The 72,089-nt window shown below is 32.2% G+C and overlaps 4 protein-coding genes across 4 annotated transcripts; 3 read left to right on the forward strand and 1 right to left on the reverse strand.

Annotated features, from left to right (window-relative positions):
* Nucleotides 1–13,930: 13,930 nt before the first annotated feature.
* LOC129002153 (uncharacterized) lies at nt 13,931–15,205 on the reverse strand. Its single transcript, XM_054429759.1, has 2 exons — nt 15,182–15,205; nt 13,931–14,509 (listed from the first exon to the last, which is right to left on the reverse strand). Exons 1-2 carry the CDS (start codon nt 15,191–15,193, stop codon nt 13,931–13,933), a joined length of 591 nt encoding a protein of 196 aa, XP_054285734.1. The 5' UTR covers nt 15,194–15,205.
* Nucleotides 15,206–18,128: 2,923 nt separating this feature from the next.
* On the forward strand, nt 18,129–19,214 carry LOC129002163 (uncharacterized). Its single transcript, XM_054429771.1, has 2 exons — nt 18,129–18,161; nt 18,399–19,214. The coding sequence occupies exons 1-2, from the start codon at nt 18,129–18,131 to the stop codon at nt 19,173–19,175; spliced, it is 810 nt and encodes a 269-aa protein (XP_054285746.1). The 3' UTR covers nt 19,176–19,214.
* Nucleotides 19,215–28,336: 9,122 nt separating this feature from the next.
* On the forward strand, nt 28,337–28,692 carry LOC129002169 (cuticle protein 5-like). Its single transcript, XM_054429783.1, has 2 exons — nt 28,337–28,358; nt 28,412–28,692. The coding sequence occupies exons 1-2, from the start codon at nt 28,337–28,339 to the stop codon at nt 28,690–28,692; spliced, it is 303 nt and encodes a 100-aa protein (XP_054285758.1).
* Nucleotides 28,693–32,679: 3,987 nt separating this feature from the next.
* LOC128985350 (uncharacterized) lies at nt 32,680–33,561 on the forward strand. Its single transcript, XM_054404776.1, has 2 exons — nt 32,680–32,699; nt 32,953–33,561. Exons 1-2 carry the CDS (start codon nt 32,688–32,690, stop codon nt 33,532–33,534), a joined length of 594 nt encoding a protein of 197 aa, XP_054260751.1. The 5' UTR covers nt 32,680–32,687; the 3' UTR covers nt 33,535–33,561.
* Nucleotides 33,562–72,089: the final 38,528 nt, after the last annotated feature.

The raw sequence follows: 72,089 nt of genomic DNA on the forward strand, positions 1-72,089 counted from the left end.
ATGTGCCTGTATAGTACTGCACATCGTTGTAATGTAAATATTTGTTATTAAATAAATATCGAATGTTGATATACATCTATTTACAGCGTTGCTGAAAAACGCTGTTGCGTTTTAATGATTGGTTGATTAATGAAGTTGGTTTCCCGACGAATACTTGTTAAGGATTATACTTTCATATGGATATTCCAAACGTTACTTGTTTTGGTAAACGAATTTTAGGACTGGATAAATTACTAGGTTTTTTTATATTTTAGTAGTATGCATTAAAACTAAATTGGTTAAACTTATATGGTTAACCCTTCCTACGAAAATTTATTTAGTTAAATATTTCACAAATAATCCGTCTTAAAGGGTGTGTCACTATCTTCGTTAAGTGAAAATGATAAATACCCAGTCGAATTGTATACACCGAGTTCTTGTCAGTTTATTGATTACAGCAAAGATATTGTAAAAATATCAGTTAAACTAGTAGCAGTTGTTAAAACATTACTAGTAAATAATATAAGTAAATTTTGTTTAGATGTACACATACATTAGTTTGCCCACTAATTTGCAGTTTTACTAAGCAGAAACTGTCCTATTAGGATTTCATTTTGCATAGTTCCTAGTTAGATAAAGTTTGATGGGGCTAACCATGATAAGACATCTGCCAATAAGGCATAACAAACTAACAAAGTCCAACTGTTGTATTAAATTATGCTTAATACACTTATTATTTGTATCATGACTTATATCGCATTCTGATTAAAAAACCAAACGATTTAGAGTTGTGATTAGGCTGACAAATGTGATATAGCTCTGTATATGTTATTGATATCGATTCGTTAGGTAAAAAATGCGTAGCTCCAAACTGCATTGATCTATTTTTAATTGTATTTATATTTTATACCAATTTTAAGTAGAAAAGTAAATACAAATATTATAATAATACGGCGAGGACTCAATATTAATTGATTGATGTGTGTGAAGGCAAGTTTAGATTTTATAAATACATATATCAGTAGCATTGAAAAAAAAGGCTTTTTAAGAATAATGCCTCTAAACACTCTCACAACTAGAGGATATATTGTTATAATGTTTTTTAATAATTGACCAATTCAATATCTAATACGCTAAAAGGCTGTGGACGGCAGTGAGTGGACGTAGGTTTGACAAACATCAAACATCGGCTACCAACCACTAACTGAGGTTAAACAACAATATGTGTTTCTGGTTGCATCAATTATCATTCTGTCAAATATTGCCAAAATGTTGATTATTTGTGGCAAACGTAAATTAAATAGCTTGCACGAATTGATGGATGCAGTGGGTTACAAACGAAATAATATTTTGGTTGCATAGTACAATTGTCCTTATATTTTGATAAAAGTGAAAGCAATTTAGGTTTTAAAAATACGGATAACCACTTCCGCTGCTGAGATTCCCTACAAATTAGATCATACCTGAGGCGCCTGGAGAGATCAAGTTATATTATCACTCTTTCCTTTTGCAAGATTTAGACGTGCTTGAAATACCAGTACATTCAACAACCACTTCTTGGTGTAAATTAAATTAAGTTAAAGTAATTATCAAGTGAGAACTTAACGAAGAAAAGTAAAAATAATAAAATAATAAAGCGCAAGGAAAGCGATATGGATTTACATATGGATTTATAAGTGATTAGAAAAAAACTACTAGAAAATAATCATACCGATTAATAATCATCATCGTGCATGACAATCAAGAATATTAGGTTAATTCAGTTTAAAACAGTAATCATTCTATGTGTGAATTCAATATAATCGGTTTGCTTTTATATATTTAAAACATTGGTTTTTTCTTTTCAAGTTCGTTTAACTCTTCTACCCGACCAATTTTCATGACTGGTATACACGCACAGATTTCACGTAAAGAATCGGCATATATTTATCTACTGTATTACTCGACCAAAAGACATAAATTTGAGTTATTTTTGAATTGTTGCTTCAATTAAAGATTTATTTCATCAGTTAGAATTATATAATCCTATATATTTTGGTCTAAGATCCTTCAGGGAAATACCGGCTTTCATTAAGGCTATTAGCTATTCAAATCGAACAATTTTTAAGCTAACGCAAGGTAAACAACCTGCATAAAAATTATTTAATAAAAAAGGGTTTTCTATAATTAAAAATCAATAGCTCCAGTAGGCCTATAGTTTATGTTTTCATATATGTTTAGACTTAAAATAATCAGTAAATTATCTTATATATTAGGCTTTAATTTGAGCTATTGGTCGTTTGAATAAGTTAAGTTTAAAATACAATAAAAATCATAAATTTGAATATTTTTTGGATATGATATTGTTTTAACGCGGAGGAGCAGCGTGGGTCCTGTAATTTAATTTAAAACAATTTTGGTCCCCTTTTAAATATCAGTGTTTTATAGTAATTTGTATTACACTTTACGTATTGTTTGCATTACTTCAACTACGGATTTTAAATGCACATACCTTATAATGCACTTAAAACCATCTTTTTAATTACATTTTCTTCATCATTTGGCTTATTTTATTGAATGAAATAATTGTAATTTTAATTCATATTATATTCGAGATTACACCTATCAGATCATATGATTCAAGTCATATCCTTTGGATGATTACAGTTCACCATAGATCGTTAAAATGACGGATGATATTACACCATACTGTATTTACATACTTGATTTAAAAAAGGGTATAGTTTTTAAAACTGTAATCAAGTTTTCAAAACGCCAAGTTTTTTAAAAGATAAGTTGAAGTAAATATAACATCGTCAACAATAACATTTCTTCCATTAGAATTGATAAACTTGACAGTATAAAATAAGTTTATTTTTCATAGATCTCTTGTCTAATCAAATATATTTTTTATGTCTATGGCACAATAAAGGATGCTCCACTCTATTACATAAAAAAATTCGTTTTTTATCCAATTATATAACGTTTGTAACCAAATAAATAACTATCAATAATATTAAAACGAAACAGGGTTTTTTTATTTCACGATTCTGGATCAACCACTCGACGGATTTTCAAGATTTTTGTGTTGAAAGAAAGATAATTTTGAGAACTAGGGAATGTCGAAGCCATAATTTTAGTTTATGGCCTCAGTTTTTTAGAAATTAAGTTTTAATTTTTAAAAAGACTAGCAGCCGACGCTAAGATTCTAAACTAGCTTTTGGAACAAAATAATTTGCTTAACATAACAGCTGTAAACATTCATATTTTGTGTCACAAATTCAGCATTTGGATAAAAATGTAAAGACATACTTAGGGTTGACTTATTTATACTATGTGTAATGCTAATCATTGATACGTTCAATACTTCTGTAAGAGGATGACAGATTTATTAAATATACATAGTAAAATACTAGGATGTTTATTCTTTGTAATCTTCGATTTGTTTTAGAGCAATATAATTTGTTTTAACTAACAGCTGGTTAAATATAAACTATGGAACTATGAGGTTATTTTATTTACTCTTATTTTGTCATTGATTATAGGAAATAAGTAAGATTAGTAGAGATAATTAGACCACAGTTTTAACCAAAATTAATTAAACAACAGTACAAATCGAGGCTCTGTACAAGAGTCTTAATAAAAAAGGATAAATGCAAATTATTTTACTGCTCCACTTTTCAAGGAAAGATTAGAAAAATAACAATGTTTACATGTTTTAATTCTTAAAGGTAGCTTTTTGTTTACAATTAATGTTTGTCTGCTTTAACTTTATTTGGATTAAGCCCGGAAATATTGATGTTATAAAAAGAAGATGAAGAATAATCAGGATATTACGATTTTAAATTACCACCACAACCTCAGCCGGGCTTTATACAAAGATAAACAGATGGATGACATAGATTGAACACAACGTCAACATTGACCTAGGATACTGCAATTAGACAAACCATCCTTTTATGAAATCGTGTTTAGTTGTGGTTACGTTTGGGGGCGTCTATATTTGCGCCCCCAAACGTGAATATATCACTTTTATTTCAACTATGAATATATTGTAGTTTAAATTAACTAATATGGGAAATGTACGATGTATTTATTCAATGAGGTTGGTTAATTATCAAGGATAGAACTGATACCAGTTTGGATAATAAACATGGACAATTACGTCATTTGCTTTACTAGCGTGTTTACTTTTTATATTCCTGCTACATGTGACCAGTTCTTTTTTTCAAACGAATGTTATTTGAACCAAACAGCTGTTTCAAAACAAACTGTTATTGTTTTTACTTTTCTTTGTTTACATTTATTTATTTGGCAATTAATGCAGTGAAATTGATATAAAGGATAGGTGTGACGATTAGTTTTTATGTTAGGACACCAAAGTTTAATTGTGTGTACTGTGAATTTTATTGGATATTATCAATTAATTTGAGGTCGTTTCTATTCAGACCTACTGGAAATTGTGTATAGTAGTTGTATTTCGGTGATATTAATTATGGAAGAGGCAGGTATGCTAGGGTATGCTATGGAAGGTGGTATTGTTGACTAGGTCTATACACTTCTCAATTGACTATTACTCTCTCTACCGTAAGCTACTTATAATCAGTGTGCGTCTGTGCGAATCGGCTGCAAATCTCACTTCAACGCTTTTCACATTGTAAAAATTGCAGAATTGCTGTTTTATTGTAAAATTATCGGATTTAAAATGCATATCGTATAGGCCTATGATGGAATAAAAACAGATTTGGTCACACAACATTTGTTTACAATATGATTTTTCACATTAAAACTGCAAGAAACTTTGTATTTATGTGTTTAAACTAGCTGATCTGAATTGTACACGGTTTTAACTGACTACTGAATCCCCGTACGTAGGACGGGCTAACACCTCGTTTCATATAAAGATAAAAATAAGAAAACAAAATATAAAACGTGACATTTTTCAATAAATAATTTTAACAAATAAATTTAAAATATAAACAGCCAATAAATTAGACAGAGCTGTTTTTCCAATATTTTTATTACATAAACTTTTTCAAAATAATCAGTTTACTATGGCATATGCCGAATGTTGCACAGCGTCATTAATAGCCTGCAGTTGATGTTCCCTGGCGGCAGCGACCTCGTGAGTGTCTGCCAGGTATCCGGACTTGAGCACCACGGGCTTGGCGAGGGGTCCGTGGTAAGGCGCCACATGATGGGAGTGTCTATGTTCGGCACCGTAGTCTGAGGCGTATCTGCCACTGTAGTGGTCACCGTAGCCTCCGTGAGCCTTGGCCTTGGCTACGGTGGCGAAATGCTCAGCCTTAGCAGCGGCCACCTCGTGAGTGTCTGCGATGTGTCCGTCATGCAGGACGTGTGGGATGGCGGTGGGTCCGTGGTACATGTCTCCATGATGACCATCATAAGAGTATTCCTGGCCATGACTTTATCCGTAGTCTTCTCCATAGAGAGATTCCTTGGCTAGAGCGGCGAGATGAGCGTTCTTGGCTGCTGCTACCTCATGAGTGTCTGCCAGGTAGCCGTTGTGGAGTACGACAGGCTTGGCTGTGGGTCCGTGGTAGTAGCTGCAGTACACGCTGCTGGTATACAATGCAGCAACAAGGACTATTGATATCTAAATAAATAAAAGTTGGTTGGTTATTATTTTCAATAGATTCATCAGCACTAAATTATCAAATAATAGAATTACGATATCGTTTTTCCTGTCAAGTATCATGTGAGTGTACGGCAACTTATACATTTTCAAGAGTGTAAACACTGTTACAATCGAACCCAAATAGTAATAACTGGCATCGTGATTTGTTTTAGCTAGACAACATGTTTTTATAAATTGAAAATCAAGTTAGAATGTTAAAATGTATTTAAAAATCATTAGTTATACAGCTATTTGTTTTGTCATTTACGAATCATTAAATGCGTTGGTTAATTACTCGTATTGTATGTTGTTCAAAACCACATCTTTAATGAAGAAGCACTTATTAGCTACAGTTGTGTTATACTCACCAGGGTGTTCATGTTGTAGTGAGATGATGGTATGTGCTCAGTCAGAGCTCTGTCCCGTATATACTGTAGACACTCTACCAACAGTGTGGCCTAATATCCTGGCAGGATATCTGCATTCCCATGATGTCTTTCTAAATTGCAACAGGTTTGTATTGCTTTTTAAGAGAACTAATTATCTTTATCAGCTGAATGAATTAATATTTTCATACAGTAGTTTTGTCAGTTGATATAAAACATTTTAAAAGAACGTGACCGTTTCAATTGATTTTCGGTTATATAATATTTCGCACGGTATCGTTGAAGTTGTTAAAATAATCGGAACTTTCTTCTCGCCTTCTTTATTTTTTAATTTTTAATAGTTATAAAGTTACTAATTGCAGAAACGTCTATCCCTTTCAGGTTGGGTGGACGATATAAAAAACTTACTTAAATTTTGGAATTGGTAGTCCTAATATTTCTATAATGGACTTTGATAAAAACGCCCCTGAAATATGTAATTAAACTACTATAATAGTAAAAAAATATACGATAATCCGCCCACCACAGCAAACCTGCCGTCTAATCGAATTTCCATTTGCCTGAATTGATTTTCAAATAAATCTATTTAAATAACACATTAGGTTTAACGAGTATCTAGGTTCGGTGTTACCGGGAAACTAATAAAGTGTGGTTTAGTAAAATATTAATAGTTTAGTATAAATAAATAAATTTGCCAGGTTTGATCAAAATATATCCATAAACAAGCAAACTACAACATTTTACAATATTCTCCATAAGAATAATATGGGATTTTTTAAAATACAATTTCTTTAATTTTCTCCGTAACTAATAACCATACAAAAACACTTTGATATACTGAATTATTTGTTAGCTCTTTACAAAAAAAACTTGAGAGATATTGGGACATTTTATTTTGTTGTCCAAATTTTGTTTATACAATTTTTAAAAACAAGTTACTGATAATTGATTAGGCCAATTGATAAGCTCAAACTATACTATAAATCACGGCTATCTATGAAGAACATACTAACCAACACAACATTATTAAACAAATACATGTTAAACGAAGTATGAAGTTGTGGTTTTGCTAAAGAGGATCGCTTTGAAAGGATCGATTATAAGCTCTTCTTATCCAAGCAGAGAGTCGTTACCGAAAGTAAACGTTCTGAAATTGAATCTGGTGGAACTTCAGCAAAGGTCGGAGATTACCTTTATTCAGGTGGGATTCAGTATTTGCACCGTTATTTCAACTGAACTAGGTTTGTATGGCTTATTTCATTTAGAGTCTCTGTAGATACGACACATTTTACCCAACAATAATACAAAATTACAGAACTTGTATATATATTTTTTTTTACTATTGATTGATCTAGTTCAAATACGGTAAACCCAAATAAACTACCATATGCCAAACTACAAATATAAACGATTTATAGCCCTACAAGAAAATGCAAATAAAATATACTAATGTAATATCAAAGAAACAATGTTCATCAGTAGCATTTCATAAAAATGCTGAAGATATCAGCATTAATACACTTATAGACACAAAACGTTGGCATTTATTCATTAGCGCAATTCAGTTTATTCTTCTTGGAGTTTGAATCCTGATCTAAGTTTTGTTACTTTGTGCTCTCTTGTGACTTATTTTTAGTTGATGACCCAGTTTTGTACCTTTCGTTTAATCTGAGAACAGTTTCATATTTTATAGCTATTTCATGTTTTGCATAAGGTAGAAACGAAGTGTCTATAATATATACTTTTAAGATAAATTAGGTATAGCTAGACATCAAAGTAAACAGTAGCCAACAATCCCATTCAAATACCCCCACCACAGCAATCCTGAAGACTAAGCAAATTTCCTTTTTCCTAATAGGATTTTAAATTTAATCTGGATTTCAATAGTATTAGGTTTTATTTTATTTCAATTTTCTTATACTTTCTAAGTTACGCATTAAAAAAAATCCATTGATCCATGTTACAAAATTACTCAAGTAAACATATTTTACAACAAATGAAAAATACAACTCTTTACATTTTTGTGAACAACATACATGGTACTAATATAATAAATGTGAAAGTTTGTGTGTTTCTTTGTTTTGGGTTCAATCACGCATTAACTACATGACGGATTGGGCTGAAATTTGGCATGATGATAACTCACATCCCCGATTAGTATATAGGCCTATTCCTATATCAATAGTTAATTGTGTAACTAGTGGTGAAAGTGGCACTTTGCTGCACACGAGAGCAATGTTTACGCACGAGCCGCAGGCGAGTGTGGAATGATCTCGAGTGCAGCAAAGGCCTTTTTCACTCGTGTTACACATTATAATTTTCCTACAGTCACTATAAAGCATATAAATAATTAGTCTTTCAAACACTATGCAACACGTTTTTAGGTTCAGCTGGCAACACAAATGGTGCCTTAGAGAAAGTAGTACCCGCGGTCCATATCACTCCGCTATTTTTCCTCGGCAAGAAATGTGTTCCGCGTTTTGAGAATATAGTTCCGTATGTTTTTGTAATTTGAAGTGGTTTCCGCGCCTAAAAAAAATGCTTAAAAGGTATTTTCTTGTTTATTAAGATCGTAGGAAGGTTTTAAAAACGTTTAAAAGAAAAGTCCAGAAAGTTCAGAAATACCGAAACTATAAACACGAAATGACAGGTTAAATCGTAGTTATAATAGTCAATCAGCTGCTCATAGTATAATTATCTTTAAGTGTTGCCAACCTATTTCCAAGCGTACACGGATTACGTGCATAATGGAACCACGCTGTTTTGTGTTGTTTCGTTGGAATCCTGATGTGCGGCAAAGTATAAACCGTACGGCAAAGTATAAACCGTACGGCAAAGTATAAATATGCAGCAATTAGCAGCTTTCTGTACTATAAACAGAACAAGGAAGCCAACTTTGTCGGGTGACTGTAGGAAAAAATCTTTTCAGGCTCAGCCCAAATGGCTCTGGAGTTTCCCATGTTAACCTTACGAGTGTTAATATCTAAAAGCAATTTACAAAAATTGTTGCTGTCTCGACTAAACAAGTGGGTTCTATGATATTAATTTTTTTTCTGTAGCTGTATTTTCTTTGTCAAATTCTGGAAGTCCTCACTTTTCTACAGTCAAATTATTTTCAATTTCATACCGCAACCAACCACTCATGCCTTATTCATAATAACTGCAGTGTAAAACTTCCAGCTCATTCGACTACCTTCATTAAAAGAGTATTCGAACATTAAAATGAATTTAGGGTGATCGAATATTAAATTTTTTTATTTTATTTTGATACAATCCTTTAGTGAAATGAGTCCATCGCACAAGCTTTATTTGACAATGACAAACGCGAATATGACATTGTGGCCTGTAGCAATAATACGCTGCCGAGTCCCGTCAATTATTGGCGATGGATACATATAATTGGAAATCCTCAAATATGACGCCTCACTAACCTCATAACCATATTGTTTTTGTTTGTGTTTTTGCAGATACTAATTACTTATGTTTTGTATTTGTAATTAAGCAAATTTATTATTCAATCAGGTTTTGAATGCGTTCGATAAAGGACTACCGTTAAATATAACGATAAAGTTTAGGCTATTAATGTAAATAATAATAAAAAAAAACTTGTTTTCATATTTTTTAAAAATTTTAGAAACAATTAGGCCTAATTGATTTTTTAAAGTTCTAGAACAGCTGTCCAAAATTATTCACTAGCTTAGGTGCTTAAATCACCTTGAGTTTTGAGCAGGTAACAAGAGAAAATCTTAATATTTTGAATGTTATGTCTCAGATAAGAAAAATATACTACCATGGTACGAATATTTAAATTTAACCGGTTTTATTCGTATCGTAAACATTTAGCTTGTTATAGTTACTCTCTGTAAACTATTTAACGAAAATATTTACGGTATAATGTTACCGAAAACTATGAACAACTTTGACTTGAAAAGGGGTCTGTTATAAAACATAAAACTAATTAGTAATAAAATATTGTAAAGGTTATACATAAGTTTTAGTTTTTTTCGCGTGTAAAAATACAAAATATTTGAACGATACAGTGTTTTGTAACAAATATTCAACCTGTATACTATAGAAAGATGGATAAATCGATTTATTCAATCGTTAAACATCATACAATCTGCATATATAATGTCAAATGTGTATAGCAAGCTAAGAAATCAAAAGATACAAACAATAGAAGGTTTACATGCAAGATGTTTAAGTATAAAAAATGTGACATTGCTTTATAAAAACATAGGATATATGAGACAAAAAATACTGAATGTATTTATTGAGTTCGATTTTCTACCACCAAACTTGCCTCTAGTTTAATATATACTAACAATATTATTCAGTATATATTTGATGAATAAATTGAAATTGTAACGTAAATTATTTTGCAATTTTTTAAGCTAATTGTTAGCAACGACAAGTAATTGGGTCAAAAACACAAACACAATTCCTTTATTGAACTATTTGTGTATCATTCAATCTATTTATGATCCTGTTGACTTTTCTCCATTGGCCTGTTAGGATTCATTGAACGACAATTAAATTTTACATCTTTACAAGAATAAATAATGTTCAATATAATTCCTACATTATGATATGAGTACTCATTCCCCAACAAATATACTATAGCTATACTAACAAGCTTAAAAAATGCATCAAAATAAACGGTCAAATAATAAGTTACGGCTTTCCATTATGGGACCCCCACCCCCCGGAGGGGGCGATTGGGAAGAATTCGTATATTTTTCCCTTTAGTCCCAATAAACTTTTAAACATGAGTATAAGAAAACAAGGTAATTTGACCTTTTTGGTTTTTTAGGTAAATACCCCCCTTAATTTAGCAAGGTGATAAAATAAAAAAAAAACATATTATTCAATAGTGTAAGCGATAAATCTAGGCGTGGTGGTTAAATATATCCCGGTTTTTATCATAGATTGCCCATATCAGATGCAAGTATTTTCCATAACTACCATACTTTATTTAGCTGGTATTTTACTGCTTTCATAGCTTTTTCACGTATATTTAAGGAAACCAATGCATACAAATGCGTTCTGTTTTGTTTTCGGAACAAATTACATTTGCAACACACAATTTCTAAAGGTTCGGTATGACAACAACACACGTTCATATTTGCATCAACTCTTTCCCTGAGGCAAAGTTTTGTTTGCATCAGTTATTGGTAGAAATAGACCAAATGCGAATGTATGCAGACTTATACAGAATTATAAATAGATACTTAAACACACTTAAGCTCTGACAGTCAAATTTGTTTTCAATTTAAAAAACTTAACTGAGCTAAGGAATGTGTATGATATTTGTTTATCTTTTTTTATTCTCGTATTCTCGTATAATATTCGGATAATGATAATTTGTATAGGTTTAAGTAAATGCAAAAGATTAAATAAAAGAGGCATTTAATCATATCTCAAGTTACTCAATGAGATTTCTTTTCGTTCACTAATATAACCATAATTCTGGGACATTTTTTTGACAATCAAATGGTAACAAGGTAAATAAAACGAATATGTAAGGTCAGGCTCGCCAGTTTTGTAATGGGAAGTAAATGTATGTAAGCTTCACCAACAAAACTTCAGCCAACTATCGATCACAAAGTGAGGTTAATCAACAAATATGTGCTTCTGATTACATCAGTGATGACATATTTAGTGATTAATTTGTAGGTTTCGACAAACATACGAAATAATTGAATACATAACAGTAACTGGAGCGTTCAGTCAATCCTCTATAACATACAATAACTGTCAATGTTGTTGTAAATAGTTATTTGTGTAACTAGTGGTGAAAGTGGCACTTTGCTGCACACGAGAGCAATGTTTTTGAGCTTGTGCAGCAAAGGCCTTTTTCACTCGTGTTACACATTATATTTTTCCTACAGTCACTATAAAGCATATAAATAATTAGTCTTTCAAACACTATACAACACGTTTTTAGGTTCAGCTGGCAACACAAATGGTGCCCTAGAGAAAGTAGTACCCGCGGTCCGTATCACTCCGCTATTTTTCCTCGGCAAGAAATGTGCTCCGCGTTTTGAGAATATAGTTCCATATGTTTTTGTAATTTGAAGTGGTTTCCACGCCTTAAAAGAATGCTTTAAAGGTATTTTCTTGTTTATAAAGATCGTAGGAATGTTTTAAAAACGTTTAAAAGAAAAGTCCAAAAAGTTCAGAAATACCGAAACTATAAACACGAAATGACAGGTTAAATCGTAGTTATAATAGTCAATCAGCTGCTCATAGTATTATTATCTTTAAGTGTTGCCAACCTATTTCCAAGCATACACGGATTACGTGCATAATAGAACCACGCTGTTTTATGTTGTTTCGTTGGAATCCTGATGTGCGGCAAAGTATAAACCGTACGGCAAAGTATAAACCGTATGGCAAAGTATAAATATGCAGCAATTAGCAGCTTTCTGTACTATAAACAGTACAAGGAAGCCAACTTTGTCGGGTGACTGTAGGAAAAAGTATTAAATAGAATATTTCATCTTGCACAGTTAGACACTTTGAACAAATATTGTATACTGGTTTGTAATGAGTGTAGTCTGAACCCAGTTAAGCTTACGAAATTATTTTAAACTTGTAGTGTGCAATAGATTGACAGTTTTCTCTTAAAAGATCTCTTTATTAGAATATTTTTTGTTATTTATTTTAAAACAGTTTATTTTTCTCCTACCGTGACTAGGATTCGAGCATGGGTTATTGCGGCAACAGCCACAACGTAAAGCCCTAGGCACTAGACAAAGAGACTAACAAGGCTGTCTAGACATGACAATGACGATGATGACTAGAATTTGGTGCTTTGGGAAATTGTCTGACGTTTCAAAATAAAGCATCATGACAAGCTCAACTATTCGTCGTAATTCAACAGTGTTAATCTTAGCATCATAAGGATAAATTTCTTTTATAATATACCTAACTAAAATATCAATGGTACACACGAAGGATGCCTAAATACGTATTACAAAAACAGCTCGATATTACCAACATTGAGATTTATAAAATAAAAATGAAAATGTCGTGTAAGCCAATTCTTCTGCTATAAGAGTGATTTGGAATTTGCTGATAAAATTATAGCACAAAGATTTACATCTGTAAGATGATGTATCCTAGTCGAACAACATTATTGACGACAGACATATTTTCTTTGAATTCCTTTTCAAGTGGAAGCATTTTCTTGTTTCGTTTCTCAATGACGTATACAAATACCTAATGCATTTCTATCTCATATTATAAATCTTTCCAGGTCAGGTGCGATTCATAATATTAAATCAAATATACGTGTAACAAATTTATAAAATAACTTCTTATTGTCTATCTTATATAAAGAGTGAATCTCTTAAAGGTGTCTAGCATTGATTTTAAACAAACTGTTGGCCCATAATTTACGAAATCAATTTTTCTCCTAATAAAACCAACCCCAAAGAATAACGGAAACAGTATTTTTCATAAACAAGATGTACCATAACTCTAGAGATTCACCAGTTCGAATTTCACAACTGTCAAATGCACGCACAATATGTGATATTACAAGTTAACATTTTTTGAATACGAGTTTGACCGTGATCTAATGCAATTATAATTCGTACAATGCTTAAGATGTTTTCAATATATAATTGATTCTCAACTGTCATCAATACAATTATTTTTCTTTTGTTAAATGTGTTGCATGGAATATTATCTATTACACAATATTACAGTATGTTTTAAATCGCATTTTTCACATCAACAAACCTTTACCGTTAGTTGCTGTAATTGAAAGCTTAATGCTGCAGAAAACCATCAAGATCATGCAGATTATGATTCCTGGCAACAGCGACCTCGTTGCAACTGTTGGATTGAAACCAAAACAATTGAATGTCATCATCCTATGGGTTTTAAATGAATACACCAGCTATCGAACATGATTTGGTTATTAATTTATTAACAGTAATTAGTAGTTTTGGGAAGCACTATTATCTATAGCCCGATGAATAGCCTGCAGATGATGTTCCCTGGCGGCAGCAACCTCTTGAGTGTCTGCCAGGTATCCGGACTTGAGCACCACGGGCTTGGCAAGGGGTCCGTGGTAAGGCGCCACATGATGGGAGTGTCCATGGTCGGTGCCGTAGTCTGAGGTGTATCTACCACTGTAGTGGTCACCGTAGCCTCCCTGAGCCTTGGCCTTGGCTATGGTGGCGAAATACTCAGCCTTAGCAGCGGTCACCTCGTGAGTGTCTGCGATGTGTCCGTCATGCAGGACGTGTGGGATGGCGGTGGGACCGTGGTACCTGATGTCTCCATGATGGCCGTCATAAGAGCCACTGTATTCCTGGCCGTGACCGTATCCATAGTCTCCTCCGTAGTGAGATTCCTTGGCTAGAGCGGCGAGATGAGCGTTCTTGGCTGCTGCTACCTCATGGGTGTCTGCCAGGTAGCCGTTGTGGAGGACGACAGGCTTGGCGGTGGGTCCGTGGTAGTAGCTGCAGTACACACGGTTGATGTGCAGGGCAGCAATAAGGATTATTGGGGCCTATATAAACATGTTATTGGTGTAAAAAACAAAAGTAATTATTTAAATTTAATCGTTTTTTATTTTGATATTGAAGTTAATAAAAGAACAACACTAAATTTTTATGAGACGTTTCTTTTATTTACTTTCCGTAGATTTAACAACTCGTACAATGCTGATCAAGAGGGTATTTTATGTTAAGCAGTGAAGTCAGTCACTGTTTCTCGAATAAATAGTAGGCAAATATACAACCCACGAAATTATCAATATGCCAATAAACTACGATGATTCATAGATGATATCTTAAATGTTGTTTTAACCAAATTGTTGATGTAAAGCTCATAAAGGTTTTTGCTGTTTTATTTGATATTTTTAAGATGTTTAACTGTGCTACAAAGTATAACATTATTACGCAAGTGTAAAGTTTAGTATATACACACATTACTTGTGTGTACGCATTTGTACCTACTTATCCTTTTAATACTACTTTTAAACCAATAGTCCTTATAACTACATCAAGAAAAATAACTTCAAGACAAAGATTTGTTGTCTAATATTTAACAACATATTTAACAAGCTGCAATTTTAAAAACTTTAATATTATACATTTACTTTAAAAAATAGTGTGGTTTACTAATAGCAATATTTAGTATGATCATGCCTTGCAATATTTAAGTGCTCGAATTAACTCACCAAGGTCTTCATGTTGTGGTGAGATGATTATGTGTGCTCAGTCAGATCTCTGTCCTGTATATATATACTGTAGACTACCAACAGAGTGGGGTAATATCCTGGAAGGACAAAGGATGAATGTAACGTCATTTTGAAGTAACGAGAGGACAGTTATTGGAGATTAGTCTTGTTTCATTATTATCTTACAATGATACTTCTTTAACTGTGTACAGATGATCACAAATAATATTAAAGTTTATGTAGGAGTGAAACTTAGAAAAATGATAACTTTTTATATGTATATCAAACTAACAATAAACACATTAAAATTATGCTTTCACCGTTTTGTGAAAATCTTATTCATCATTGATTTTCATACTCCTCGTAACCGTTGGGTTTCTCGAAATGTCACTTTCTTATCATGTTACACCAATCATTTTAGTAAAAATACTTTGTAATAAGTTAAAAATAAAAAATAACTATTTTTTAAAACCTACCAAATAGTCATAAGAAGTTTTAATGTATGGCATTCAAGAAGTTTTTCAGACTTTAAAATCTATAGTAGCATAGGCCTACTTGTTTTAAGTCATTCGTTAAACGAGTTTTAGACTGTATTTATATTTTGTATTTATTGCGATAAACAGGGGGGGCACCAGCTTTACGTAAAGAATGTTAACAGAATGGATGACAGTGGCAAATAAAGGGGTTTTGGGTCAATCTGGCTTCTTATCTTTAGTCCACTCTGTCATAACATAGAAGGTTTTAATTAGAGAAGCACATATTACAGACTACAATATCAGGCTTTATTACCTTGCTTAAGTGTATCAGGTTAGCTTGATTGCCTCCCATACTTAGGACAAAAACTCGTTAAAGTATGATGTCAACATTTAAGCATTGACTATTGGATACAGAAGTATACAGTATAAAGTTGTTGTATTAATAGTCAAAGATTTAAGTCATCGCCAAAGGCTTAACATATTTAGGATACATTTTTATTCACTTGCCTAGTTACCTAAAGTAATAATTTTTAATGTCAATGTCTATGTGTACTTCTTATTGGATAATAAAATATTTTATTTTTTATTTTTACTCAACTATTTCTATATTTGCACGCAGATAACTTACAGCTTATAATTAATTTTATATATTTGTTTAATTACTTAAGCATTTCATTATAAACATGAGCATGAAGGTGGATTCAGCAACCAAAATTAAAGATGTGTGGTCGTCTGGATGAAGGATTGTTGAATCTATAATATAGAAATAGAGCTGTAATTATTGCAGAATATTTTTTTAAATCTACTTTGTAGTTCGCGTAGGACATCAAAATATTCGCTGTATAAATAGGCATGTAAAAGTAAAATAAAAACCTCAAACATCTTCGCGGAGCACTATGTATCTACAGTACTGTTCATACTGTCTACATACGGTACAGTATGCAGCAATTATCCTTCATTGTAAGCATATACTTACTTGGAATATAAATAGGTGATTTACACGTAAAGAGAATAACAATACAGGCTGTTCTTAACTGCTAGTGATCGAAAAGAAAGCAGCAATAGTTGTCTTTAATTAAAGAAAAATCAAACTAAGTTTTCAATAAAAATATCCCGAAATGTAAAACTATACATAACTAAAAATTGTATGCTTCTAAAGGTGATAATAAATCTGGTATAAAGGAGTCTAAAAGTATGCTTAGTCAAAGCAGAAGTGAGAAGATGTTCTACCGGCGTTTTTATTTCATTTCACAAATAAGATTTATAAGACTGTCTTTCTCAGCAGGGTGTATACCGTTCGAAAATACCTCTTGTTCGTTTAAAACTTTATGTATTCTTTTTAATATTTAAATTCCACTTACAATGAATATGCTTTAGAATAAAACTTATTAAATAAGAAAAACAGTCTAGCTAGATTTGTAGAGTTAATAAAATTTGACTTGACGAATTTCGTCTCTAACAATGCTCTAAATAAATACACTTTGAAAACCTCTCTCCATGTGAAATAACGGGGGTAATACTGAATCCTACCTGAATAAGGGTAATCTCCGAACTTTGCTTAAGTTCCACCAGATTCAATTTCAGAACGTTTACTTTCGATAGCGACTCACTGTTAAGCATGAAAGTTGTTTTAGACTTCCACTTGCACTTAGCCTAATATATTATGTATTATTAAAAAGACACGTCAAATGAGATAGTTTCATCAGAGTTTGTTAACCTAACAATCCATATTTATTTTCGAGGTCCATCCATAAGTTTATATTATAATATTACAACAAAACCTATCGCATTGGCACAAAATTAAAACAAAAGACCCATCACTTGATAAAATATCGAGACCATCAAAACAAAGCTATATTTTAAATTAACTCTTATTGTTACTATTTTTATGAACTTAAGAAATGTGATGCGTGTCTATTGAAAGTCGTTATTTTTCCATGGGAAATGTATATGCAAACATTTTCTAAAACCTGCCGGATTGAATAATCAAACCGAAAAGCAAATTTATAAATAGTACTCATATTATATTTGCGAATTTTAAATTAGGTTTTGCTGATGGTTTTCTTATGGAAAAATAATCATGCAAATTATTCTATCCTCCTAAATTAAGTTAAAAGCTAATTTTTCCCGTGTCCAGTTAAATTTAAGTTGAAGTGGCAACTGATTTTATTTTGCTTCATGACCAATAAGTATATAGCGACTTAGATTTCAGTAAAGATATCTGGAGTCGAGTAATCACTCTTAAATTATCCTGTAACAATACCGTAAGAAAACAAACCCAAACTTATAATATAAATGATATCAGCAAATTAAAATAACAGACCTCCGTAATAATAATATACCTATATTCACCTATTGAAATCAGTGAAACATTAAAGGAATTCCAACACTTGCAGACATCTTACCAGGATATTAGCACATACTGTTGGTAGTCTACAGTATATATACAGGACAGAGCTCTAAATGAGCACATGTCATCATCACACTACAACATGAACACTCTGGTGAGTAAAGAAACATGTTTATTTAACTCAAGGTAATTTGTTAAATTAGGTGTAGCAATACCTAAATTATTGTGTTAATATAGTTTGACATTCATTTTGTTAAAAGTAAGTTAAAATTATAATACAAGAAAACGCCAGACAAACCGACTAGATGGTTGGCAAAAATTTGATGTTATTATTTAATATAAACAATGTTGGTACCTGTGTATATTCTATTAAAACAATTGATGTTTTTAGGCATCCTTTGTTCTTTTTGCTACTTTGAATACCCAAAGTGTATACTGCAGCTACTACCATGGACCTACCGCCAAGCCTGTCGTCCTCCACAACGGCTACCTGGCAGACACCCATGAGGTAGCAGCAGCCAAGAACGCTCATCTCGCCGCTCTAGCCAAGGAATCTCACTACGGAGGAGACTACAGATACGGTCACGGCCAGGAATACAGTGGCTCTTATGGTGGATATCATGGAGACATCAGATACCACGGACCCATCGCCAAGCCTGTCGTACTCCACAACGGCTACCTGGCAGACACCCATGAGGTAGCAGCAGCCAAGAACGCTCATCTCGCCGCTCTAGCCAAGGAATCTCACTACGGAGGAGACTACGGATACAGTCACGGCCAGGAATACAGTGGATCTTACATGTATGACGACCATCATGAAGACACCAGGTACCACGGTCCCACCGCCATCCCACACGTCCTGCATGACGGACACATTGCAGACACTCACGAGGTGGCCGCTGCTAAGGCTGAGCATTTCGCCGCCGTAGCCAAGGCTAAGGCTCACGGAGGCTACGGTGACCACTACAGTGGCAGATACGCCTCAGACTACGGCACCGACCATGGACACTCCCATCATGTGGTGTCTTACCACGGACCCCTCGCCAAGCCCGTGGTGCTCAAGTCCGGATACCTGGCAGACACTCACGAGGTCGCTGCCGCCAGGGAACATCATCAGCAGGCTATTCATCAGGCTGTAGATAATGTTCCTTACAAAAATGCCTACTGATTGACATATTCCTTGAAATAAATAAATAAATCCTCTGATGATTGTCGTATTAATTTTAAGGCCATAGGATTTTATTTTTGTATGTTACCATGTATATTATGTGTATTTAATTGAAAAATCTTATGAATATCAGTGTAATACATTTTTGTGGTATAATTATTCATTATTCTTATCTAAAAACATTTAACATTACACACTATTTAATATAATACACCAATAAAGAGGGACATTTTAAAGTTCTGTTGCATGACGTGAAAATTGTGTTAATTTATTTAATGGGTAAGCAGTGAAATGATGGTTGGAAAGTATGCATTATCATATATGATCTGTAGCACAATAATAATACTACAGAATGAACAGAAAAAATGTTTCGTCAATTATTAGTTGCAATTTCACTTACATTGCCTGGTTTAATATTAATAATCAAAGCTTAGTAATTAATCGGAGGTCATCGGTATATTGGTTAAGTATTTTCAATTGCTCTTGTTCAAATATTAAATTATTATGAAGAAGTGACAAAGGAAACATAGCGTTGCTACACTTTGAAGTTCTTATAGAGGAATTGCCGGTAGTTAAGCAGCTGATGTCAAGAATGTAAGTTTGGTATTTTACTCGAGTAAACATGTTTCCAAAGATGTAACCTCAAAACTTGAATTCAGAATCAGTGTTAGTGTATCGTTTCAATGTCCTTGATATTTTAAAAAAATCTTTCAAAACTAAAAAAGTTGTTTCGTCACCTAAAATTAAGAAAATAAAGTTACTTATTCAATGGGACCAAAGTTATTAAGTTATTGCCAAAAAAAAAAAAAAAAAAAAAAAATACACAGGTATTGAAATAACAAATCAAATACAAATAATACTCGTAGTTGGTGCAATACTATGCGAATAGTGGTAAGGCCAAAATACTATTTGGTCCTACAACTGCTACCATAGTACATGATAGCACTAGGTTTAAGTGATTCTTGTCTGAGTGAATCGTGATGTATGAATATTTATATATTAAAAACTTAGTGCAGATTGTTTTTGTTATATGTACATTAAATATTGAAGAAAGCTATGTAACTACTTGAAAATAGGTGTAAAAGTAAGTGTTAAAGTTCATATTTGAATAGTACAATGCTCAAAAATAAATAATATTAAATAAAAAATCTTAAATTAAATATATTTAATGGAACTGAACTATTTCAACACTCAATGCAATCCTAATCTCAACACTTTGGGCCAAGTTACAATGACAAAATTTTGATCCAGATTCTAACATATGATATTGCAAATTAAAATAGATTCCTTAATGTAAAATGGCCGATTACACAAACATAAACATTGTTATTATCATGTTGTCTATTTCTATTCACTTACAGATCCTATACTTATGTTAAACCCAGCACTACGCATTTGCTCAAACTTCTCCAAAGTTTCAAATTAACTTCGTTCATAATGCAAAATGTTTATTTTGTGGATAGCCGGGATTCCGAGCACGTTTAGAGCTAATATAACTATTAGTGACGTTGATCTCTCTAGGCACCTCAGGCATGATTTAATTTGTAGAAAAAACTTGAATTGGAATCGGTTGTCAGCAGTTTGAATATTTAGAGTTACTTTTACATTTATGAATACTTTAAAACTTAGGTAGCTTGTATTTATGATAGCAATGAGGAACACAATTGAAAAAAATTAAACAGTGTGAATACAAAACTATACGGGTATATAATTATACTACCATATTTTGACTAAAACGAAGTTTTAACTTGATAAAATATATTAGATAGCGCAGGACGTAATAATCTTATAATTAATCCCTAAAGCAAAGCAAAGTCAACAATGTTTAAGATATGAAGCCAGAAACACAAACATCTAAGGATAGAAGTGTTAGTTCTATTTCAGTTTCTCAGTTGACTGTTATGATTAAAGCAATTTTATTTTATAACTTAACGGGTTTGCTGATAAGGTGTTTTTTATATTATAAAGGAGCATCGTAAAACATGTTTTGCGCCATTTTCTGATCCTATTTAATAAAAAATGGTTGTTTTTAATGAGTTCTATACATTTTACTTCCCATTTAGATGATTGGACCTGAATTCATTAGGAGAATCCATTACAATATGCGACACATTGTAAACAAATTAAATGTAAAAAAATAAAATTTGGTTCAGTAACATAAAGGTAAACTTAACTTCCGAATCCTTGAATTCTTGTAAGACATTTGAACTAGGCTCAGGGATGAACACTTATGTATTTAAAAATTATTTGAAGGAGTTTTGTGTCTTAACTTATTTTGGTTTATAACCAGGTTCTGCAGAGCTCGCTACGTTTTTTGATGATACCATACAATTAGTATGATACCGTTGGAACACAATACTATTTGCTATGAAATTCAAAACCCAAAAGACACCCTCATTTAACAAACAGTACAACCTTTTAATGGTTTCATAATTTAAGGATTCAAACAAACTTGTTGGTTGGTTTGTTGGTTGGTATTGGTCCTGGTTGGTTTTAAGGATTCAATACCAACAATATTCTATCAAAAAAGTATGAAAGGATTCCTGCCAGACTGAACGCTAGAAATAAAGGTAAGGTTATCAACTGAACGGTGGAAGTGGGGTGAAAGCAGGAAGTCCCTAACTAAAAACAGGTGTCAAACGCAAGAAGAGCTTTTATCTTGAATACTTTAAAATAAATTTTGAGTTGGGCCACTTTTAAGTCGACTGTTGGTTGCATAGTAAACTAGTAGCAAATTATATATATTTACTTTGGATTTTACGAACAAATGACGTCACTGCAACAATTGTACTCAAACGGGAACAGATGTTTTCTTGTAGACAATTTTCACCACCAATAAATGATTGTACTGATTCTACTTGAAGAATTCACTATAAATGTAGTAATACAATAATGGTTATCAAATAAATGTACCTACTTTGAATCAGTCAACGTCTAAAAATGTAGATATCATAATGAACTTGCATTGAAAATTGTTTGTGTGAAAAACTATGTTCTTAGTCGAATAAAGGTTTTATAGTTTAAATAAGTATAATTTTAAACTTCCATGTATCAATATGGTACGTATGACATTTGAATAATAATTAAAAAAGGTTAATAAATCTATTTCTGTTGTCTAAGTATTTCGGGTGTCTTGTTGTCTTTAAATATAAGAAAACTAAGAAAAGCATAACGCTTTTATGGGGTAGCCTTACGGTTGTTTAATAAGAGCCTTTGACTTTTACAAAGCTATAACAAAAAAATAAACTGTACAAAGAGCCTTCAGTGAGAATTAACGTTAGAAATACCAAATCCCTGCTGAATACAGGTAATCTTCAACCTTTGCTGGAGCTGCGACAGATCAATTCCAGAGTGTTTACTTTCGGTAACGACTTACTGTTTGTATATGAGAAGTTTTCCTCAAAGATATCATCTTAAGCATTGAAGGAAATTCATACTTTCATTGTAAAACACTGAATATTATTTCAGTTAAAAAACATGTACTTGTGGGTTATTATAAGATCTAATAGTTTTTATTATTTTTTAGAAATTATTTTATATTATTCTTTAGCTTAGATCTTTAAACAGTAATTATAATGAATAAAACTGGTTGTCCCTTTTACAGCTGGTATTATGTACAGCCGAAAGAATAATGTAAATCAAAGATGTCCAGGAAATTGAATAAACCCTGAGTAAACTCCACATTAAACTGTGTACATTTTTGAAATGCGAAATCTATAAGGGTTCAAAATGATTCTCGTAACAATGTTTGAAACAATGAAATTAAAACGGCACGTGACCAATATAATTAAAATATCATCATCATCATAAATTCTTTTATTGATTTTACCCTCAAGGGGTACATCAAATTGATTTGATTAAAAATATAGAATATATTCCTTTTAAACGTTTGGAATGTATTGGAACGTAAAGTTAAATAATCAAACACGTTTACACGTTTTGAAAAGGTTGTTTTAGACCAATATCTTTGTTACGATAATATTATCTTAACCGGGAGCAAGAAAGTAAGAAAGTATTTTTTTTTTATTGTAAAACCATTACTAGCACCAATTGACCTTCAAATCACTAATGATCGAATCGATAAAAAATTTCAAAAGCATAAAGTCGTATTAGTTTGATCATAAAACTTAAGCTGTGGTCACTTGCCACAACTGCTATTAAATTACATTAGCTACTGAGATAAACGAAACAAAATTAAATGCTTTATTTTCCATTAGGCAACTAATGTAACTTAACATACGTCATAGCTTGTTGCGTAAACATTCCACAATATAGAGTAGAAATCCATGTTATTGGATCACGTAGATACTCAGAAACTGGACAAAACTTTTAAAAATTTTTCAATTATTATCTGGGAAAAACTGTAATAAATATATAAAATATTAAGGATTAACATAAACAGGGACTTAATAAAAAAAAATACCGTTTCAGATTATCAAAGCTACAACAATTTAAGACATCTAGAACGTCTAGAAATAGTATGACATTATTTTTGAAAGGGGGGATTCTGTGTGCGGGGGGGGGGTTTAAGACGTAATTGGTCTCTATTTAACATTTTATAATAATTTACGACCATAACCAACTTACCTAATATTAGATGGAATAAAAGAATTATATTAATATTTATGAAATAATAATATACCACGACAATGTTCAAATAATAATCATTTAAATTAAGAATATTCTTTTAGTGCAAGATAACACTATACTATACACTACATATAACTATACAATTAATTTTTAATGGTATTTGAGGAGGGCAATCGACGCTACACGTTTTTAGTCTTGGAAGTCCTAACTTGGAAGATACTTGTAATCAATTTATCAACAGGAACGATGACGTCAATTACTAGCTCTAGTGTCAAATGGAAAGAAATTTAATTCTTATTTGTATATTGTTTTTAGATATTTGGAAATATATATTTAAAGGATCTTGCACATTAGTCATGAACACAATCCAGAATGGTATATTTCAAACTTTAAATTGGTGAGTCAAATGTTTTTATCAGAATATAACAGGGAATTTCAGTTTTTGATCGTTTTCAGTTGTGTTATTGGTATGTTTGAAAAGAGAAGGATATAAAAAAATATTTTAAAAAGTATTAAATTAAAATATGGAATTACTCTTAACTTGTAACAATAAAATGTTGTTCGTGAATTATTGATAAACAATGTATGCTGTAATATTCCTAGCGATTGAAATAGACTAATTTTGACTGCAGAAAACAAGAGACAAACACGACATAAAATTCGTATTATATATTTTGTAAACATAAAATTAAAATCTAAAAAAACTTTAAATTATAATTATTAAATTCCAAACACAATATTTATTTAACATTTAATTATTATTTAAAATATTTTAAAAATGTTCAAATAACCAGACGAAATGTTTGTATTCACAGTAATTAACTGTTATAGAAGCAGACACCAACATGACTGCAATCGTCATGTCACTAAATAGTCGACCCTCAAAATGGTCTTCTGTCCTTGATTGGTGTCACTAGAATTCTCTCATCCGCAGTAAAAGATTAAGTTTAAATGGTTTAAACTTACCAACAATCTTTTCCACATTCAGTGTGCGCACTTTCAATTTAGATTGATAACAACCGAACTATGCACAGTCCCCAGCTAATGTGGCCCTATCCCAGAAGCACGGCAGATTTCATCCTTTAAATATTTTACTAGTTGAGTTAGTATCTCTTTCTGGGGGTTTCTCATTACGAACTGTTGAACTTTGGGATAGATGAACGTATTTAATTTAAGTTTTTTCAGTCTCGTTTTCTTTTAATTTTTTATGGGATGCTTACTGCTTTGTAATATTTATTTTACTATAACTACGCCCACGTGACCTTAAGGTGACAAAACCGTATATTTGGCGAGACCATATACTATTATGTTCCTATTAAATATTGGTTCAATAATATTTTTAAATATTTTTATTTCTTGAAAACCCCCAATCTTGTTGTAAGATGAGAAAATAAAATCGGAAAATTTAATTCATAAACACATAAGAGGCTATAGAAATGGTTAAATAACAAACATAAAATTAATATGTTTAAAGTATTTTTAGTAATAAAAGGAGTTTATATATACCAAATGAACTTGAAAAATAATATTAGTTGAACTTTTGGTATGCCTTTGTAGTCTTAATGAACGAAACATATCACAACGAAATAAAAACTAATTATTTAGCATCATCTTGCAATAAAATTGTGATTTATAGACAGCATAAATTGTTGAATGGCATAAAATCAGGAAATATTATTTTATTCAGTTTGAAATTAAAGAAAAAAAAATTGATTTGTCCACCATAAGAGAAGGTTAATTGAAAGGGCATTCTAAAAATACCAAGGAGCTCTGTAAAGCTACAACTCTATTGGCAAATTCTTTGTAATTGAGTGGGACAAAGACGGACTCTAGATTGATGCTGGTCTAATTGGTTCTGCAAAGAAAACAAACTTTACAAATAATTAAATTAAATTATACCACAACACTAATTATTTGTTGTATATATTTCAAGTTTATTTTGATAAGCTAAATATTAAAGTCAGTTGTAAGATGTGGGTCAAAGGCGTCTAATCTACGTTGACATCCATGACATTACTATAAAACACTGTTCCAGCAATTGGGTGTAGTTCCCGTCACATTGGCCTGCTTTACATGCGGCTTAGGCCTATCGTACTACTTCTTACCGACCACACACCTGAGCAATATCCTTCTAACTTTTGAATAACATGGATAAACAGCTGGTTTGATTTTGTTTTTATGAATATTCTTTATATTTGGACTTATTTCCCTAAAAGCGTTTTTGTAATCACTTCAATGTCTCTCTTGAAAAATACCACCTAGGTGTATATATATATATAAAAAAAACTATTATTATACCGTCCGATGAACTGTGAACCAAGAAAAAATGTTTCAATTGCTGCATATTAAAATGCAATAAACTATTATATATTCTTGTCATCCTTAACGGTGCTCAAGTTTTCTTTATTTATTTACCTGACAGTGCCATTTTATGAATTAGAATCAACAAGTTAATTGCATCTATTTGTTTCATTTCTAAGATGGCCACGTTTAACATGATTCAACAGTAGGAACTATTTAAATTGTTTCTTGTAACTAACGCAAAACGTACCTAACCTATTTCCACCATAATGATCGAGTTATATATTTTAAATTGGGAATCTTGGGAACATGTACAAGGAAGATGAGTTGAGAATATAACTAAATAAAATGGCAGCTGAGTACAGCAATCAGTCTGCGGTTATTACAGATTATTTGACACAGCTGATTCTCAAGTGTTGAGAATTATCCTTCCCTAAGGTGGGTAGCTTAAAACAGATTTTATATTTATTACATTTAATGTTCTTAGCATTATTGTGTGTACTAAATTAAAAATTAAATTACAACCATAATGATTATTTTTTTCTCTTTTTTAAATTAAACAGACTAAATCTAACATAGTTTTGAAGCGTTCTACTATAAAGAAATACTTTTAAAAATTATAAAATTATTATCGTACAAGATAAAGGGTAGTGTACACTGTTTATCATGACATACAAATACACAGGGTCTTTCGAGGATATTCTACAAGTACAACATTATACAGTGTTTAAGCTTTTAGGGTTATGAAACAAACATGAAGATAAACATTCGTCGTTTAAAGACATCAAGTTTTACAGTTTTCTATAACCTCTATTTTTATCTTACAGGAAATGTAGTGTTCTTAGATCATGTAAGTGTGTATGTAAAATATAAGTGACTCAATATGAATTGATACACGTTATTATTCTGTGTTACTTATGATTTAAAGCAGTTTAATCATTAGTAGTCATGTGTTCAAAGAAGCATTTTGCCTTGTAAGTTCACGATAAATTATTAATCAAATAAAAAAATCTAGGATTCTTTTAGTACTTTAAAACAATGAAAGTGGTCAGGTATGATTTTGATTTTGTATAGGTAAAACATGTATTGACACATTAGCGCTGTTCTTACGCAAAATAATAATTAACAATAACATTACCAAGTTAATTGAAAGTACATCCGTTGAAAAGTCAACAATCCTGTACAAGTGTTTATATAGCTAATTATAGGTGAAGTTATTGAACTTGAATTTAAATAAGTTTATAACAAAAGCATTTAGCACCTTACTACTATAAACGGATTTCTCAGAAATTAAATAACAACCTTCTGATTGCCAGGTGATCACTATAACTATCCAGCTGTAGGTGGAAAACAAAATGTATTATCAATTGTAGTACAAAATAATTAATGAAGTGAAAAAAATAGTCACATACACGTCTTATATAATAGTTCAAAATATGTTTTTTATAAAAAAAAAATACTTTTTAGGCACCCAATTAAGCCAATTAAGCTTGGAAGGTTCCCTAGAACACAATACACATCTGTTACAATTAGAAAGACAGTACAGGAATGCAGACATCTGCCAGGATATTAGCCCATACTGCTCGTAGTCAGCAGTATATATACATAACAGAGCTCTGACTGTGTACAGATCGTCATCAAACAACAGAATGAACACTTTGGTGAGTAGGGCACAACTGTAGGTGATAGCATAGATTTAAGGAGTGTACCCTTTGATCTTAGGTAATAGGTTTCATTTCATAAAGAAAGGTTAATACTTGTAAACAAAGTTATAGTATTTTATTTTTTTGGAAATATGGCTTAAAGTTTTACTATGCTACAGATTTTGTAACAACCGCAAATGTAACTAAATGTTTAATAATGTATACCTGAAATTATTTGAAATAGGTCAGATTAAACTCCATAATTATTACGTTTTAAGTAATGCATCTGATCTGCACGGTTTTTATATTGGGAAACATTGGCTGCTGTTTAGTTGTGTTAGTATTAATATATTGAGACTGAATCAACTAATGTATATACTATATAACAATATATTCTATTTGTTCAGGCATCGTTAGTATTTTTGGTAGCTCTGTACACTAACAGCGTGTACTGCAGCTACTACAACGGACCAACCGCCAAGCCTGTCGTCCTCCACAACGGCTACCTGGCAGACACGCATGAGGTAGCAGCAGCAAAGAACGCTCATCTCGCCGCTCTAGTCAAGGAATCTCACTACGGAGGAGACTGCGGATACGGTACCGGCCAGGAATACAGTGGCTCTTATGATGGTCATCATGGAGACATTAGGTACCACGGAACCACCGCGATCCCACACGTCCTGTATGACGGACACATCGTAGACACTCACGAGGTGGCCGCTGCTAAGGCTGAGCATTTCGCCGCCGTAGCCAAGGCCAAGGTTTACGGAGGCTACGGTGACCACTACAGTGGCAGATACGCCTCAGACTACGGTGCCGACCATGGACACTCTCATCATGGGGCGCCTTACTACGGACCCCTCGCCAAGCCCGTGGTGCTCAAGTCCGGATACCTGGCAGACACTCACGAGGTCGCTGCCGCCAAGGAATATCATCTGCAGGCTATTCATAATGTTGTGCATCCCCTGGCATCCATCGTTTAATGATGAATTTTGCCATAATTTATAAAATAAATATATTTAAAAATCTGCTTTTGTCTTTGGTTTACGACATATTATTAGTGTTAATTTGTATTAAAAGTTTTAGAATTTTGTTTATTTTATTATATTGTATATGATATTGGTGAAGTATTGAACTGGTGAAATATCAAAATAAAATAAATTACTTTACTATACAGGGTGTCACCAAAAAAACAACTTAAAAATTTTGAAGTTCAATACAATCTATTGAGGCAACCATTGATCATTTTTGAAACTACTATATTATAGAGGAACTGATAATGTTTTTTTTTCAACATGATTTCTTTGTATCAGCTGAGCTGTTCTTGTCGCTCAAAGCTTAACGTAAAGTAAGGCAGACGTCATTAACTTCCAAAAAAATCTCAGTGTGTTGACAAACAAAATGTAATACAATTAATTTTTCCGTATGGGGGTTTGCCAAAGACCAAGTTTACAAGTCGAACTCTCCAATGTTGGAGAATTGAGATTTAAAATCAATGCAGACTTCAGCAACATCACTGATGAAATGCGACATGGTCAAGATAACCGCATTGACTGTCTTTTTGTCATCAATGGAAGCCATGTTGAAATTGTTTTAATAAACTTATATGTAAAACTAAAAAACTTAAGAAACTTTAAAAAACTTAAGAATATGTATGTGTTTAATACTTTACATTTAATACAATTTGTATAAGCCTGCTATTAAAATATTTAGACTGCAACAAAGTTGTTCAGTTTATTTTGAAACACAGTTGTTGGGTTTAAAAATTCGATAAAGCACAACCCGTTTAAATTACCCTGTACCTATAAAAATGTGACGTTAGAATAATGTCAATCAAATTTTAGTTGATTTTGATGATAAATATAAACCGTTTTAAAACACGTAATCGCTCTTGTTCGACTGTTGTAACCCAATTCTTTTTTAGGTTAATGAAGCATGGTAAGTTTAAGAGAGCTCATAAGTTACATTAAATTGTGCTTCTAAAAGTTTATGCAAAACAAGTAAATGAATATATATTTTTAATTATTAAGGGTATAAAAGTCTAAATCTAATTTTCGATACCTACAAAGGTTACGTTTAATAATAATGTGAGTTAGAGGTATTACAATATCGGAGGATTTGATAAAAAAAACCCGTGGTAAAAAAGGGTCAATGCTAAACTCTACACTATAATATAACATATTCATCCATAGTTAAGATCAGATATGTTTAAAGCAAACTCAACTTATTAAGCCCTGGAATGTTACAGACCTGGAAAATTATCAAGTTAAAGAATAAAACTGATTTAATTTCACAGAATATTTAACCTTGACCAACGTATGATCAATTACTAAAAAAATCGTTATATACTCCTCAATACCCATTAATACCTCTAACGAATCACTGATATCTACACCTGACATAGTAATTGATTCTTTGAGTTTTCAAAACCCTTAGGTCTATTAAATATAGTTCATATCGACAATAATGAGACTATATTAGTTTATTTCCACATACTCACAAACATCTATAGTCGGTATGTGTTATCAGCGATCACAAATACGATTTTCATAAGAGAAGAAATCTCTAATGGAAAATGACTAAGAACCATCATTCTGAGCACGTCTAGCTCTAATATAACTGAAGTGCGACTTTGATCTCTCCAGGCTCCTCAGGTATCATCTAATTTGTAGGGAATCTCTGCAGATGAAGTAATTATCATCATTTTATATATTTGTCAGTTTTTTATAGATTATTCATTTATGAATAAGTTGGTTAACCAGCTCAATGCAACTGTAGCAACGGGAATATTTCGAGTCTGTCACTCAAAAAAATTTAACATTTAAAAACTAAATAAATTAAAAATACATTTTTAACAATATAAATGTACGTAGAATGGAAAATTATTTGGTCGTTGAAATGTTACAATATTTTGTTTACGAAATATTAAAAATGTTACACGCTTGACCGTGTCTTTTCTCTGGCATTGAGAGAAGTCCTTACCTTTTGTGAGTGTACATTCTGCTAAGTGAAAACATGAACAAATCATGGATAATATATACCTGCAACTCTTTTTTGATTATTATTTATAATAGAAAGAGAACTTAATAAAAGGTTTACCAGCGCTATTTGGCTGAAACAGTTCAAAGCAGCATCCAATAAATTTTTTTTTTAATCATTAGAGAACACTGTGGCAAAAAAAATAAGAATTTTTAAAGAGGTTGGCGGCCTCTTTTAACCTTGCATTTGCCCGTCCACATAGATTAAAGATCACTAAATGCAGATTTTAGTGCATCACTAAATGTTACTTTAAAAGATCAAAGATTTATTATTTATTAGAAGACTGATTGTACTACAGGAAATATAAGCTATATATTAAGCCATGTAATCCTAAAAGAAACAGTGGGGACAGTATTCTATAAAAAAAAACTGAAAAAAACTGATGTAGGTTGTTACTGTGTGAGTCGTCCGAATTATTAAATAGTAACTCTAGTTCCTAGTGGAAGTTTAGTTAAAGTTGTATATAAATAAGTTTCCCTTAGATAAACTTCAGATGTCACTTTGGTGATCACATATGACTGAATTTACTTGTTTTCAGAATTCATTCATAATTTTAAAAACGTATTTTCTATCGGATAAAACATTATGCTTTAATTTAAAGTTTCGTGGGCAAAGCCACGTCGGAGTAGTCAGTGTACAATGTTACAAATCTAGTAATATTCAAGCATAGGAATACAACTTGAGGTTTATTTTTGAACATCCTGTATCAGCCCCTAAAGAAAAGGTCAAGTACTGTATTAAGAAAATAGCGTATATGGACATTACATTAGTAATTAGGTTGGAGACACAGCTGGCCCTCAGGGAAGGATCAGATTAATAATTATGTCTCGACCACATGAGTAACTGTCCTTACAGTCACTTGGCCTATGGGGTAACGTAATGAATTGTAGCGTAATAGAGTTACCATGGAATAAACCCATTGCTTTGTAAATAAAAAACCATCTACAATAACCTATTTTCATAAAATCATGATATATTGCATATATATATATATATATTTAATGGAGTAAATAATTAACATGGAGCAACGCCAATGATTAAGATATGCAGCGTGATCGCGAAAAAGTCAGGTATGAAGTGTATTATTCTGAAAGCGTTTTCCTTTTGCACATTTAGTTATTAACAATACTCTATAAGGAAATTTTGGCCTTTGATTATACAGGGCTAGTATAGCAAATAGAAAATCAATAATAGACCCTAATAATTACAGTAATGCAAAATATTTTAATTTATCCTAACGGAATGTTTAATTATGAGGCAACAAACCTATAGGTTTCTTTTTATAACCAAAATAAAATTGAGACTGTTTTATCTGAATCTCAAAGAATAGCAAATATTTATAAGTCGATGTGTAAAGCTTCTAAGATTCTATGTAACGTCAAGATAAAATGAACGATCAAGAATTGAAATACCAAACGAATATTTTAAGGCAGGGAGTAAGCAATTTACTATATTGCATTACCTGATTTATACAGTCCACACTTTAAATACTGAATTTAATACTACAATTTTAAAATATCACATAAACATTTATGTTGCATCAAAGTTCAATCATCAGAGATAACTGTTGTCTAATGAACAATCACGGCGACAGTCTTTTAACTCCATGATCCCAGCAGGTATTTACAAATATGAAATACTCCTTAAATATTACCCTTCACTGTAAATACAATGTACAAGAAGTTATCGTTCATACTATACTAAACTGTAGATAGATGCAAAAACTACCTTTTAAATGTCAGGATAAAACAATCAATTAAACATAAAAATGTTTCTTTTAATGCATAACACACCTACTGCAATTAGTAAAACGTCATTAGAACACCAACACTTGCAGACAACCCGACCGGATATTAGCCAACGATGTTAGTACAGTGTCTACAGTATATATATACAGGACAGAGCTCTGACTGAGTACAGATCATCATCATACTACAACATGAACACTCTGGTAAGTATAAACTAAAAAGCTACTGGCACGATTTTATCGTTAAGTTAGCTATTGGGTATAACATTTTAATTTTATAGAAGGAGAGCTAAAGTAAATAATGTAATTTTATGGATTTTATAGAACACGATTATAAAATTATATTTTTTAGAACATAAAATACTCACTTCAGTTTATGTAATTGAAACATTACTGAGTAGTATGTTTAGCACTACTGCTAAGGTGCCACATAATAACAACAATATCTTTTGTTTAGGTATCTTTAGTCATTGTAGCTGTCCTGTACACCCAGAGCGTGTACTGCAACTACTACCACGGTCCCGCCGCCAAGCCTGTCGTCCTCCACAACGGCTACTTAGCAGACACCCGTGAGGTAGCAGCAGCCAAGAACGCTCATCTCGCGGCTCTAGACAAGGAATCTCACTACGGAGGAGACTACGGATACGGTACCGGGCAGGAATATAGTGGCTCTTATGACGGCCATCATGGAGACATCAGGTACCACGGTCCCACCGCCATCCCACACGTCCTGCATGACGGACACATTGCAGACACTCACGAGGTGGTCGCTGCTAAGGCTGAGCATTTCGCCGCCGTAGCCAAGGCCAAGGCTCACAGAGGCTACGGTGACCACTACAGTGGCAGATACGTCTCAGACTACAGCGCCGACCATGGACAATTCTATCATGTGGCACCTTACCACGGACTCCTCGCCAAGCCCGTGGTGCTCAAGTCCGGATACCTGGCAGACACTCACGAGGTCGCTGCCGCCAGGGTACATCATCTGCAGGCTCTTCATAACTCGGTGCAACATAGGGATTACTTTCATGGTTTTTGATTAATTTGGTCCTAATTTATCAAATAAACCGACTATTAAACATCTGCACTGTCTAATCATTTAACTGATAGTATTATATTCCATTCTTGCTACTAAACCATCTGTTCCTTAGTTTTTCTTCAACACATGTTAGCTCACCTGTTATGATAAAAATATTGTTTGGACAACCTGTTGACTGCATTAACCAAAGAAAATGTAGAGCATTGTCTGATAAGACTTGCCTGGATCAGGTGATTAAATTGGTTTTACATTTACCTAGTTTACTGTTGAATGGTGCAAAGCTTATTGTACATGTGTATGGAAATAATAATTTAACTGCAACGATTAAGATAAATTAATGACAACTTATTGTCAAGGGGAAAGTCTCAGGATTCGAAATAAATAAACCAAACTCGTTATCAAACCCGTAATACTGTAATGTTACAGAAATTTTTATTTTTCAATTATTTGCTAACTTGAAGCTAAGTTAATACAGCGTAATAAAATAAAATAATCGTTGAACACAAACAGCTCCGATAAAAAGTGGGTTACTCCAACAGCTTCGTTCGAATTATTGCAGTTGACAGTTTATTATGAAGAATGTTGTTTTCTATTGTAAACTTATAAAATAAAAAAAACAAGGTTTAGTTCAAAAAGGTTATTAGAGTTACTGTAAAATAAAACCCTAAGCCTCATTGAATTTGCAAACTAAGCAGCTTTCTATCTGCCAAATTGGATTCTCAGAACATCCACAAAATATATACGTCTATTAAGTGGATACAGGAATGGAAAAGCTACACATTTTATAAAAAAAATATGCACACAAATTTTAATTGTGTTTTTATTATTAAATTCTTGAACTAAATTTAATTATTTCTTTTTGGGATCAATTGGTATTGTAACAGAAAATGCTAATCTAAAAATAAAAACAGCACAAAATGTTTTATAACAGTAACTGTAATGTAGTATAGTAGCTGTAAGAATTGTTGTTCAAAGTTCCAAGTAACAATATCAATTAATCCGTAATACAACTTTGCCAAGTTTTGCAGACTAGACATTTTTATCTTTGATCCAACGTTTGAGTTTTAGGATGTATTCTGTTCTTGGAACTTCCTGCTGACTTCCTTCCTTAACTAGAAGTTCATGTAAAACACTTAATTTAATAACTACTCTCTTCCTTAAAACAGAATTAATAACAGTTTAAGTCTTTTTATCATATCCGAAAGAATTGTTTTATGAACTTAATGCATTTGCTTCATATACTTAACCAAAGCCAGTATTCCAAAAATATTTATTAAAATATGGTTTTGCAATATATGTATAACTTAAGATTTAAAAATTTATCTTGATGTTTGTCTTCTTCTTTTACTGGTTTAACTGAATTAAGTGACTTATCTTGGAACATTTGTAATAGATGTAAATTAATACAAATCATTCCTTTTCATCTATTATGTTATTTATTCATAAATTTAAAATTATTTTTTTTATTTTAAGTACAAGAAAGATGTTCGTGAAAATGTCAAGTATGGGTATTTGCATGTATATTGAGGTAGACATTTATTGGAAACTAAGTATATGGAGAATACATTTAAAAGCATCTAAACGGTTTTGTAATAAATGGAAATCATATTATTCCCTTTTAGCAAAGAGTCTGCAGAAGTTATTTGGTAATGATATTTGAGCAGAGCAACAGATGCTGAGTATGAAAGTTGTTTTGAAGTGCCTAACTTGGAAGGAACTTGTAATTAATTTATCAACAGAAACTATCCTATGATGTCATCACCAGCTTTTAATGACTAAACGAATAAACGTTTATTTACATGAAGTGGGGTCTTGTTGGCTAAATGACTTAATATTTAAAGCATTATGCAATTAAATTTGGTAGTTTCTTACTTTCAACTTCATTATTTGAAATTGGGTTACATAATTATATAAGAAATTTATAAATAGGAACCAAACGTTCTTTTCAAAATCTAATTAAAAAAAAAAACTGGTTAAATTTATTTAAGAAAGTAATTTGGGTAGTAAATTAAGTAATCCTAATGAGAATTAATGTCCAGTATCATACTCACTCAGAATAAAATACTCTGTGCATTTAAATTTTTTTATAATATGTTTTGCCTACGTATCCGTAAAAATAAACATGACTTCTAACAACCTCTTACAACATTTTTTTTTTTATTGGACGCTTAAAATCCAGGATCATAAAACACATAAACTTACTGTCACTAGAGTTGAAACAAGTTTTAATTGTATTGGCATAAACTGACATGATTTCAAATGTTACTATTTTAAAATTTACAGATTTTTGCCGTGAGTCCTAGATAAGCTTAGATATTATTTCATGCTGGTTTATGACATCACTTGAAAACTACTAATATTATCTAACCAATAAATGTTAGATTGTTGGAAAAATATATTGTTGTGTAGCAGATGACTATAAATTCCTAAAATAGAAATATCCATAGATATAATTTAATATATACCACCCCAAAAGTGGAGCAAGTCTTGAAACTGAAAGGCCAGGCAGAAAATATCATTAACTTATTTCTCCGTTAAGTTGTAACTCAATTTATATACCATTATCTAGTAAACACAGCGGTGGACTTGATAATACAACAAGACATTGACAATTTTATGAATTAACATTTACAATCACATTTCTCAAATGAAGTCTACAATATAAGTAAATTTGCATTTCGAAAGACCTACTATCAAACACAGTTCAAGGATACTGGTTGAAGATGACCTCTCTTTATCGATCTCTGTACCAAACCCATAAAACACAGTTTAAGTAATGGGATGTTCTCCGCGTCACATTGACTTTCTTTACCAAGATATACGTTTATACTTCTCTTTATTGGGTACTTCTCTTTAAGCAGTTCCTAGCCAAGGTTATTTATTTGGATCGTTTGATGGTAACCATAGAATTTCATTTCACATAGTATTGGTTTTGGTTTATTTAAATGTGATATTTATCTATGTTAATAACGATAGTAGAATATAATTCACAAACTGGATACCACCTAACCTTATTCGTTGTGTACCATCAACGTCTGTAGCCCTGGATTTTGTTTTAGTTTTTACATTATACGACATAATACATTTGTATTTCAACAGTCTTATTTACTTTTTTAAATTAAAGAAATAGAACTTTTTCCATTTGTGTGTTTATGCTAATTGATTATTCGAACGGTTGAAAATGTGTCCTGTTTAGCTTCATACAAGTTTTACATGTGATAACATAGACAATATGTTCTTGCAAACTTGACTCACTGCCTAATACATATTGGAAGGTAAAATTTATACTCCCAAATAATTTAGCCAAACCTGTAGCGTATGTAATTCCAAGCCGAATAAAATAAATGCAATGATACAACTAATATTAAAACGGTGTTATTAATTCACCTTGCACCAATATTGATTGATGTGTAATAGATCGTGATGCCAAACTTTAGCTGGTTTAAGCTTTTATTTGAGTGAACAAATAATTGAACAAACAAGCCAATTACTATGAATCAGATCCACTCTCGATGTTTTTGGTTCCAGCGACCACAAAAGTGATTCCGTTGTGTTGTGGGTTTGTTAGCACAAAACATTTTGTCACATGAAAAACCAATGTTTAATTATCTCTCTAGATATTTTTCCTTAATTTATATTTATACATCATGTTTCTTTTCTACATTGCATCCTATAAAATAGGTTAGTATGTTAGTAATTGTATTTATAATTATTCGTGCTTATTGCGACTTATCACAATTTTTAAACGTCACTGTACAAATTAATTTTACTTAGCCGAACATTATTAAGTATATGCAGTTTTAAACAGGAATTCTACATTTCAATACCTATAGTGCTCTACTACTAAACCATAAGTTACTATACTCTTATCCCAAAGACTATAAACTACTTAATTGTTTAGTGATTTATTCTTTTGTAAAATGGTTACATTGAGCAAATGCCTGCATACCATTGCTTTATTAGGCATTTTCTACGATAAAATACTAGAAATAGCATTACTAAAATAATGTAATGTAATTATAATTTTGGTTGTTATAAATAAGTTGTATAAATAAGAACTGCCTTTCATCACGAGATGTATGGAATAATTATTGTATGTGTTAATCAATGATGTTTATCAAATCGAATGAAGCTATAGTTTAATATTTTTTTAACTCATTCCACTACAATTATTTCCAATCCCTGAAAATAGAGATAGTTAACGTATGGTAGGATGTTTATTTAATTTATATGCATTCTAAAATTTGCATTAAATACATACAGACAAGTTTTCGGAATCAATTGACGAACGATTCTATTTCGTTATGAAACATGCACCTGGTTAAAACCCCGAAATCCAAATAATCAAATATCTATACACTTATTATCGTTTCACTACACTTAAAATATTAGGTGTACGAAACATCACCATATAGTTTAAATCTTTTCATTTACGAAAAGTCAAATTTACCAAAAATATAAACTGTTCCCCCAAACACAAAATTTACCTTATGTAATTAGAAACACGTTATAAGAAATCCAACTCTTGCAGACATCCTGCCAGGAAATTGACACATAGTGTTGGTAGTCAACTGTATATATACACAGCAGAGCTCTGGCTGAGTACAGATCATCATCACACTACAACATGAACACCTGGGTGAGTGGAGCATAACTGTTATTTTTACATGCTTTAACATAGAGACCTTAGCGATATAACAATATCATTTCAAGTGGTTATCTTTTATTAATTGAACCAAAATAAGTTGAATTGAAATATTTTATCGTTTATTTATTAAATGTATGTGACAGTAACATTAAAAAAATGAGTGTCATATTGAAAGGGACTTCTCTTAATTTTATTCATTTAGTGTATTTTTGACCATGAAAGTGATTTTAACGCCAAGCACAAAATAATTGAAATGGAATAATATTTTTTGTTTGTAGGCTCCTTTAGTCCTTTTTGCTGCTTTGTACACCCAGAGCGTGTACTGCAACTACTACCACGGACCCACCGCCAAGCCTGTCGTCCTCCACAACGGCTATCTGGCAGACACTCATGAGGTAGCAGCAGCCAAGTACGCTCATCTCGCCGCTCTAGCCAAGGAACCTCACTACGGAGGAGACTACGGGTACGGTCACGGCCAGGAATATAGTGACTCTTATGACGACCACCATGGAGACATCATGTACCACGGTCCCACCACCATCCCACACGTCCTGCATGACGGACACATCGCAGACACTCACGAGGTGGCCGCTGCTAAGGCTGAGCATTTCGCTGCCGTAGCCAAGGCCAAGGGTCACGGAGGCTACGGTGACCACTACAGTGGTAGATACACCTCAAACTACGGCGCCAACCATGGACACTCCCATCATGTGGCACCTTACCACGGACCCCTCGCCAAGCCCGTGGTGCTCAAGTCCGGATACCTGGCAGACACTAACGAGGTCGCTGCCGCCAGGGAACATCATCTGCAGTTTATTCATGGTGCTGTAAAACACCTGGCGGACGATTATGTATATCAATTATTTTTTGCAAAATGATTTAAATACACTTTTTAAAAATTAGTTTTTTGAACAGACTCTCATTGAAATCCAATATCGATATTTATAGGCCTAGTATCGTCATACAATCAATATAACTTTTATGTATAAATTATTAAACTCGTATCTTCTTGCTGCGCAATATTAAAGATTTTAGGTGTAAGAATCTATCTATATCTATAAAAGAGGAACTATGTTATGTATGTATGTATGTACCTTATTAACTTCGAAACCGCTCGGCAGATTGTAATGAAACTTTCAGGCATTATTAAGCATTATTAAAGGATGGTTTGTGTGAACTTTGGTGCAGTTCCGTCAAAAGGGTTCCACCCAGAGGGTTTTAAGGGGTCCAATGTCAGACTTTTGAAACTGAAATGTTTAAAAAAATATAATTTAAATGCAGATGTTTATTTTCACTAACTGTTTTGTAGGTTTAAATAGGTTTGAATCACAACATTCTGTATTAGATATTTTACTATCATTACATGACGTCCTATTTGTTTTACATAGTTTTAGTATAGGAGCCAATACTTGAATCAACATTGCTCTGTCAGCTTAGACATGATAGTTGATTGGACAAGATAAATTATTAGCTTATTATTTTGCAAAACTTTTATCAACAGAATATGTACTGTATGTATGTATGTACTGGATACATTACAAAAACATGAATCTATCCTAGAACAATTCAACTTTTAAATACGATTATAAATTATATGCATATTATTTATGAATTAATTCTAAGAAATCCTAACTATAAAATACCTATTAGTAACTATCAACAATATTTAATATATGAAGTACATTTCTAACCTATAACCATCACACAGTTTACAGTTAAGTAAATTGTTGCTTGTATGATTAACTCATCATATAACCATTTGGTTTACATCATAGTCCAACCATCAGAGTTGAACGCTGTGTAATGAACAATCACGGCGACGTCCTCTCAACCCATGACCCTAGATATATTGTTATGGTTAGCCTTAATGGACCCATTGCTTACTAAGAAATCTTTAGTAACAAATTACATGTTGTACTCGTAATAATAAAACCTTACCATATTAGTGGATAAAACAAACACCCTTAGATCTCTTATTCTTATGGATCAGCTGAAGCCAATTTTGTTGTTCGTTCTGTACGGTGCACTATAGAGGTGGTGTTTTATTGACAATTTTTGTTATTTCGGTAATTTAAAACCTCGTTTAACCAAATAGTACTATCTAATGATAAACAATAATAACTCGCCCCCTAGTTCATGAAATGAGCCCTAAAATAATAGAAACGAAATTTCGTGAACACTTGCACTTCTGTATTTAAATCAATTCCAATACAGTAATATTGCTAGAATTTTGAAGTACATCTTTAGATTTCTCAATATGAAAATTATAATAAAAATCAGACAATCAGTAAACAAATCCGATTACCTCACGCATGTATGCTGTACTCAATCATACTCATATAATCCTTAATGTTTCAAATTGTAGGCTGATTGAAATTTTTATAATCCTTGAATTGTTATAATTACTATACAAATTAGGTTGAAAGATTAAAACATAAAAATCAATGCGATCCTGCTAATGACTTACACTAACTGGTGCTGACATTATTTTGGGCAATAACTTCATCTCGAACTTTGGTTATTAGTAACTATTTAATTAAACATTTGTCTTGAGTTTTTGTTCTTCTTTCACCGGTTTAAATTAATAAAGTGACCTATATTAGTATACTGTATTTAATAGTAGTAGTTATAAATAAGTACAGAATTCGATAATGTATATTCCTTTTTACCCTATTTTAATTCTTTAGATGTAAATGAATAAAGCATATAAAGAACAAGAGCAATGTTCGCGACACAAAAGCTATAAGACAGTTGGATTATTTCTCATGTATAGTTAGGTATTTGATGATAACTAAGAATGGACATGTAGAATATATATTTTAACGTTTTTGTGATAAATAAAAATCCTATTATTCCCTTTTGGCAAGGCGTCTACTTAAGTTATTTAGTAATGATATTTGAGGAGAGTAACAGATGCTGACTTTGAAAGTTGTCTTGGATTCCCTAACTTGGAAGGAACTTGTAATTAATTTACAAACAGAAACTATCCTATGACGACATCGCCAGCTTTTGATGACTAAACGAATAAACGTTTATCTCTTAATGTTCTTACATCACGACGTAATACAAAAAGTTTTGTTGTTACAAAACGTTAATATTCTTTAATCACAAATGGTGTAAAGCTCTTAATATTAATAAATTTTAAATAATATTAAGGGGCAATAATATTAATATTAATATAAATATTAATATATTGAACATTTACTGACAAAAAAGAACTGAGTCTGTTTGATTACTGTCCAAACCTGCAGCCCCCAATCCATTTCTCACTCTCGCCCCGCCTAAAATATGTATTTAAATTAATTATATTAGACTAAGAAGTGTAAAGTTTTTCTTTTCTTTTGTGTAAATAGTATCAAGATTAAGCAGCCAGTGATGAACTTATCACGCAAAGGCAAAAGCCCATGTGATATTTGTTTTATATTATATATGTAATGCTGCTCCATTATTTGTCAAAAATAAAGATTGATTCGATTTGATCTCTTCTAAGTTTTTTATTAGCAGCATGATTCAATATTCTAAAGGATTGTGCAATTTACTTTGTAGGGGCCATACTTTCAACATCGTAATCCTGAATTAGGTTACATATATTGACAAAATTAATTTCAACGTTAAGGTACCGACAATTTTAGATAGTATTGTAACGTGCCAAATCTTTGTACTTTACCATCCCTTCGCTTTCTGCAACCCAGCCTTCAACTCCCGACCTTCCCTTACCTCACGTCTCCTTCCACAGTCCTTTGTCGCCGTCCGCAGCCCCACGTCGTCTTCATTAATACTTGAATACTTTACTTTGAAATGGCAACCATACGAATGTAGTTATTTTAAGCCTTGTCCGACCCAGTGGCACCTTCCGCTACATCTCCTGACCCTTCCCCTTGCCTCACGTCTCCTATCACATTCCCACGTTGTCTTTCATTGTCCTACGTTGCCTCCCGTCACAACCGATTCTATTACAGTTTCCCGTTTCTGTCTTAACCAGTTTTGCCAGTCATAGTCTGAAATACAATCACCATATACATATCCCATCATAACCAAATGGGCAGATCTGTTCTCGATGAAAGTCTGGTTTCAACTGAGAAAAAAACACCCTACTTGACCTGATCTGTAAACAAGAACAAAAAACAACATATGAGCAGGTTTTGTCTCACGGTAGTTGTAATTATCTGAGTTACCTTAAACAAACCCTGAACAACTAACATTCTCTATTCGTATGATTATGTTTAGTTAATATTCAAACTATTAAAAATGTCTCCTGGTTTGTTTTGTACACATTTTACACAGGATAACATGGCCATGGGAATCACGCACGTATAACCTTCTTATTAGAACACATTGGAAAGTAAGATTTATATTAAAAAGTGGTTAATCCAAATGATGTAGCGTATGTTATTCCCAGCTGAATAAAATAAATGCAATGACACTACTAATATAAAACGGTTTAATAAATTCACCTTGCACCAATATTGATTACTGCGTAATAGATCGTGATAGCAAACTTTTGCCTATTTGAGTGAACAAATAATTGAACAAACAAGCCAATTACTATGAAACAAAGCTCTCCATGAATTTGGTTCCACTGACCACAAAAGTGATTCCGTTTTGTTGTGAGTTTTGATAGAATAAAACATTTTATCACAATATTATAAACTGATGTTGAATTTTCCCTCTGGCTATTTTTTATTAATTGGTTTAGTGTATCATTTTTCTTTTTGAAATTGCTTTTTATGAAACCTGTTGGAATAGGATAGTATGTTTGTAATTTTATTTAATAATATGTATGTACTGTAGTTGTGCTTGTAGATTCTAACCACAATATTTTAAAATTCATTAATAAATTAAATTCATGAATTTAAAGCAACTGGTCATAAGCATTTGCAGCCTTAAACAACAATACGACATCCAAGCCATGCTACTTAACTATAAGTTACTATTTTCTCATCCCTAAGACTAAATAATGACCTATGTTTTCATTTCTTTATTTCTTTTGAAAAATGTTAACATCGAGGTGATGATGCCAATGGTTTATTTATCATTTCGTACGATAAAAACTACCCTCTAAATGTAAATCATGTAATCATAATGTCAGATCATATTACAACTGACCTTTGATCACTATATACGAAACATGAATAATTAGGTTTAATCGAAAATAATAGCAAATCCATGCGCAGTGATAATTGAATCAATTTTAAAACTCATTATTTTACAATTACTTCCATTCCCTGCAAAGTAAATGTTAAACGATTTGTTGGTTTTTTGTTTATTTGATTTACCTGCAATTTTAAATGTGCTTTAACTATACACAGACGAGAAGAAATTTTTTTATCAATTAGAAAACCCGATCTTAAAAGTTATAATCAATGGTTTTCACACAAATATTTTAGCTTGTTCGTACTGTATTAAGGTCTTATGTTGGCTTGTAACTTTTTTATGAAGACATGCTCTGATTCCTTGTTTACATTTACGTTGTTAATACGTTATTGCTTAACTATCTTGACTAGTACCGTGTCTTGGTAATAAAAGAAACGTCTTATAACACTTAAAACATATGAAGTCATTCGCCTATTGGGTCTGATGATGATTGGAGTGTCCAATCGAAATCGATCACCACTAACCATCTTTTAGCGAATTTCCCATATAGGGAATAAGCTATTACCGTAGTACTCATGGTAAGACCTGGACGCGGGACCGATTTTTTTTTTCGTTTTGAGATCCCTAGAGGCCAAAAACACCATCCGTTCAAATTCATATATATATATAATTAATATATATATTATTATATTATTATTATTATATATTATTAATATATATATATATATATTTATATTATATATATATATATATATATATATATATATATATATGTGTGTCCGTTAGCACTATAACTCGAGCAAAAATGATCCGATTTTGATGAAATTTAGTACAAACGTGTAAACCTACGTTTATTCGAACGGGTTCGCGATCCAGCATGATCGGACCATGGGAACGGGGGTTTACGGGGGGTTTTATGGGGTAAAAATAGGTTTTTCCTATTTTTTACCCAAAAAACATAAAATTTAGCAATTTCTTTTCAAACCATTTTGTAGAGCTTAAAAAAACAAATAATTTAGTATATTGAAGCGTTATTATGCGCCTAATGGTTATGGAGAAAATTCAAAAAAATTGTAAATTTAAAATTCCAATGTTATTCTTATGGAGAATAAGTAAACTGTTGTAGTTTTCTTGTTTATTAACATATTTTGATCAAATTTGGAAAATATTTTTATTTCTTACTAACTATTAACATTTTACAAAAAAAAGAACAGTTTTACCCTCCCTGATGCAGAAAACCTAAGTACTTGTTAAACTAATTCAATTTAAATAGGGAATAAATGTTATATTTTTAAGTAGACATTTCAGTGTAAATCCAATCAGTCAAATGGAAATTCGCTTAGTCTACAGGTTTGCTGCGGCGGGGGTATTTTGTATATTTACCGTCTTGTGAATAACAGTATAAGCGACAATATATGTTTTAAGTGTTATAAGACGTTTCTTTTATTTTTTTTTCGTAAATTTAATAACACGTATAATGCTGATCAAGAAGTTATTTAATCATAAGCCTAATTTTAAAAATATGTACAGTAAATTATTAAGTCAGACGTAAGATAATAAAGCCATTACTTAATTGAAGTTAGTTTCTTTGAAACGTTGTAGTTATCCAGCCGTTATTGCATGATGAGAAGTTTGCAAAAGGCCCAATCTCAATTGGCTAAGCTCTATTAACAAAATATCTACTAAAATGGCAGCTAAGTATAACAATCAGTACAGCTGGTTATTACAGTTGATGAGTCATAGCTGAACTTAAAATATCATTAAGAATATTATGATCAATATACGTATCTGGCAATGCGTTAAAGAGTTAAAATATGAATTTTAACATGTACATATAGTTATTGTGTAAGCCAACAAAAGATAAACAGCCCAAACAACGCAATAAATACCTCATGTAATTAGAACAACGTCCTAAAAATGCCATGATCTGCCAACATCCAGCCAGGATATTAGTCCACACTGTTGCTAGTCAGCAGTATATATACAGGACAGAGCTCTGACTGTGTACAGATCATCATCCCACTTCAACATGAACACCTTGGTAAGTATGGCATAACTGAAATTTTTATTTACAGTATTTAACTAAATAATAACAAGATTTCAATAAGTTAACTTCCATTCATTTAATGCCATATCAAAAATTTAGAAAAAAGGTTTATCGATTATTTATTTAATTTCAGTTGCAGTAACATCTTTCAACTGGAAAAAAATATTGAAGGATTTTTATTTCTCTTAGTCATTAGCTGTGCAAATAATTTTAGAACCAAGCACCTGATAATGAAAGAATGGCTAAAACCTTGTATGTTTCAGGTATCATTAGTCCTTTTTGCTGCCTTGTACACACAGAGCGTGTACTGCAGTTACTACCACGGACCCACCGCCAAGCCTGTCGTCCTCCACAACGGCTATCTGGCAGACACCCATGAGGTAGCAGCAGCCAAGAACGCTCATCTCGCCGCTCTAGCCAAGGAATCTCACTACGGAGGAGACTACGGATACGGTCACGGCCAGGAATACAGTGGCTCTTATGACGACCATCATGGAGACATCAGGTACCACGGTCCCACCGCCATCCCACACGTCCTGCATGACGGACACATCGCAGACACTCACGAGGTGGCCGCTGCTAAGGCTGAGCATTTCGCCGCCGTAGCCAAGGCCAAGGCTCACGGAGGCTACGGTGACCACTACAGTGGCAGATACATCTCAGATTACGGCTCCGACCATGGACACTCCCATCATGTGGCGCCTTACCACGGACCCCTCGCCAAGCCCGTGGTGCTCAAGTCCGGATACCTGGCAGACACTCACGAGGTCGCTGAAGCCAGGGATCATCATCTGCAGGTTATTCGTGGTACTGTAAAGCACCGGACGAACGATCATGTATATTAATTATTTTTGACAAATTGCATAAAATAAACCAATTTAAAAATTAGTTTATTGAGCAGACTCTCGCTGAAATCCAATTTAGGTAGTAATGATCCTTTCATAGAATTTACATCACTTATAACGTATAAATTATTATAATAGTATTCTCTTATTGCACATTATTGCAGATTTTTTGTACATACATTAGGCAATACTATTTTTGGTATTTTACTACTATTACTTGACTTATTTGTTTTACACTATTTAAGTATAAGTATAGTAGAGACGGTACTCCAATAGTTATCATTGTCTGTCAGCTTAGATATCGCAGTTGATTGGACAAGAGATATTATTGGCTTATTACTAAGCGAAGCTTCAAATCAACTGGACAATGTCTTGAATATGTATAAAAAAATTTATCTTGGAATAGTTAAATTTGAAAATTGATTAACGTATTTTATTTGATTCATATATTAACGGTAAGAAATCTTACGTAAAAAACTCATTCTCGTTGATAAATATCAAATATAATTTAATAAATTAGTTACATTACCTGACCCTTCTACACACACGTTTACAGTTAAGTAAATTGTTGCTTGGATGATTAACTCATCATATAACTATTTGGTTTGCATCAAAGTCCAATCACAAGAGTTGAAAGTAGAGGTAATACCAGAATATGACCTCACTTTCGGCGTTTTAGAGGCACTTTTAGGGCACTTTTTATAGGGGAAAAATGAGAAAAAAATGGAAGAGCTTTTTTTGGCCACTTTTTTAAAGATCCAGCTCTCGACCTATACACCCCTATATAAATTTTCTACTTTTTTAATACTGAAAAACACGTCTGGAATATGGCTCATTTTTTTGGCCACCCGGCTCTCGGCACGCGAACTCGGGCGCGCTCCTGGTCGCGGGTGTGCTCTAGGCATGCTCTTGACCCATGGCGTGCTCCCGGTCGCGGGTGTGCTCTTGGCATGCTCTTGACCCATGGCATGCTCCATGCTATGGTTGGGCTCCAGTCCTATGCTCCCGCTCCTGACTCTAATGAATGACTGAGTGTAACCCAATGACCCCAATCAAAACTAATTGTTAATTTTTTCTGCCTGTCTGGCGCCAGTCTGTCTGGGGCAGGTTTTTTGACAATTTTTGGGTATAAAAGGGGGAGATTCTATCGTATCCTCACTCACTTGGACCACCTCACCCGCCTGGACCACCTCGCCCGCCTGGACCACCTCACCCGCCTGGACCACCTCGCCCGCCTGGACCACCTCACCCGCCTGGACTACCTTGCCCGCCTGGACCACCTCGCTCGCCTGGACCACCTCGCTCGCCTGGACCACCTCGCTCGCCTGGACCACCTCGCTCGCCTGGACCACCTCACCCACCTGGACCACCTCACCCGCCTGGACCACCTCACCCGCCTGGACTACCTCGCCCGCCTGGACCACCTCACCCGCCTGGACTACCTCGCCCGCCTGGACTACCTTGCCCACCTGGACCACCTCACCCGCCTGGACTACCTCGCCCGCCTGGACCACCTCACCCGCCTGGACTACCTCGCCCGCCTGGACCACCTCGCTCATCACCTGAATCTTCTTGTTTTAACATGTAAGCTAGACTAGTGTAGGCCTAATATATTGTCGCGTGTCGGGTCATGGGATCAATTGGTTGTGACCAATTGATGCTTGTACTCATACTATGTATTTCTTTTAGTTTGAAGTTTAGTTTCTTTTAGTTCTTTTAGTTGAATTTAGTTTTGATTTAGAAAATTATAATTGCCAAATCTAATTGTGTGAAATAATTTTGAATATTAAAAATATAAAATTAATATTCAAAATTATTATTTTTATTAAATGAAATTTTTTAAATGTAATTTCTACTATATATAGAAGATGTCAACCTAGTTTCTTAGTTACATGTCAATTGTATGCTGCTTCCCTATCTAAAATGTAACCTTATTTTGTTATTACTATTTTCAAGTGAGTCAAAAGTGTACAAGTTATTTTTTTAAAACTTAGCCGAATCTCAATCACTGGGGACTTTGAGTCAAAAGTGTACAAGTTATTTTTTTAAAACTTAGCCGAATCTCAATCACTGGGGACTTTGAGTCAAAAGTGTACAAGTTATTTTTTTAAAACTTAGCCGAATTTGACTCACCTGGGGACTTTGAGTCAAAAGTGTACAAGTTATTTTTTTAAAACTTAGCTGAATTTGACTCACCTGGGGACTTTGAGTCAAAAGTGTACAAGTTATTTTTTTAAAACTTAGCCGAATCTCAATCACTATATAATTTTTTCATAGGTAGTCTTCTCTATATAACTAACACTAACTCTGTATAAATGTAGACTCAGCATTCTGCTAAAAAGAGTTTTTATTTAAGATTTAGAATTTAGTTTTGATTTAGAAAATTTTAATTGCCAAATATTATTGTATAAAATTGTTTTGAATATTAAAATTTAGAATTATGATTTGAATTATTACTTCTCATTAATTTAAATTGTAAAAATGTAATTTCTACTATATAGAAGATGCCAACCTATTTTTTAATTTCATATATAAAAATGAAGACCACATGTCAACATTGTTTTGCATCGCTCTCCAAAAAAAGCAACCTTATTCGCCACTACAAGGTAATACATAAAATGAAGGTGAAACTGTGCAAAGTTTGTGATTTAATCTGTGATAGTAACATAGCTCTAAAATCTCATATATTACAAACTCATAAGACTTGTAATTTCTGTAAAAGAAATGTTGTTGGTCATTTTAAAAGACACGTAAATTCTTGTAACAAATGTCCATATACAATGATTAAATTTGTCGGTGAATCGATTAAAACTGAACTTAAAAGTACTCTTCAGTCTTGTCCTCTACCAATAAAATGGACTTTAGTAAGGAGAATCAAATTTATAAAATATTCAATGGATCAAAACGGAAAATTAGTTAATGAGAAAGAATGTATTGCAGATTTTAGAAGCCTTACTATCCTAACCATTGAGAAGAGAGATTTAAAGCATCAAATTGAAAATGCTCTTTTAAAGATTGACACTTCCATGCACAAATACCAAGCCGAAGGTAGTGGATGGATATATGACTATACTAAATATTGGCAGTTGCACGTTTACAAGTATAAGCCCCTAACTCCAAAGTCATATATCCCCACACCAAAAAGTATTAAATTGACAAAAGCAGTTTTAAATATAAAGAATGCTGATAATAAATGCTTCCTTTGGTCAATTTTAGCAGCTTTACATCCAAGGAATGCTAAAAATGCTGAAAGGGTATCGAAATATGCACCCTATGAAAATCAGTTAAATATGACAAACATAAAGTATCCTGTTAAAATATCTGATATAGATAAATTTGAAAGACAAAATAATATAAGTGTTAATGTATTTGGAGTTGAAGACCAAAAATTTATATATCCATTAAGAAGAACCAAACTGAATAGTAATGCTCACATAGATCTATTATTATTACAACAAGGTCGTAAATCACATTACTGTTTAATTCGTGATTTTGATAGGTTAATGCTACGGTCAACAAAAGATAACAGTAAAAAGCATTTTTGCAAGTTTTGTTTACAACATTTTTACACCAAAGATAAATTGGAGCGTCATATAACATATTGTAAAAACTTTGATGTCCAACGAGTGGAAATGTCTAAACAAGATACATTACAATTTAAAAATTATAAATATCAACTTAAAGCCCCATTTGTAATTTATGCTGATTTTGAGTGCTTTATAAACTCAAACAAGCATATTCCATCGGGATTTGCATTCGTTGTAGTGAGAGATTCTAAGATTATTTCTGAAGAGTTATATAGTGGTGCAAATGTTATGGATGTGTTTTTCGAAAGATTATTTGAGACTTATGATTGTATTAAAAGTCAAATGGCGATATATATTCCCCTTGTAATGACTCCTGAGCAAGAGGCATCTTTCCAAAACTCAACACATTGTCATATTTGCGAAAAGCCTCTATATTTTGATAGGGTACGTGATCATTGTCATTCAAATGGCCGATACCGTGGAGCTGCCCATAATGATTGTAATTTAAACTATAAAGTAACAAAGAAAATACCAGTATTCTTCCATAACTTGAAAAATTACGATGGACATTTAATAATGCAACACTTGGGAAAATATAATTGTAAATTAAATTGCATAGCCAAAGATATGGAAAAGTACATTTCATTCTCTGTTGATGATTTAGTATTTTTAGATTCCTATAACTTTCTGTCCCTTCCATTATACAAATTAGCTTCCAATTTAAATACATTTAGATTCATAGACAATCCACTACTACAACGTAAAGGCGTATTTCCCTATGAATATATGACAGGACCAGATAAGTTTACAGAGTCTCTACCTCCAATTGAAAAATTTTACAGTACTTTAACTAAAGAACATATCTCTCCCAATGAATATGAACATGCAAAGCATATCTGGACCCATTTTAATATACATAATTTACAAGAATATCATGATTTATATCTTAAAACAGATGTATTGCTACTGGCTGATGTGTTTGAGACATTTAGAGACCTGTGTTTAAAGGATTACAAACTTGACCCCGTACACATGTATTCACTTCCAGGACTAACATGGGAAGCCTGTCTTAGAATGACTGGCATAAAATTACAATTATTTCAAGATATTGACATGCATTTGTTCATAGAAAGTGCAATCAGAGGAGGAGTCAGTATGATTTCCACACGTTACGCTAAAGCCAATAATAGATATATGGGTGAACATTATGATCCCAATCAAGAAAGTGTCTATTTAATATATTTAGACTGTAATTCACTATACTCTACAGCAATGTGCGAGCCACTACCCGTGGATGGATTTCATTGGACGAAAGAGATAGACTACAAAATATACAAAAACAATCAAAATGATGAGTTTGGATATATTTTAGAAGTTGATTTAAAATATGATAAAAGCTTACATGATTTACATAATGACTATCCATTAGCACCTGAGAAAATGAATGGCAAATTAATACCTAATTTAAATGACAAAACTAAATATATTTTACATTATAAAGCATTACAAAAATATGAGGAATTGGGTTTGGTTGCTACAAAATACCATAGAATTTTAAAATTTAGACAGTCCAAATGGCTTGCACCCTATATTAATTTTAATATTGAAAAACGCAAATGTGCTAAAAATGATTTTGAAAAAGACTTTTACAAATTGTTAAATAATAGTCTCTTTGGTCGAACAATTATGAACCAACGCAAGTTTTGTGATATATATCTCAAGGATGAATCACTATTAACAAAATATGTCAATAATCCAAGGTTTGACTGTAGCAAAAAGTTCGATAACAATTTACATGCTATACATTTAAATAAATTAGTTGTAAAGTTTAATAAACCTATATATTTGGGAATGACCATTTTGGATATTAGTAAAGTAATAATGTATGATTTCCACTATAATTATATGTCAAAATTTAAGAATAAAAGATTTCTAATGACAGATACAGATTCTTTAATGTATTCTATAGTTACAGAGGATTTTTACAAGGAAATAGAATGTGACTTGCACTATTTTGATACCTCTGGATATAGTAAAGACCATTTCTTATACTCTGATAAAAATAAAAAAGTCACAGGCAAGTTTAAAGACGAATTAGATGGTCATATTATGTATGAATATTGTGGTTTAAGACCAAAGTTATATTCTTATATTCCTCTAAAATGGTTATATGAAGAAGACAAACAAGCTTTAGAGGTGAAGAAAGCTAAAGGAGCTGATGGTGCTACAGTTAAACATCTCCTTAGACATCAACATTATTTGAACTGTCTTGCCACTGGACAAGATTACTATGAGAATGTGACAAGAATTAAATCTACAAATCATCATCTTCAAACCTTAACTATGAATAAGAAAGTACTATCGTTTGACGATGACAAGAGGTTTATTCTGGAAGATGGTATCAATACTCTTGCACTTGGTCATTATAAAATTGATCAAACATAAATCTATATTTGCCATTATTCTTTAACCTTTCTTTGTCTATTACAAAAAAGCCATATTTAGTTTTATCCCAACATTGATGACAGAGATTTCTAAATTGGTTAAATGAAAAATCATTACCAACATGATTGTTATATACATGTTTTAAATTCAAATCATCTTGTTTAAATAATATTAGGAAATTTACATTATCACGTAAATGTTTGTGTACTTTGCTGTAAGATTGACACAAGTAAAAACTGTTAATATTTTTATGTCGACCCATTGAGAAAAATTGTGTAATATTTGGACTATTTATGTCATCAAATACAACAACTGACTGTGATTCGACATCATTTGGTGTGATTTCACAGTCAGTAAACGTGTGTAATTTCACTTCGTCACACAAACTAAATATTTCAATTATTTTTTTATATTTTTCTTGTTCTAAAGATTTTGATATTAAATATAGGTTTGTAAATTTTAATCCTTCCTTTCTTACAATTAAATTATAAATTACAACCGTTTTCCCACTTCCACTGGGACCACAAATAACACATCGAATATTGGTAGGAAAAAGACCCAAATTCTTTGGTATATTTTCCTTAGTATGTACTATTTTAAATTTGTGTTTTTGTTGAATAAAAGACATTTTTTATATAATAAAAATGGTAAAAAATAATAAGAAAACATGTAAAAAGGGCAAAGGTTTATTCCTAAAGCCTTACAGGGGTCGAGGGTTATTGAATACTCTTATAAATAACCTTCCATTTCCACTTCACATACCATCATATCGGTACTGTGGACCTGGAACGAATATACGTGAGAATTTAGCTAAAAATGTACCTCCAAAAAATAAACTAGACTCTTATTGTAAAGAGCATGACATATTCTACATGAATAATCCCGATACCGCTGCTCGGAACAAAGCAGACATGAGATTAGCAGACTTAGCTTGGACTAGAGTAACAGCCAAGGATGCAAATCTTGCTGAAAGAGCAGCTGCTTATGCCGTGACAAATTTGATGAAGGCAAAAGCAAAGATGGGAATGGGATTAAAATTTAATAAAAAATATGGACAACTACCAGCTGTTAGAGGCCGCAAAAGACGTGCCTCACTTCCGGGGGGTGTACCTAAAAAACGAGCTAAAAAATCTAACACCAAGAGTAAAAGAGTGCGGAATAGTTAATTTAGACAGTTCATCTGGCACACATTGGACAGCATATCGTAAAAATAAAGATATTGTAATTTATTTTGACCCATTTGGAATCCAACCTCCAAAAGAAGTAATTAAATATTTTGAGGGACATAAAATCTTCTATACTACTGATCAAATACAAGATTTAAATAGTTCCATTTGTGGAATTTTATGTTTATCATTCATAAAAAATTTTTGTTTATAAAAATGGATTCATTTACTATAGCATTTTCGGGTACAGAGCCAGAGCTAAAGTCAGTGTTCTTTCCTCCCATTGAATTAAATGATGATTATGTAATTGGATTAGTAGATTTTCAAAGTTATAATTCTATATTTAATGTTAAAAAACCACTAAATACTTTGACATATTACAAAGTAGAGAAAATAACATTACCAAAGGGAGAGATCTTAGTTGATGATTTAAACCAATTATTAAATGGTAAACTTAAAGTTATAATAGATAAAAATGGAGAAGCATTAATTAATACTAAATCCAAACTTTTATTTAAAGGGCTTATTCCAAAATTAAATCAACTTAAAGGCAACAAATTAACCATTGGAGAAGGTGATGATGTTTTCTATTATGACCACAATGCTCCAGTTACAATAGAAATTTCTGAAGGAACATATGAGGTGGTTGAGCTTGCAAAGGAAATTCAAAAGCAAATTCCAAACTTTTTCCTTACAGCTAATAATAAAACTATGAAAGCGACATTACTTTCTAGCCACGTGTTTGATTTTACAAAACCATGTTTAGGGTCTGTTTTATTGGGATTTAAAGGTGTTTCTACTCCTGGTGTTCAGTTTGAATCTACAAATAAAATAAACATTAATAATGTAAATGTGATTAGAGTAAAATGTAATATTGCAAACGGGTCCTATTTAAACGGAGACAAATCACACACCATACATAGCTTTTATCCAGAAGCTCCTCCTGGCTACAAAATTATCGAAGTTCCAAGAAATATTATATATTTTCCTGTAAATAAGAGAAGTTTAGATGTTGTCAGTATTACATTTGCCGATCAGCACGACAAGGCAATTGACTTTAACGGAGAAGAAACTACAATTACTTGTCATATAAAAAAGATATGAGAATTTATAAGAATTTATCTATAAGTGCACAAAATGCTAGGTTCCTACGATCAATAGGACTAAAGTTAAAATTTTCTATTAATAAAAATGGAAGATTTTCTAGACGTTACAGGGAAATCCCAATTCGACGATAGTGTGGTTAAAATTACAAATCACTCCTATGTTCCCCACAACACTTTGGCAATAAATAATTCTGATGAAATTCGAATATGTATTAATAATCAAGATTTGCTAACTCTCCCATGTAGGAGTTATCTGTATATTAAGGGAGAAATTGAGAATCATGATAAAGGTCATTTTATAAATAATGCATTTGCATTCTTATTTGATGAAATTAGATATGAAGTTGCAGGTAAAGAAATAGACATTGTAAGAAACCCAGGAATTTCTAGTCTTATGAAAATATTGAGCTCTTACAATAAAACAACTAAATTGTCAAATGTGGCATTTGATTCTGACACAAATTTAAAAGAGTTCCATAAAGGTGGCAAGTTTAGTACATGTTTGCCATTAGAGCTGTTAATGGGTGTATTTGAGGATTTTAATAAGATATTAGTAAATGTCAAACAAGAATTGGTGTTGAAAAGATCCAAAAATGATTTGAATTGTATATTAACAACCACTAGTGCTCCAGCGAGTGGCACTGCTGATACGATTCCTAAAATTACACTTAACTCAATTCAATGGGTGATGCCACACGTGATACCATCAGATGGGGAAAAGTTACAATTACAAAAGATGTTATTGCAAAATAAAAATTTGCAAATTGCATTTAGAAGTTTAGAGTTGCATGAACTTCCATCATATCCCAATACTACAAGACATACATGGTCAGTAAAGACATCTTCCAGTTTGGAGAAGCCTAGGTATATTATATTTGGTTTCCAAACAGCTAGGGATAATAGTGCACGAAAAAGAACTGATGAATTTGATCACTGTAAATTAAAAAATCTCAAAGTATTTCTAAACTCTGAATATTATCCTTATAGTGATTTAAATCTCGACTTTGAAAATGGAGATGTCTCTAAAGCTTATGAGATGTTTATGAGATTTAGAGAGACTTACTATAATACTATCCCAGATCCTATGATAAGTAGGGCTGAGTTTATGAAGAAATATCCACTAATTGTAATAGACTGTTCTAGACAGAACGAAACAGTGAAGGAAGGAATTGTTGATATTAAATTAGAGATTGAAACTGCAGAAAATGTGCCAGCAAATACATCTGCATATTGTTTGATAATACATGATAAAGTGTTTGAGTACAATCCTTTGTCAAATGAGATAAATAAAATGTAAATAAAAGATGAAAAACATTCAACAAGAATTGGTTGACTCTGCAAATCAAATACGAGAGAAATATAGAGCTTTAAAACGTGGCAAGTTTCTAGAGGCTGAAGAGAGGTTTCAAACATTCCAACCTTTAATAGAGCCATTACAAGAATTAAAAAAAATCTCCAAAACAGAGAGGCCTCGAATGGAGATTCTCCCAATGACTCCATCTAGAATACCAATAATACCAAGATTGCAACCATTACAACAATCTACTCCACAGAAATTAGATTTTGGTCTTTTAGCATCAGACTATTTAGGAAATTACCTCAGTAAAAGTAGTATGACAGACACTACATATGGTATTAGACGAGAAGCAAATAAATTTTTTATTGGAAATAAGGAAGTTGACATTGCCAATGATGATGTTACAATTGCAAATAAAACCTACAAGGGGACAAAAGGTTTGTGGCAATTGTTAACTTTAAAAGAACCTGAGGATTATACTCCGGCTGATTTGCAAAATTATAAAGAAATTTTGGAAGCTACAAATGGGCATTTAAAGAGTTACAAAGATGGTGCACCAATTTCAAGTAATAGACATACTAAATATCTTAATATAATTAAACCTCTTTTTAAATCTGTTGGTGAAGGTTTGAGACAAGTGACTGGTAATAAAATAGACTATATTTATTGGGATGATCCTAATGAGCTTGTAGATAGGTTAAGACTTCTTTGGCTAAGTCGCCAAGCCGGTAACTCAGGAGTGGATAATGAAATAGATTCCATTATTGAGGAATTAAGAGAAAGTGGAATTATTTATTAAATAAAAATATGTTTATAGATAAATTTTATCGTTTATATAATCCATATAATAAGCCTGCAGAACCCAGGGCTAGTAGTGAACCTACTTTAAATTTACAAGACGATAGTTGGAATGGTTTGAACCGTAAAATTGGTAATGTTAAAGATGGGGAGTTTGTAGATGATGTATCAACTTTGGGACAGACATTAACTAGAAAAGGTGATGTCTTTTTACAAGGTAAAACTAAATATGAGTTTTTAGAATCTAAGAATAAAAATTGGAATGCTAAAAAACAGAAAATTACTAATGTGGGAAAGGGTGAAAGTTTAGATGATGTGCCCACTTTACAACAGACTTTAATACGAAAAAAAGATGGTACATTTGTACAAGACAATAATAATTATGAATTTTTAGAATCAGAGAATGGTGTTTGGAATGCTAAGAAACGGAAAATTACTAATGTAGAAAAGGGTGAAAGTTTAGATGATGTGCCCACTTTACAACAGACTTTAATACGAAAAGAAGATGGTAAATTTATACAAGACGATAATAATTATGAATTTTTAGAATCAGAGAATGGTGTTTGGAATGCAAAGAAACAGAAAATTAGTAATTTGATGGAAGGTACAGATAGTAAAGATGCTGTGAATGTTTCACAAGTTCCAAAAATGGAAGCAGGCTATTGGAATTTTAATAATAAAAGGTTAGTACGTGTTAAACCTGCCATTGATGACACTGACTGTGTTACAAAAGAACAGACTATAACTTATAATAAAAAACTATATTGTTGGGATGCCAAAAATCAATTTATAAGAAATCTACCAGAGGGGGAACATTTGGATGATATTTGTCTAATGTCACAATCTATGCATTACGATGGATCAAAATTTGTATATGGAGAAAAAAATTTTAATTTGATGGAATATAATCCTGATTTATTAGTTGCTGACCCCACATCTTTGAGTGGATTTAAGTATATAGATAATAGACCATATATACCAGAAAACTATGTATTTAAAAGAATGGAAGATAATCTATTGATTGGGGCTAATGGTGATGTATTTAGAGTTACAGGAAAGGATGATGTTATAAAAAATGAATGAAATTGCATACGAACTTCATAAACCTGCAAGAAAGAATTTCATTAGAAGGTCTTTCAAAGTATTAGGTATAAATGAAACCGTACAAATAGATTTAATTGATATGCAAAACTATGCTAGAGAAAATTCTGGCAATAAATATATTTTAACTTTAATAGATACATTTTCTAAAAAAGCTTATGCTGCTCCACTAAAGAATAAGACAGGGTTAGTGGTTACAGAAGCCATTAAAACCATTCTACCAAAGGGGGTTAAAAACATTCAATCTGACAATGGAAAAGAATTTTTTAATCAATATTTTAACAAACTAATGAAAAAATTAAATATTAATCACTATCACACATTTTCTACAACTAAGGCTGCAATTGTGGAGAGGTTTCAGAGAACTTTAAAGAATTGGTTATATAGGGAATTTAGTGCTCAGGGGAGTTATAAATGGTTGGATTTACTTCCAAAGTTAATTCGAAAATATAATAATAAGGTGCATAGATCTATAGGAATGAAGCCTAACCAAGTGAATGTTAAGAATAGTAAATATGTGCATGAGAGGTTGACTTCTAAAGTAGAGCAAGTTAAAAAGCCAAGATATAAGGTAGGTGATAGCGTAAGGATTTCCAAGTATAAACATGTTTTTAGTAAAGGTTATACTCCAAATTGGACAGGGGAACTATTTACAATAGCAGAAGTTAAGAATACAAAGCCTGTGACTTATATCTTGAAAGATGAAAATGGCAATATAATCAGGGGAGGCTTCTATACAGAGGAGTTGTTAAAGACAAAGTATAAGGACATGTATTTGGTAGAGAAGATAATTAGGAGAAAGGGTGATTCGTTGTATGTCAAATGGCTTGGGTTCCCAAGTAGCCAGAACTCATGGATTTCCACTAAGGATGTCCAAGGGAGCGCGCCCGAGTTCGCGTGCCGAGAGCCGGGTGGCCAAAAAAATGAGCCATATTCCAGACGTGTTTTTCAGTATTAAAAAAGTAGAAAATTTATATAGGGGTGTATAGGTCGAGAGCTGGATCTTTAAAAAAGTGGCCAAAAAAAGCTCTTCCATTTTTTTCTCATTTTTCCCCTATAAAAAGTGCCCTAAAAGTGCCTCTAAAACGCCGAAAGTGAGGTCATATTCTGGTATTACCTCTACTGTTGAACGCTGTGTAATTAACAATCATGGCGACGTCCTCTCAACCCATGTTCTCAGGTCTATTGTTATGGTTAGCCTTAATTAACCTATTGCTTACTAAGAAATCTTTAGTAACAAATCATTTATTTTACCATTACGACATTGCAATAAAAAACTTAAAATATATTATTAAATACAAACTATGGTTGTAACTCATTGTTATTAACATTGTAGATTGGTACATGAAATCAAAATGATGCAACGATAAAATACGAGTTAACTCTGAGACGAAAGTACACAAGGGCTTTCAAAAGAAGTCTGTAAGGACAATATTTTACTCTGTCTAAGGTTTTAAGATAATGAGTTGAACCTCAAGAGGGATATGCGTCGTTTAAAGAGATAAGGTTATGATGTTTAAGTGTCTACTACAATTCTAGAGGTAGAGTAGTCTTACAGAATATAGGTAGAAATATTAAAGTAATTTAATAATTGCAATTAAAAATATGAATTCTGTAAAAGATTTAATGAGTTGCTAAAGAATTTTAAATAGAATATTGTTTATAGTGTTACTTATTTCTTGTTATTAGTTTATTTAATTTACACTTAATATTTTCAGTACACTTAAACACCATTTGATGGATAATCTGTATTAATTTTACATTTTTAAGTCCATACAAAAGTTGATCAGTTTAGAACGTGTAATCAAACAAAATAACATCAAACACTACATTCAGTATAAACGACTCTAGTATGATTCGCTGGGTGGCCAAGCTTAACCAAATAACTGTTTGTTTAAATTATTGATCCAAATATCATCAAACAAAACTTTTTTTGTTCAAAGCTAATAATGCACTTATTAAAAAAAGAATCTACCAATAAAACATTATGGTACACCATGGTAACACTTTGGTATTACCATGGTAACAGAGATTTTCCTTAAAAAAAAAAACTCTATGAAATAGATATTTTTATATACATAATTTTAGAATATTTCGTTAGCTGTATCAGTAATGTCAGGTGAAAACTAACTCTATGTTTACTTACAGACCCTATTAATGGAACATAATTAATTGTACAACTAGGGGAAATTTTGATCTACATTAAAATATCTAATATATATTATTTATTGCCACATAATTTTAAAATCAAACCAAAAGTTTGAAGTCGAAGTAACTTATGGACTGCCTAGACCTAGGAAACCACGAGTTAGCCACCAAAATCACCTTGATCAACATCCAGCATGTAAAATAATGAGCTAGGGACACAAGTCTTTTTATTAAGTTCCTAATAATTTGAGTCTGCGTAAAGCAAACTTGAATTCACGTTAATTCTATTTTCCAACAATTATGTAAAATGTAACCTAATATAGACACGGTCTGTTCCCAGAAAATATTCTGACAACAGTGTACAAGTATTATAACATACGTTTATAAGGTCACAGAATTGAGTATTAAGTCAATGTGACTGTATTGTGGCTTTCCCACACCATTTTTATAATGTAAATTCAGTCCCTATTCTTAGCTATGCAGTCCAGTAACGACCGTGTTGTTAAACGACCATTTGTCCAGATATTCAATTTAGAATAATTTGTGCAAACGTTTACAGCGGTGTCGGCCAATTAACAACATTAGAGACAGGGTTTGTCATCATTTATCACCATGGCAACGTCTGACTATGTAGGGTTGCCATGTTAAACTGAAAACCAAAATGATTTATTATCCTCTCTATTAAAACTATGCAATCGTTACATTTTATAGAACAAGTTTTCAAATTATTCTTAAAAATAAAGTATTGATTATCTCACACGCAAGTGTATAAATAATTTGTTATTACAAAAAAGGGATAACCGAACCTGACATTTTGTGTGTTCATTTAAGCAGGTCTAACGTATTTAATTTATAAAAAAAAATATTTTCACCCAGATTTGAATCATATTTTTAGACACGTTAATCTATCAAGGTTACAGCATGTAATTGTATTCAAATTATTTTCCATTACTATACCTATTATTATACCATTATTATACGTACTCTTTTTCTGACTTAGCTAATGCAATTATTTTGTTGATTTTTAGCTGAATAAAATAATGTGTATTTGAATTATATCTGAAAGAATTGTTTTATGAGCTTAATGCGTTTGCCTTAATATACTTAACCAAAGCCAGTATTCCAAAAATATTTATTAAATTATGAATTTCAATATATGTAATATATGACTTAAAAAAACGACTAGATTTAAACATTAATCTTGATGTTTGTATTTTCTTTTACTGGTTTAGCTGAATTAAGTCACTTATCTTGGAATATTTGTAATAGCTCTAAATTAATACAGATCATTCCTTTTTACTCTATAATGTTATTAATTCTTTGGATAAGAAATGTTTTACCCATTAATCGTACAAGAACGATACAACAAATGTAAAGTATGTCTAGTAAGGAAGACATTTATTGGAAACTAAGTATATGTAGAATACATTTTAAAATCACCTTAACGGTTTTGTGATAAATGAATATCATATTATTTCGTTTTAGCACGAAGAGTCTGGTGAAGTTATTTGGTAATGATATTTGAGGAGAGCAACAGATGCTGAATTTGAAAGTTGTCTTGAAGTGCCTAACTTGGAAGGAACTTGTAATTAATTTATCAACAGAAACTATCCGATGACGTCATCGCCAGCATTTAATGACTAAACGAATAAACCTTTAATTACATGAAGTGGGGTTTTCAGGTGTTGGCTAAATGACTTAATAATCAAAGCATTATGCATTTAAATTTGGTAGTTTTTTACTTTCAACTTCATCATTTTAAATTAGGTTATATAATTATATAAGAAATTCATAAATAGGAACCAAACGTTCTTTTCAAAACCTAATTTTAAAAAAATGGTTAAATTTCTTGAATATTGAAAAGAAAAACAGGAGTTTTATTTAAGAAAGTCTTAATCCTACGTAATTTGGGTCATAAATTAAGTAATCCTAATGAGAATTAATGTCCAGTATCATACTCACTCAGAATAAAATACTCTGCGTTTTTATATTTTTTATAATAAATTTTGCCTACGTATCTGTAAAAATATACATGACTTCTAACAACCTCTTACAATATTTTTTTTTATTTGACGCTTAAAATCCATTTGTTTTACACACACCTGAGTTATGGGTTTAAAGGATCATAAAACACATAAACTTACTGTCTTTAGAGTTGAAACAAGTTTTAATTGGATTGGCATAAACTGACATGTTTTCAAATGTTACTATTTTAAAATTTACAGATTTTTGCCGTCAGTCCTAGATAAGCTTAGATATTATTTTATAATGGTTTATGACATCACTTGAAAACCAATAAATGTTAGATTGTTGGAAAAATATATTTTTGTATAGCAGATGACTATAAATTCCTTAAATAGAAATATCCATAGATATAATTTAATATATACCAACCCAAAAGTGGAGTAAGTCTTAAAACTGAAAGGTCAGGCTGAAAATATCATAATCATTTTCTGTTAAGTTTAAAATCAATTTATATAAATTCTCCAGTAACAACACCAAGAAAGACTTGATTATACAAGGAGACATTTACAATTTTATGAATTAATATTTACAATCACATTTCTCAAATGTAGTCTAAATTACAAGTAAATTTGCACAATCACATTTCTCAAATGTAGTCTAAATTACAAGTAAATTTGCACAATCACATTTCTCAAATGTAGTCTAAATTACAAGTAAATTTGCATTTTGATAGACCAATTACCAAACACAGTTTAAGGATTCTGTTTGAAGATGACCTCTCTTTATCGATCTCTGTATCAAACCCATAAAACACAGTTTAAGTAATGGGATGTTCTCCACGTCACATCGACTTTCTTTACCAAGATATACGTTTATACTTCTCTTTATTGGGTACTTTTCTTTAAGCAGTTCCTAGCCAAGGATATTTATTTGAATCTTTTGATGGTAACAATAGAATTTCATTTCACATAGTATTGGTTTATTTATATGTGATATTTATCTATGTTAATAACGATAGTAGAATATCATTCACAAACTGTATACTACGTAACCTTATTCGCCGTGTACCACCAACGTCTGTAGCCCTGGATTTTATTTTAATTTGTACATTATACGATATAATACATTTGTATTTCTACAGTCTTATTTACTTTTTTAAATTGAAGAAATATAGCTTTCTCCATTTGTGTGTTTAAGCTAAGTGATTGTTCGAACTATTGAAAATGTGTGCTGTTCAGCTTCATACAAGTTTTACATGTGATAACATAGACAATAGGTTCTTGCAAACTTGACTCACTGCCTAATACATATTGGAAGGTAAAATTTATACTCCCAAATAATGTAGCCAAACCTGTAGCGTATGTAATTCAAAGCCGAATAAAATAAATGCAATGATACAATTAATATTAAAACGGTGTTATCAATTCACCTTGCGCCAATATTGATTGATGCGTAATAGATCGTGATAGCAAACTTTAGCTGGTTTAAGCTTTTATTTGAGTGAACAAATAATTGAACAAACAAGCCAATTACTATGAAACAGATCCACTCTCGATGTATTTGGCTCTGGCGACCACAAAAGTGATTCCGTTGTGTTGTGGGTTTGTTAGCACAAAACATTTTGTCACATGAAAAACCAATGTTTAATTATCTCTCTAGATATTTTTGTTAATTAATATTTATATATCATATTTTCTTGTTGACATTGAATCTTATGTAATAGGTTAGTAGGTTAGTAATGTTATTGAAAAGATTTTGTGCTTGTTTTTACTCATCTCAATTTCTTAACTTTACCTTTAAAATTAATTTAATTTAACCAAACTTTAAGTATTTGCAGCTTTAAACAAGAATTCTACATTTCAGTACCTATAGTGCTGTACTTCTAAACCATACGTTACTATTTTCTTATCCCAAAGGATACAAGTGTTAAGTAATTTATTCTTTCGTAAAATTATAAATTTGAGCAAATGCCGATTTATGGTATGTTTATGTATACCATTGCTTTATTTGACATTTTCTACGATAAAATACTAGAAATAGCAATACTAAAATAATGTAATGGAATTATAATTTTGGTTGTTAAATAAGAACTGCCTTTCATCACGAGATGTATGGAATAATTATTGTATGTGTTAATCAATGTTGTTTATCAAATCGAATGAAGCTATAGTTTAATAATTTTTTTAACTCATTCCATTACAATTATTTCCAATCCCTGAAAATAGAGATAGTTAACGTATGGTAGGATGTTTATTTAATTTATATGCATTCTAAAATTTGCATTAAATACATACAGACAAGTTTTCGGAATCAATTGACGAACGATTGTATTTCGTTATGAAACATGCCCCTGGTTAAAACCCCAAAATCCAAATAATCAAATATCCATACACTTATTATCGTTTCACTACACTTAAAATATCAGGTGTACGAAACACCACCATATAGTTGAAATATTTACATTTACGAACAACAGACAAATTTTCCAAAACTATAAACTGTTCTATATTTACCTCATGTAATTAGAAATACGTTATAAGTAAGCCAACTCTTACAGACATCCTGCCAGGAAATTGACATGGTAGTCCACTGTATATATACACAGCAGAGCTCTGGCTGAGTACAGATCATCATCACACTACAATATGAACGCCTGGGTGAGTAAAGCATAACTGTTATTTTTATATACTTTAACATGGAGACCTTAGCGATATAACAATATCATTTCAAGTGGTTATCTTTAATTAATTGAACCAAAATAAGTTGAATTGAAATATTTTATCGTTTATTTATTAAATGTATGTCACACTAAATACGAATACGTATATGTTAATATTGGGAATTACAGAGCCACTGGGGCGGATTAAGTAACAGGAAAATATTGAGTGTCAGGTGTTGGGAGGGTTTTAATTGTGTTCATTTTGTGTTATTTAACCATGAAAGTGAAACACCAAATATAAATAACCCCCGCATCAGCAAACATGCAGACTAAGCAAATTTTCACTTAACTGGCTGGATTTCCACGAAAATATTCCCTTAAAATTGTCAGATTTATTTCATTTAAATAAATAAATTTAATTAATGATAAGAATTATTGCTGCTACAGGGAAGGTAAATAATATTACATGTATAGTGTGTTTTTTTATTAAACTGTTGATAGCTTAGAATGAATAAAAATCTTTTTTAAATTTCATTAAAATATACCCATAAACAAGCAAACCATAACAGTTCATTTACCTTCCATAAAAGTAACGTAAGAGTTTTAAATTTACTTTAATTTTTTGAATTGTCTCCGTAACCATTAGGCATACAACAACGATTCAACATACAAAATTGTTTCTTTTTTAGGCTCAAAAAAATAGTTTGAAAAGAAGTTTTTAAGTTTTTAAAATAAAAAAATTGTAAAAACAAATTTTTAATCTATAAAACCCCCCATAAACCCCGTTTCCATAGTCCGATAATGCTGGTTCCCATACTCCTTTGAATAATCGCAGGTTTACACGTTTGTACCAAATTTCTACAAAATCTGATCCTTTTTAATCGAGTTGTCGCGTTAACGGACATACATATTTATGAATTTAAACGGAGGGTATTTGGCCTCTGGGGACCTCAAAACGAAAAAGTAAATCGGTCCTGGGTTTAGGTCTTACCATGAGGCATACAGATACAGTTTATTCCCTACATGGCATATTCGCTAAAAATGACCTAACACTTAACTAATGTTTTAGGCCCCTTTAGTCCTTTTGGGTGCTTTGTACACCCAGAGCGTGTACTGCAGCTACTACCACGGACCCACCGCCAAGCCTGTCGTCCTCCACAACGGCTATCTGGCAGACACTCATGAGGTAGCAGCAGCCAAGAACGCTCATCTCGCCGCTCTAGCCAAGGAATCTCTCTACGAAGGAGACCACGGGTACGGTCATGGCCAGGAATACAGTGACTCTTATGACGACCACCATGGAGACATCAGTTACCACGGTCCCACCGCCATCCCACACGTCCTGCATGACGGACACATCGCAGACACTCACGAGGTGGCCGCTGCTAAGGCTGAGCATTTCGCCGCCGTAGCCAAGGCCAAGGCTCACGGAAGCTACGGTGACCACTACAGTGGTAGATACACCTCAGACTACGGCACTAACCATGGACCCTCACATCATGTGGTGCCTTACCACGGACCCCTCGCTAAGCCCGTGGTGCTCAAGTCCGGATACCTGGCAGACACTCACGAGGTCGCTGCCGCTAGAGAACATCATCTGCAGGTTGCTCATAGTGCTGTAAAAAACCAGGCGGACGATTATGTATATTAATTATTTTTGGCAAAATGATTTAAATAAACTTTAAAAAAATTAGTTTTTTGAACAGACTCTCATTGAAATCCAATATCGATAGTTATAAGCTTAGTACTGTCATACAATCAATATTACTTATTATGTATAAATTATTATAATCGTATCTTCTTGCTGCGCAATATTGAAGATTTTAGGTGTAAGAATCCATCTATATCTATAAAAGAGGAACTATGTATGTATGTATGTACCTTATTGACTCCGAAACCGCTCGGCAGATTGTAATGAAACTTTCAGGCATTATTAAGCATTATTAAAGGATGGTTTGTGTGAACTTTGGTGCAGATCCCTCAAAAGGGTTCAATCCAGAGGGTTTCAAGGGGTCCAATGTCAGACTTTTGAAACTGAAATGTTTACAAAAAATATAATTTAAATGCAGATGTTTATTTTCACTAACTGTTTTGTAGGTTTAAATAGGTTTGAATCACAACATTCTGTATTAAGTATTTTACTATCATTACATGGCCTAATTGTTTTACACATTTTTGGTATAGGAGCCAATACTTGAATTAATTAGCTTAGACATGATGGTTGATTGGACAAGAAAAATTATTAGCTTATTATTTTGCAAAACTTCACACAACAGAACATGTACTGGATACATTACAAAAACATGAATCTATCCTAGAACAGTTCAACTTTTAAATACGATTATAAATAATATGCATATGATTTATGTATTAATTCTAAGAAATCCTAACTATAAAATACCTATTAGTAACTATCAACAATATTTAATATATGAAGTACATTGCTAACCTATAACCATCACACAGTTTACAGTTAAGTAAATTGTTGCTTGTATGATTAACTCATCATATAAACATTTGGTTTACATCAAAGTCCAACCATCAGAGTTGAACGCTGTGTAATGAACAATCACGGTGACGTCCTCTCAACCCATGACCTCAGGTATATTGTTAGGTTAACCTTAACTATTGATCACTAAGAAATCTTAAGTAACAAATTACATTTTATACTCGTAATAATATAACCTTACCATATTAGTGGATAAAACAAACACCCTTAGATCTCTTATTCTTATGGATCAGCTAAAGCCAATTTTGTTGTTCGTTCTGTACGGTGGACTATAGAGGTGGTGTTTATTGACAATTTTTGTTATTTCGGTAATTTAAAACCTCGTTTAACCAAATAGTACTATCTAATGATAAACAATAATAACTCGCCCCCTAGTTCATGAAATGAGCCCTAAAATAATAGAAACTAAATTTCTTGAACACTTGCACTTCTGTATTTAAATCAATTCCAATACAGTAATATTGCTAGAATTTTTAAGTACATCTTTAGATTTATCAATATGAAAATTATAATAAAAAACAGACAATCAGTAAACAAATCCGATTACCTCACGCATGTATGCTGTACTCAATCATGATCATATAATCCTTAATGTTTCAAATTGTTTGCTGATTGAAATCTTTTTAATCCTTGAATTGTTATAATTACTATACAAATTAGGTTGAAATATTAAAACATAAAACTCAATGCGATTCTGCTAATGACTTACACTAACTGGTGCTGACATTATGGGCAACAACTTCATCTCGAACTTTGGTTATTAGTAACTATTGAATAAAACATTTATCTTGAGTTTTGTTCTTCTTTTACAGGTTTGGATTAAGAAAGTGACTTATATTAGTATACTGTATTTAATAGTAGTAGTTATAAATAAGTACAGAATACAATAATTTATATTCCTTTTTACCCCTTTAAATTCTTTAGATGTAAATGAATAAAGCATATAAAGAACAAGAGCAATGTCCGCGATACAAAAGCTATAAGACAGTTGGATTATTTCTCATGTATAGTTAGGTATTTTATGATAACTAAGAATGGACATGTAGAATAGATTTTAACGTTTTTGTGATAAATGAAAATCCTATTATTGTCTTTTGGCAAGGCGTCTACTTAAGTTATTTAGTAATGATATTTGAGGAGAGTAACAGATGCTGACTTTGAAAGTTGTCTTGGATTCCCTAACTTGGAAGGAACTTGTAATTAATTTACAAACAGAAACTATCCTATGACGTCATCGCCAGCTTTTAATGACTAAACGAATAAACGTTTATCTCTTAATATTCTTACGTACTACAAAAAGTTTTTTCTTACAAAACGTTAATATTCTTTCATCACAAATGGTGTAAAGCTCTTAATATTAATATTGAACATTTACTGACAAAAAAGAACTGAGTCTATTTGATTACTGTCCAAACCTGCAGCCCCCAATCCATTTCTCACTCTCGCCCCGCCTAAAATATGTATTTAAATTAATTATATTAGACTAAGAAGTGTAAATTTTTTCTTTTATTTTGTGTAAATAGTATCAAGATTAAGCAGCCAGTGACGAACTTTTCACGCAAAGGCAAAAGCCCATGTGATATTTGTTTATATTATATATGTAATGCTGCTCCATTATTTGTTAAAAATAAAGATTGATTCGATTAGATTCTAACTCTTCTAATTTTTTATTAGCAGCATGATTCAATATTCTAACGGATTGTGCAATTTACTTTGTAGGGGCCATACTTTCAACGTCATAATCCTGAATTAGGTTACATATATTGACGAAATTAATTTTAACGTTAAGGTACCAGCATTTTTAGATAGTATTGTAACGTGCCAAATCTTTGTACTTTACCATCCCTTCGCTTTCTGCAACCCAGCCTCCGCTTCCGCTTCAACTCCCGACCTTCCCTTACTTCACGTCTCCTTCCACAGTCCCTTGTCGCCTTCCGTAGCCCCACGTCGTCTTCATTAATACTTTAATACTTTAATTTTAAATGGCAACCATACGAATGTAGTTATTAAGCCTTGCCCGACCCGGTGGCACCTTCCGCTACATCTCCTGACCTCACGCCGCCTTTCACATCCCCACGTTGCCTTTCATTGTCCTACTTCACCTCCCGTCACAACCGATACTATAACAACAGTTTACCATTTCTGTCTTAACCAGTTTAGCCAATCATAGTCTGAAATACAACCATCATTTATACATATCCCATCATAACCAAATTGGCAGATTAGTTCTCGACGACAGGTTTCAACTGAGAAGAAAACACACAACTTTCCCTGATCTGTAAAACAAGAAAAAAAGTACACCATCAATACATACTCTCTTTGACCTTCTGAAAAAACCCACATTGAGTCTCGTTTACAATAAATTATAAATAACATTAAACTTCGTAGATATCTATGAAACAATGCATTTTTTTATCGCCAATGAAGTAAAGAAAACTGGGATACCAAAATATGAGCTGGTTTTGTCTCATGGTAGTTGTAATTATCTGGGTAACCTTTAAAAAAAACACCTGAATAACTAACATTCTCTATTCGTATAATTATGTTTAGTCAATATTCAAACTATTAGAAAATATGTACTGGATTGTTTGATACAAACTTTACACGGGATAACATGGACATGGGGTTCACGCATGTTTAACCCTCACATTTGTACACATTGGAATGTAAAATTATTATTTAAAAATGGTTAATTCAAATTATGCAGCGTGTGTAATTCCCAAGCGAATAAAATAAATGCAACGATAGTACTAATATTAAAACAGATTTATCAATTCACCTTGCACCAAAATTGATTACTGCGTAATAGATCGTGATAGCAAACTTTTGCCTATTTGAGTTAACAAATAATTGAACAAACAAGCCAATTACTCTAAAACAGAGCCACTTTTCATGTATTTGGATCCAACGACTAAAAAAGTGATTTCGTTTTGTTGTGAGTTTTGATAAAATGAAACATTTTGTCACAATATTATAAACTGATGTTGAATGTTCTCACTGGCTATTTTTTATTAATTGGTTTTGAGTATCATTTTTCTTTTTGAAATTGCTTTTTATGAAACCTGATGGAATAGATGGCATGTTTATAATTTTATTTAATAGAAGTGAGTACTGTATTTGTGCCCGTAGAGGCCTCAATATTTTAATTTTCATGAATAATATTGGTTTAAAGCAACCGGTCATAAGCATTTGCAGCCTTAAACAACAATACGACACCTAAGCCGTGCTACTTAACGATAACATACTATTTTCTTTTACCTAACACTAAAAATCACATATGTGTGTTTAATTCTAAGTGCTTTAATTCTTTTGCAAAATATTAACATTGAGATAATAGTTTATTTAGCATGTTGTATGATAAAACTATGCTCTAAATATAAATATTGTAATCATAATGTTGATTGTTGAATTACAACTGACGTTTAAATTACTATATACGAAACAGGAATAATTAGTATAGTTTTTAATCGAAAATGTTAGCAAATCGATTCGCAGTGATAATTGAATCAATTTTAAAACTCATTATTTTACAATTACAGCCATTCCCTGCAAAGTAAATGGTAAACGTTTACTTGGGTTTTTATTTGATTTTTCTGCAATTCTAAATGTGCATTATCTATACACAGACAAGAATACATTTTTGTAATCAATTATAACACCCGACCTTAATAGTATAATCAATGGTTTTCACACAAATATTTTAGCCTGTGTTGTATTTTGGTCTTATGTTGGTTTGTAACTTCTTTATCAAGACATGCTATGATTCATTGATTACATTTATGCTGTTATTCCTTAATTAACTATCATGACGAATCATAAGCTTAATTTTAAAAATATGTACAGAAAATTTTCAGTTAGACGTTAGATATAAAGGCATTACTTAATTGAAGTTAGTTTCTTTGAAACATTGTAGGTATTCAGCCGTTATTGCGTGATGAGATTAGTTTGCATAACGCCCAATTTCTCTTAACTCCGATTAATTAACAAAATATCTACTTAAAATGGCAGCTAAGCATAACAATCAGTACTCCTGGTTATTATAGTTGATGAGTCACAGCTGAGCTTAAATATTAATAAGATTATTATGATAAATATACGTAACTGGCAATTCGTTAAAAGTTAAAATTTCTAGGATTTTCTTCATGTACATAGAGTTATCGTGTCAGCCAACAAAACATTAATAGCCCAAACAACTCAATAAATACCTCATGTAATTAGAATAACGTTCTAAAAATGCCATGATCTGCCAACATCCTGCCAGGATATTAGTCCACATTGTTGCTAGTCAGCAGTATATATACAGGACAGAGCTCTGACTGTGTACAGATCATCATCACACTCCAAGATGAACACTTTGGTAAGTATAGCATAACTGAAAACTTGTAATTACAGTATTTAACTAAGTAATTACAAGATTTCAATAAGTTAACTTTCATTAATTTAATGCCATATCATAAATTTAGAAAAAAGTTTTGCCGCTTATTTATTAAATTTAAGTTGCAGTAACATTTTCCAACTGGAAAAAGTACCTATTGAAGACTTTTTATTTCTTTTAGTCATTAGCTATGCAAATAATTTTGAAGCCAAACGCCTGTTAATGATAGAATAACTAAAACCTTGTATGTTTCAGGTATTATTAGTCCTTTTTGCCTTTTACACCCAGAGTGTATACTCCAGCTACTACAACGGACCCACCACCAAACCTGTCGTCCTCTACAACGGCTACCTGGCAGACACCCATGAGGTAGCAGCAGCCAAGAACGCTCATCTCGCCGCTCTAGCCAAGGAATCTCACTACGGAGGAGACTACGGATACGGTCACGGCCAGGAATACAGTGGATCTTATGACAGTCATCATGGAGATATCAGGTACCACGGTCCCACCGCCATCCCACACGTCCTGCATGACGGACACATCGCAGACACTCACGAGGTGGCCGCTGCTAAGGTTGAGCATTTCGCCGCCACAGCCAAGGCCAAGGTTCACGGAGGCTACGGTGACCACTACAGTGGAAGATACACCTCAGACTACGTTGCTGACCATGAACACTCCAATTATGTGGCGCCTTACCACGGACCCCTCGCCAAGCCCGTGGTGCTCAAGTCTGGATACCTGGCAGACACTCACGAGGTCGCTGCCGCCAGGGAACATCATCTGCAGGTTATTCGTGGTGCTGTAAAACACCAGGCGTACGATGAT

This window comes from Macrosteles quadrilineatus, unplaced genomic scaffold, assembly GCF_028750875.1.
Source record: "Macrosteles quadrilineatus isolate MER2022 unplaced genomic scaffold, UCM_ALF_1.0 Scaffold_1__1_contigs__length_201487025, whole genome shotgun sequence".
NCBI classification, from domain to species: domain Eukaryota; kingdom Metazoa; phylum Arthropoda; class Insecta; order Hemiptera; family Cicadellidae; genus Macrosteles; species Macrosteles quadrilineatus.

Excerpts from the sequence above, each read along its gene's own strand:
- LOC129002169 (XM_054429783.1), top strand. The coding sequence starts at position 28,337 with ATGGTCATCATGGAGACATTAG. Across the intron at positions 28,359-28,411 it reads GGTCATCATGGAGACATTAG|ACACTCACGAGGTGGCCGCT; the intron begins GTACCACGGAAC and ends GACACATCGTAG.
- LOC129002163 (XM_054429771.1), top strand. The coding sequence starts at position 18,129 with ATGTCATCATCACACTACAACATGAACACTCTG. Across the intron at positions 18,162-18,398 it reads ACTACAACATGAACACTCTG|GCATCCTTTGTTCTTTTTGC; the intron begins GTGAGTAAAGAA and ends TGATGTTTTTAG.